Genomic DNA, 58341 nt, shown 5'->3' with positions numbered 1-58341 from the left:
ATATTTAGAAATTTTGTAGCGAAATATTTTTCACATGAAACACATGCAGAGTTTCTTATATTAAATTATTTGTTAGAATATAATTTAAAATTACTTGCAAATTTATTTATGTATTTTTCTATCATATTTTTTTTTATTAATAAAATTTTGTAAGAAATACCTGTAAAATTTCTTATGTAAATTTATTTGTAAAAAATAAATTAAAATTTTCTGTCAATTTATATACATATTTATCGTTTTTCTTGCGGATAACATTTTTGCAGAAAAAGTATGAAAAATTAAGAAAATGAAAGAACTCGCTAATGTTCTTCCTTTTTTAAAAAGAAATTTCTACGGCATAGAAAAGTAAAATAAAATATTATATTAATTTAAACATTTATTAAGTTTTATCCCGATTTAAGTTTTACTATTAGAAAAATTGTTATTTATAATTTTTTCTATAAAACATTATTCATAGGAAATATTTACAATTATTTTACAAAAGATATCTATCAATTTTTTAGAATTACTTTTTACAAAAAAAAAATCTAAAAGATAATTCATAAAAATTCAATATTAATATATAATTTTTATTTTTTTTAATCGTAAACAATTAGCGTAGCCTAGCTTTTACTATTTTCTCATTTAATATTTGATAAAAGAATATTTTAAAAGATTAAAGTTAAAATGAATAGATTTGTGGCGGGAATATTTGGAAAAAATTAATAAGTAGCATTTGTATTTTTTATTTTAAAAATAATAAGTAGCCAATAAGTAAAAATTTGTAGCAAATGCATTCTCACATTCCCCTATCTAGTACAGTTTCACTTGTCTACCCTCATACTCATAGGTCACACATTGTTCTTTGTCTTCTCCATAACTACTTCGACAACATCTTCACAGATTTGAAAATTTTCTCCCAATTCACTCTCATTCTCATATTTTCAATGGTAGTCATACATTATTCTCAATCGCAGGTTTGAATTTCAATTTCACTCTTGTTTTATCTTTTGGCTACATATCGCCCTCTCATATTCTCTTGTATTTTTATTGACATTATTTTTGCGATTTTCACAGGTTCTCGTTCTATCATTTGATTATTAACTACCTATTTTTGTGTTTTTTTTACTGATTTGGACATTTTGCAGGTTATGCGATTTTAATAGCTAGGTTTTATCGCTTTTGTTTTAATTTTCATTTTCATTTGTGTTTTGATTCTATTTGGTGTTTCATCTGTGTGGATATTTGTGATTAACTAACCTAGACCATTTCTTGCTTTTTCGTGATGATGTTTAAGTTTTAATTTTCTCTAGTTTTTGTAGTCATAAGAAATAAATAAATGTAGTGGAGTTTTCTTCGTGAATGAATTCTGGGACAGCATCCCCTGGCATTAGCACATGTAAACTCTCTGCATAATTCTACTTCATCATTTTCATTGCATTAAATTCAATGTTATAAAATTTATTTTTAACAACTTTTGCATAAACTTAAGAATTAAACTGAAATACTCAATCATGTAAGGAAATTTTACATTATTATATTACAACTATTTTATTATTACTACCTGCTAAGTTTTAAGGATATCTATTCTTAATTTTAGTTTTATGTATTCCTATAATATATTTATTATGTTATAGCATGTTGTCTGCTTTTTTTTTTCTCTCTCACTTTGTTTTTGGCTCTATTACTTTCTTTCCTGTTTTGTTAAAGTGTTCTCTTCATTAAACATTACTTATGAATTTTCATAGTTTTTTCAATTTTTACTTTTCACTTATATACATAAATTAATTTTAGTTTTTTGTTATATTAAATTAATCAAAGACAAATTCTAGCAAAAGGCCTATATATTACATGGTTTTGTATTATACGTAACTTAACAACTAAGCACATTGAATGTATTGTATGTGACTTCTGTAATATCCCTAAGGAATATTACTTTTACATGAATATAGATGGATAATTAAAATAAAATAAAAACACAATGATATTAATAAAACCTTATTTATAATCACACTTTCCCAAAAACGCGGGAAAATTTAAAAACTTTAATTGCAGCATAATTCAAATATTCGCAATTACTTTATTACAAAATCAACTAAAGTTCAACATAATTATAAATTACATCAAAATCCTTTAAATGAAAATCCTTTCAAAAGCCCCCAGGTAGACCTTGCACTCCGCCTCTAAGCATCTCCTGGCTCACCTGTCAATTCATCTGCTCCCGGATAACAAGTTATCCGATCATCGCCACACACACACAGATAGGGTGAGCTATGCACACACACACAGACACACACACACACACACACACACACACACACACACATATATATATATATATATATATATATATATATATATATAAAATAAATATGACATCCATCCCAAAGAAAATAAATCTTGCGTAAACATTTCATTATTTCAAATTACCCATCCCTGATCTCATAGTCCTTCATGAGTCATATGCATGAACTAGGTCTTGGAAATTTAATGTGCTCCTACGAAACTAACCCATTTGTGGTCCAACCCTACGAGTCTATCTCGCTCATAGTCCTGCCTCACATACTCCTCATATGTAGAAAACCATCCAAGCCTTCCTCGCTCGGACCCTGGCACGCATGCAATCACCATACTATGGACTCCTTGCCCAATAGCAGCCAACGGGAACAGAACTATTCCTTGCCCATCGTGCGTCCGACGCATGTAATCACCATACTAAGGACTCCTCGCCACTTAGCAGCCAACGGGAACTACACAGTTCCATGCCCATCATGCGTCCCACCATCAAGCACATCCTAGACCCCTATTGGACTTAGTCCTTCAAGCCCAAACACCACAAACACAAGCATATAATTCCTATACTTTAGGAAATAACAAGCAACCTAGTTCAACAGCACACACAAACATGAAACTCGTAGTATACTCGCTTAAGTCAGGGATCTTCGCCCAGGCTAGCCTATCAGCCTCACTTAAGCTACCCCATATCGCCTGAGCGAGTGTGAAACAGTGGCTTCACCACATCATCTTGCTTAGGCGAGCTCTTCTAGCCTGAGCAAGTCATACTTGCGCCTAAAAACACACAGACCTCGCTTGAACAAGGATTCGACAGAAAAATTGCATCAAACCACTTCGCGACCTTGCTTAGGCGAGCCACTCTCGCCTAAGCGAGAGTATCTATCGCTCAGAACCAAAACTCCTTGCCTGGACGAGAAGTCGCGCTTAACATGTACAGGTCTCATTGCGATCTCGCTTAGACGAGCCTCACTCGCCTGAGCGAGTGAACGTGTCGCTCAAACCCAAACTTCGTCGCCTGAGCGAAAAGCTCGAACCAAAACTCTGAATGAATTTCTGCAACTCTCGCCTAGGCGAGAGGGACTCGCTTGGGCGAAACTTGCAAAGTTTCACCATTGTTCATGCACCCAAAACACTAAAACCATGCCAATTTTACAATGCAATCATTCTTATTTAATCTGTTTCATCAATCAAACCATAAAAATACATTGTAAACATGTTTGAATCCCCAAAATGCATGATTTGGCCATAAATAACAACAACAATACCAAAACCCTCATCCAATTCTTATAAAACACCAAAAAGGCTTTGTACCCAACATTCCATCCACCAATTCTCAATTACAGTGCATATAATACCAAAAATCACACCACATAGAATCCAATTGAGGACGAAAACGCAGAAACACATGTAAGATTCGTATACACATAAATTCAGCACCCCTAACTTGAGTCCTTGCACAAAACTAGTAGCCTTTGGGGGTTCTTCTCCAATTTCCCAATCAGCCTAATTCTTCCTCTCAAGTCTTCTCCCAATAGCACTCAATTCTCTCCTCACACTCTCAGAATTCTAGCTCCTCTTAAAAGCCAATTATCAATACTGTCAAAACCCTTCTTTTCCCCCAAATTGGCCCTTTTATATGTGTCTTGGTAGTGGTTTTAAAAGCTGAAACGAAAATGGGATACTATTTTTCCAGCCCCCCGGGGCTCCTTACACTAGGTTTTCCTTTGCCTTTTCACATTCCCTCCAAAACTAGACTTATCAAAAATAAAAGTTAATTCATGTCTATCAAGGTTTGAACCCATGACCCTCCACTCATAAGGCCAAAGCACAACTATTATGCCAATTCTGATTTTTGTGATAACTATTATAATATGATTATAATATCATTTACCAGTCACAATTATATTATCAAGATACTAATAAATCAAAAATTACACACACAAGGCATACATAGGACTCGAACCCAAGTCCTCTCACATAATAAAGTACTCTCAACCATTTGAGCTAGCATTTTTCCACATCACACCAATTAACATTTAATGTCATAAAAGTCCCATTCTCCCGCATTTATTAATTAATTAATTATTTAATTAATTAATTTTCCACGGGTCTTACAACTTCTATGTAGAGGAATGAAAGGAATATTTCATTAAAAAAATATGTTTTATTGATATCAAGTAACCCTTTGCTAGAGTGTGCCCTTTAAAAGATGTACATTGATATGAAATCCAAGTACATCGTATTATTATTCATGAAGTTATTAAAAATTTGTTCCACCCTGACTTTAGTTGAGGTATACTAGTGTACTCTATAGCTATTATGGTTTGAAATTTATTGAAATAGAAAAAGATGATTTGGTTAAATTGCATGTTCTTCTTGTATAAAACAGATTAGTAAATTTATTTTTTGCCCCGCAATGTTAAATCCTTTTGTTAGCATTAGGTCTGTTGTATACATATACACATTAAGGGTGATGTAGATAGCATGATTCACCACATAGGTTTTCTTACCTTTTTTTTTTCTAGGGCCAGTATATAAAGATGATATAATTTTATACTACAAATTTTCAAAAATTGAACTAAAAATGATAGGTAAATGAAATCTAAAGCAGTAATATACCTCAATATACTTTGCCTACAAGCTTTATCATTAAAGCTAAAGGGTGAATGATAATGCTAGAAATTAATTCCTTGTGTCACCTAAGTGGAAGATAATTGTTTGTTGTAGTGTGCTTAACATGAAGATAATTATGTGTTTTATTGCAGGAAGTTGGGAATATACTTGGTGATTGAAGGAACTGGGGTGTTTGTAGAAATCAACTGTACACGAGTGAGTTGATGCTTTATTCTTTTTTCTTTTTTTCTGAAATCCTTATTGGCATACTCTAGTACTGTTTGGAAATAAGGGTTTCAAGGTACAATATCAACACTTTACTCTATTTCTGTTGCTATTGCTAGATAATCTGGAATATGTAACTTTGTGAACCAAATCTATTTTAGAAAATTTGGCTGCTCTACTACAATGTTAGCAATTTCCCTAAACATATTTCTTTGAATTTTAAGATATGTGTTTTTCTAATTATTTTTGTATACAAAAAATCATCATTTATGATACAACTAGAGTTGATGCGTATACACTCTATCTTCCCAATCAAATATAACTTTCCACTTTTTAAGAGAAAGTTATTATTGTGTTAATAGGTTTTTTGTGTAGATCACCTTCAAACAACTTACAATATTCACTAGTGAAATGCTATCTTTTATAGTTTGTCGATTCATGTTATCTAGGCTTTTGTGAAGCTAAGAATGGAAATGTCTACACATCGAGAATGGATGTATAATAGGCTTCTTCCTGGTCGAGAGGCATACACAAATGAGTTTTTAAGTGGCCTTGAAGAGTTTATGGCTTTTGCTTGTCGACAACCAAATTTGAGTGAAGGAAAAATAAGATGTCCATGCAAGGAATGTAAAAATGAGAGATTTTTAATTCCAGATGAAGTAAATGTTCACATTCTTTGAAAAGGATTTATACCTGGATATTGGTGTTGGACATGCCATGGAGAGAGAATTCAACACACTAATGTTGATATGCATTCCATGTTAGGTAGTAATCAACAATAAGGTTCTCAAGATGTTAATAGACATCAAGATATGGTGTTTGATGTTGTTGGTTTTAACCAGGAGCAATATTTTATACAAAATGAAGAGGAACTTCCAAATATGGAAGCTACCAAATTTTATGAAATGTTAAATTCAGCTCAACAACCATTGTGGCCAGGATGTAAGAATACTTCAGAGTTGTCTGCTGCTATTACGATGTTGAGTATAAAATCCAAACATAATATGCCACAAGCTTGCTTCAATGATGTGATGAAATTTCTGAAAGAGTCAAACCACCCTGATAATGTCATTCCTTCTAATTTTAAAGAAACAAAGAAAATTGTAGCAGGGCTTGGTTTATCAAGAATAAAAATAGATTGTTGCATTAATAAGTGTATGTTGTATTGCAAAGAGGATAGTACTTTGAAAGAATGCAAGTTTTGTAGAAAGCCTCGATATAAAGCACACAATGAATGCATGAAAAAATATAAAGATGTTCCATATAAGTGATTGCATTTCTTTATCAATTATAGAAGGAGGAGAAAGGAGCAAATCCATCCTTAACTGAGTTTTATTGTCGTACGCATCGAAGAAAAAAGGACCAAAGTTGGGTTGGTCTTCATGCAAAATTGGCCTTTGTAAGTTTTCAATTGTTTACTTTGTTTTTATTGAGTTCTTGATTTCTTTGTTTTCATTAAGTACTTTTTATTTGCAGAACAAATTTGAACAAAGGAAAAGTGAGTTAACATCTCAAAGCCATATGGAGAATGCTAGTGATGGTGAACAATCCATTCATGAATATCCATCTGATTGGGATATATGGATTGACTCAGTTGGTAAGAAAAGGGGAAGGATATTTGGTCTTGGATTTATGGGTAGAATGTTTATTTCAACCTCAAGTCAACAATTACATCTTGAGGAAGTTGATGCTTTAAGAAGTCAGATTCAAGCATTAAATGAATCATTACAAAGATAAGAAGAAGAAAAGGTAGAAATGAAAAGAGAGTTGCAAAAACAAAGAAAAGATAAAATAGAAATGAGAAAAGAGTTCACTGAGACAAAAAATCAAGTAATAGCTTTAATGCAATATTTAGGATGTGTGGCATCATCTTCTCATCAATCTTTATCATCTCCACATACTAATGAGAATAAGGATGACGATGATAGTGATCATACAGAAGATGGTGATAATTATTATTTTATTCTGTACTTAGTATATTAAGTTGATTTTGTCATTTATTGTATTACTTATTATATTTCATTTGAATTTGCAGAGAATACAAGTTTTTTATTATAGGTACAAATTTGATGCAATTGGTAGTATAGGAAAGTTGTAAAAGTCATTTAATGGATGTATTCATTTAATTATTATTATTATTATTATTATGCAAATTATTAAATTTTATGACATTTGAATTTGTTTACTATTGCAAGTTATTGAAATATTGGAGGCAAATTTGGAGTATTGATATTATTGCAGGTTACTGAAATAATAGTTTCAATTTACTTGGATATTCATTTTAAATTTCCTTGAATAATAGTGGGGACTTATTTTATTAGCTTGACTACTGTTTATATTCAAAATTTATTTTCATATTATTCCCATCTTTTCTTTAGCTTGCTGTAAATCTATATGTATAGAACATAATGCAATGTTAATAACCAATTTTACTGAGAGAGATTATGAAAAGGAGATATAGTATTTAGAACATAATACAATTTTAATAAACAATGTGTAAGAATTATATCTTTTTGTTTGTTAAGGTTGTTGAATGTTTAAGACTTCTGGACATTAACCAACATTTCATGCTCCAATAAGAACTTTAAACATCTACAGTACATGGTTGGACTTATCAATAAAATAAACAGATCCTACATTTCTCCACTTCCAACTGTTTATTCTTCTACACTGTAAGTAACTGCATCATTAAACCATTTCCAATTGCATTGTGTTGTTATAGTTGTAGTTAAAAAAATAAAAAATTTGAAATTGGGAGACTCAATTACAGGATGAGTTAGAAGTCTCAATTATTTAAAACTATGTAGAGTGGGTCTTGATTTATTTGATTTTGATTATTGCGTATATGATCTGTCCTTTTGACTATTTTTTGTGTTTCTGGGCGTGTATTAGCAACAATGATTTAGAGAAGGAAAAAGTAACCATTTGTCACTCATTTTTCATATCATCTTCCAAATTTGTTTACCTTAATCATTCAATAGCTTTGTTTTTATGCTCATTTCAATATTTCTTTTCATTTACTTATATCTTTTATGTTTATACCACAACTGATTAATCATGAACTATTATAATATTGGATTCATAATATGGTGAAGTCTTATGTGACTGTGTCCATCACTTATGATCTTCTCTTTTGTTTCTGATGCGTATTGTAGAAGGTTAAATTAAATGTTGTTTGAGTTTTTTTTTTAGTGTGAAAGAAGAAAAATTGAAAATAGGTGATGCGGGAGAGAAAATGCAAAAATTAAAAAGGAAGAATTGATGCGACATGAAGCATCACAAGTCTAAGTTTATAGCAAGCTATTAGATGGGCCACTTCATGTACATGCATAACTTAGGCTTTTCGTAGCATCTAATGTGGATTATGATTTCTCCAAAAGCTACTTTCCTTGACCCCATGTCATAATGAGTAATGTTTTGATGTTGATTTTAGAATATTTGTACATAACTACTTTGGATATGCATCTGACTTTTACTCGTACATTTATTGTTTTTTATCTAGAAGGTGCATTTAGCTTTTTTTGTCTTTAGACATGCTTGGGCTCTATAGACCATTTAGAGAACCTTACAATTTAGCTTTTGATTTAATTTAATTATACTCTTGTCTAACTATTGTTGTGAATAAAACTAATTTGTCAGAATGATAGGCATGGATTCTTCTCTCCAAGATTGGCACAGTCTGATGCAGATGGCAAGGACCAATTTGGTGATTCAAGGCAAAATTAAATTATGTCAATCATTGACAAAAACAAACAAATTAAAGATATTTTACTTGATTGATTGTCTAATTCATTTTATTTAACTCTTAATGTTTCATTTTCTACAATCAAGATTAACAAAACAAAATTTGGAATAAGATGAAAGATGAATTTCTTGACCACAATATGGTTATTTACATTCAAAAAGGAATAACTGAAGATTTTTATTCCAAATAAATTGTTGATGAGTTCAAAATTTTTTACTATAAATTATTTTGGCTCAACTATAAATTATTTTGGCTCCTCCAAAATTATTGATCAAGATCCGTTAGAGGTTATTATTATCAACTATAATTAATAATCATTATTACTATCAACTATAAATAATATTATCATTATTATTAATTATAATTATTTCTATTATTATATTACTATTATTCTTATTATTATTACTAGCATACACACAGGCGTGATAATCGCGCTTGTGTATACGCATTCTTTAAATATGAATGATAGTATCTTAGTAGGTGATAATAGTGTAATGTTATTAAGTTAAAAAGAGAGTGTAATGTTAAAAATAAAGTGAAATGAATATAAAAATTAATTGTTGATGAATAAAAAAAAAAGAAAAAAAGAAAAAACAATTTTATAGAAAATAGGTAAAAAATAACCATTAATTTTAAAAAATTTAATAAATAATTATATTGTAAAGGGTAAAATTGGTATTATGAAATGTGGACACAAAAGAAGGAATCCTCTTTATATATTGTTATAGATTAAGAACTATAATTATTATAATAGTTATTATTATTATTATTTTTTATTATTATTATTATTATTATTATTGTTAGATACACATTTTACTTCTACTTACTATGTAGGAATCATTTTTCAATTACTTGTCATTTTTATTTGTTTTGTTGTTCAATTATCTTTCCATTTGAACAATTATTTCAATTTAAAAAAATAGTTACTAAAATTAGTAAAATAATAAAACTGAATTTTTTTTATTATAAATAATTATTTAAATTTAAAATATAATAATAAAGAGGATAAAATTGATAAAATAAAAATGACACCAAAGATGTTTATCTCTTTATATATGTAGTTGTATTAATATTAATATTAAGGTTATTATTAGTAGTAGTAGTATTATTAGTAATATTTTCTTTTATCACTACGCGATATTATTATAGTGGTATTATTATTATTATTATTATTATAGTTAGACACATATTTTACCTTTTATTTACTACGAGATCATATTTCAATCACTTGCTCTTTGTATTTGTTTTGTTATTCATTTTATCTCTATATCTTAGTATTTTTTGAATTGAAAAAAAATAGTTACTAGAATTACTAAAATGATAAAACTGACAAATAATTTTTTATTATGAATAATTATTTAAATTTAATAAATAATAATTAAGAGGATAAAATTGTAAAAACAAAAAAAGGCATAAAATATGTGTATCTCTTTATATATTTAGTTAGTGCATTATTATTATTATTATCACTACGAGATATTATTATAATGATATTATTATTATTATTATAATACTTAGACACAGATCTTAATTTTATTTATTACGAGATCATATTTCAATTAGTTGTTTTTCTTAATTGTTTTGTTTTGTTGCTGATGTATATATCTTTATATATAATTATAGATTATTAGTATGTCAACATTAGACTTGGTATTTGCATTGATATTAATATTTATAGCATAAACATTATTATTATTATTATCATTTGTTTGTTATTATTAGTATCATTATTATTATTATTATTATTTCTATTCATAGTGATATTATTAGTATAAGTGTTTTTTTTAATTATAAAAAATGTTATAATACTAAATACTTTTGCTAAATAGATTTTTAATCTTTTAAAAATTTTATAATTTATAATTTATATTAATATTATTATTATTATTATTTTTAATGGTTAAATAAATATAATAACAATTATATTATTATTCTAAACAGATTTGAAAAAAATAAAAAAGCGTGTGTACATGAACGATTCATATACTATTATAATTATTTTGTAAAATCAATTAACTGCACCATATTGTAATATTAATTTATTTATTATATTTAAAACTGAATTTACAACTTCATTTCATTTTATGATATGATATTCATTATTTTATTTTTATATTATTGTTATTATTATCAATTATAACTCTAATTATTTATTATTATTATTATTATTAGCTTTAATAATAATAATAATATTAGCTTTAATAATAATAATAATAATAATAATTATTATTATTATTAACTATAATTGTTGTTTTCAACTATAATTATTATGATCAGTATTACTACCAACTATAAGTATTATTATTATCATTATTAACTACAATTATTTCTAATATTATATTATTATTATTATTACTACTATTATAATAATAATAATAATAATAATAATTATTAACTATAATTGTTGTTATCAACTATAATTATTATAATCAGTATTACTACCAACTATAAGAATTATTATTATTTTTATCATTATTAACTATAATTATTTCTATTATTATATTACTATTATTATTATTACTACTATTATTATTAATTAGAACTATAAATATTATAATAGTTATTATTATTATTATTATTATTATTGTTGTTGTTGTTATTGTTGTTTTTATTATTATGGTTACATCACTAGTGTAGTAAGGGCTTTTGGCCCCGATTGGTTTTGATATTCTGCCCCGGTTTCAAAACCGAAGCATATTGGGGTGAGGCAAAAAAATGGTGGTTTTTGGCCTTGGGTGTCAACCGAATCCATAGGGAGTACTTTTCTGCCTCGGTTCTCTGAGAACCCGAAGCCATAGGGGTACTTCGCTCACACCACCATTAGCACTGCTGCGCTCGTCCTCGCCACCGAAATCGTCGGCAAACACTGTTGCGGCCAGACCTTCACCAACACTGAACAAGCAACCCATCGTGACGCTCAGACCCATGCTATCACTGCACGGTCTGAATGCCACAATGACAAACCACCATGAACCAGTAGAGCCAAGAGATTTAGAGATTCAGCACCTCCACCTCCGTTCAAAGCAGAACTTCAAGCCACTATTGCGGGCAACCCTACCACTGTGCCGCCATCACCACCGGAATATAGTTGGACGAAATTGCAACTATAGTTGGACGAAATTGCAAAAGTGTCACCGCCTCCTTATAGGCTTCGGTTCCGCTATAACCGAGGCCTATAAGGCGAAGTAAAATGTCAAATCTGCACTAGTGCATACACATTTTACTTTTACTTTCTATCTATGAATCACGTTTCAATTACTTTACCCTTTTATTTGTTTTATTGTTTATTTATCTTTACATTTGAATAGTTATTTCAATTAAAAAAATAGCTACTAAAATTAGTAAAATGTTAACAATTAAGAGGGTAAAATTGAAAAAACAAAAAAGGACACCAAATATATTTATCTCTTTATACATATAGTTGTATTATTATTATTATTATTATTATTATTTATCACTGTGTGATATTATTTTAGTGTTATTATTATTATCTATTATTATTATTATTATAATAGTTAAACACACATTTTACATTTTTTTACTACGGGATTATATCTTAATTACTTGTACTTTTTATTTGTTTTGTTGTTCATTTTATTTTTATATTTGTGCAATTATTTGAATTAAAAACATAGTTACTAAAATTATTAAAACGATAAAATGGACAAATAATTTTTATTATAAATAATTATTTTAATTTAACAAATAATAATTAAGAGGATAAAATTGTATAAACAAAAGAAGACACAACAAATTTATATCTCTTTATTTATGTAGTTATTATATTATTATTATTTTTATCACTACGAGATATTATTATAATGATATTATTATTATTATTATTATTATTATACTTAGACACACCTCTTAAATTAATTTACTGCGAGATCGTATTTCAATTATTTGTCATTTTTATTTGTTTGGTTGTTACTGTATATCTTTATATATAGTTATAGATTATTATAGTTGACATTAGTCTTAGTGTTAGCATTAATATTAATATTTATAGCATATTTTATTGTTATTATTACTATTCATAATAGTGTTATTATTATAAGTGTGTTTTTTTTAATTATAGAAAACGTTGTTATACTAAATACTTTTGCTAAATAGAGTTTTAATCTTTTAAAAATTTTATAATTTATAATTTATATTAATATTAGTATTAGTATTTTTAATGGTTAAATAAATATAATAACAATTATATTATTATTCTAAAAAAATTTTAAATAAAACAAAAAACAAAAAAAAAATGTGCGCACGGATCATAGGCTATTATAATTATTTTGTAAAATAAATTAACTATATTATATTCATTCATTTCTAAAGATTAAGGACCAAAATGTATCGAAGTTTCAAACAGGAACGAATCCCAATTTTGAGTCAAAGTTCAGGAACTAAAAACATACTTAATCCTTCTATTTATTATATTTAAAACTGAAATTATTATTGCATCACTTAGATTTACTATTTCATTACTTTAATAACAACATTTACAACAATATAACTTAATTTTCATAATATTTTATTACATAATACTTTCACTATTTTATTATTTTAATATAAAAAATAAAATAAATACACCTCGTGCGTACGCACGAGTCAATTTACTAGTGTGCAAGAAAATTACTTGCGAAATGTAAATTTACAGGAATATATACCTGTGATTTTTTCAATTGATTTTTTTGTAGAAAAATTTGCTATGAATTTTTTTCGTAAGAAAATTTGCTGTGAATAATTTTCATAAAAAAAATTTACAAGAAATTTTCTGGGAATTTTTAAATTCCCTAATAACTAATTACCCACGAAGGTATTACCTACCAATCAAAATTCATAAAAAAAAAAAATTGGCATGAAACACTTTTCCTCAAAAATTTGCAATAAATTTCCTATGAAATACAGAAAATTCTAGTAGTGTATCTTCAATAATTGAATAAGATAAAATTATTCAACTCTTCTATTTATTAGAGTGTGAAATCTTATTTTTATAGAATAATATTTTCCTATACATGTAATTTTTTTAAGAACATAACATGACATTCTATATTATATATTTTTTATAATTAATTTTTAACTACAACTTATTCATCATAAAGTTTCTTTTAATAATTATACCTTTCAAAATTTTAATACTAATTTAATTAATGACGAATTCAAGATTTTGAAACAACAAACTGCCGTCTTTTAAATATATATAAATATATATATATATATATATATATATATATATATATATTGTGTATATTATTTTGATCAATGTAGATTATACAATTTATTTTATATATACTAACTTTTAATCTATATCTAACTTAGAAAAACTATGTTAGATAATCTATATTACATTAATTTTTACTAATAAATCTAGTACAGATATAAAATCAACTGTTTAAATTTAATGACAAAAAAATTAATTATTCTATGATAAAAATATATGACCCGTATCTAAAATATTAAAACTGGACTCATCCGTACGCGCCACAACACGCACACTCACACCGGCAACACTCGCCAACCCGAGCCACAACTCAAGAGTTCCTCGTGTTCATCTGCCAATCCCGAGCCACAACTTAAGAGATGCCATTCTAAGCCACAACTCAAGTAATGCCACGTGCTTAACCCCTATCCCGAGCCACAACTCAAGAGCCACAACTCAAGGAACACTAGCAAGTCGACCTTAGAGATATCACCCAAGTCTTGTAGATCACGCACATCCAAAACCAGCAACACAATTTCTGCTGCAGCACTATCGCCTGGCGCCGCTCACGATTCGCCAGGCACTACACGCTTCTAGATCACCTAGCGGGGGACAAATGTCGTCAGGCACCAAGCGCCTCTGATGCTACTGTTTCTGCAAGTGTCACCTGTCGAGACAACCCTTACCGCTAGGGGTGTCAAAACGGGCCAGCCTGGCCCATTTTGGCCCGGCCCGTTTTTTGCCCGTATTAAACGGGCCGGGCTGGGCTGGTCCGACATGGTAAAACGGGCTCATCTGTATAATTTGTGGCCCAATCAGATTTTAATTTTTTTCATTTCAAATTTAGTTGACTGAATAATGTCCCAATTTTATATTACCAAAAGAAATTCTCCTGCAATTAAGAATACAACAACAATGATCTATTAAACAAGAAAATTATCACAACACAAACAGCCCTGCAATGGAACCAGAACGCTACGAAGTTGAAATGGAACCAGAACGCCGTGGGTGGAGGAGAAGTGAGCGCAGAGAAGAGTCGAGAAGAAGAGACGCAATCGCAAAGTGTGTGAGGTGTCTCGGCGCAGAGTGTGTGTGAGGGAGGGATACTGAAAAAATATGCACGTGTTGTTTTTTTATTAAGTGATACGGCCCGCGGGCCGGCCCGTTTTGGCCCGCGAGTTGGCCCGACGGGCCAGCAGGCTTGACGGGCCGGGCTGTCTCGGGTTGACGGGCTGAATTTCTAGACCTGGCCCATGTATTTACTGACGGGCTAGCGGGCCGGTCCGTCGGGCCCGACCCATTTTGCCATCCCTGCTTACCGCCAGGCGCCACACGCTTCAATACCCCACTGGTTTTGTAGCTATCGCCTGACGGTTGTATTTGACCGCCAGGCGCTACACCAGTACTTGCGTAGTACTGGTTTTTAAGCACCCAAAACAAAGTAAAATCAATCCTACTCTTATAATTATGCATATCCCCAATCAAGAACATAGGCTTCAAGAAATCAACATGACTTTCATGCACAATCTCAATTTAGATGGCTTCATCAAACGCGTACACAAGTATCACCATATATCATATGCATCAATCCCCATATATATATATATATATATATATATATATATATATATATATATATATATATATATATATATATTCCACCCTTTAAATCCGTGCTAGCATTCAATTTCAACTTATGAATAACGTATAAATATGGGTTTCAAAGCGAGTGAGGGGTTACTTGGTTCATTTGCGAGAGTTTTGAATTTAGAGGTCTTGTGTGCATCATACTGTCCGACTAGTTCCCAAATTCAGCCGACATCTTCCCGTAAACATGAAAACAGGTATGTCTAGTAGCGATAGTATATCGTTGTCCACTTCTAGTAGTAGTGAGAGTACGAAGTCGGAGAGAAGTAGGGGTAGGCAATTTGACGATAAGGGTACAAGTTCTGGAGGCATGGTAAGTGGGATTCCAATGGAGACGGTGAGGGAGGTTCGAGAAGATCCCCCTGAAGAATTGGCAGAAAGTAACTAGTCGGCTAAAGGCGGCTATGGGTGGGCGACTGCCGACGTCCGCAACCAATCATCTTTATTCCGGTGGTCTCGTCTACTAAACTCCTAGTTAAACTGCACACCTGTCATCTCCAAGGGCGTCAGTGGGGACATCGTTTCCTTGGAGAGAGTTAGTGCTATCGACCGAGTATGTCATGGGCAGGAGGGTGCTACAAAGAAGTTTTTCTACATGTATATGTGCCATTTTTCTCAACTTCATGTTCGGTTACCATTAGACGGTTTTACTATGGGCGTATTGCGCGCACTGAATGTGGCACCTACGCAGCTGCATCCGAATAGTTGGGCCTACTTGCAAGTTTTCCGCATCTTGTGCCAATCCTTATACTTGGAGCCCTCTCCTTACGCTTTTTTGTACTTCTACGACACCAGACCTCGCCGGCGGACTACCTAGCTGTCTTTGATAAGTCGTCCCAGTATCAGCAGACTGGATGCATTTTCCCAGTCTTTCAAGCATTTCAAGGACGTGTACTTCAAGGTTGTTGTTAAAGAAGAAGGCAAAGCTCATTTTTTGAACGCAGATGGGAGTACAAAATTCCCCTTTAGTTGGACAGGCAGCCCTTCTCGGTATAAGGACATGGGGATGGATGAGTTGTCGGCGGGTGATAAGGAGGTGGTGGAGATCTTGTTGAAGTTTGTTGATATGTTGCCCACTAAGGGCCTAGTTAGAGTTTATAATTCGGTGCATTCGATAATATATATTGAAGGTATATGTTTATTACTTAAATTGTGTTAATGATTCTAAGTTGTTTTGATCCGAGTTGTAATGTATTATTGTAGGGCATATGGCGCAATCTGGAAAGAAAAACTTGGTGCTTTTCCAATCGCTGAGGAAGGAGATGGCCGCTAAGGCCAAGGCAGCTGGGAAGACTGATGTTCCTAACTTGTAGGAATCTGTGGTGGAGGTGCATGTGCACGGCGGGACGAAAAGGAAAGCTGAGTTGCCGCCTCGACACGGGAAGGGAAAAGACGTGAAGAAAGTGAGGGTGGCCTTGCTCGGGACGGGGTCGACTAGTGGAGCAGGGTCGACCAGTGGGGAGAAAGGACCGGAATCTGGTTTGATCGAATTGCCGAAAATATCTGTGAGGAAGGATATTTCAATTACCCTCCCAGATACCATTGTAAATTCTATTGACGACATGGATGCGGACCATATCGTGAGGACGATGGTCGAGTTTGGAAGCAAGGCCTTAATATTGAGCCGCCGTGTGGGGTCTCTATACAAGAGGGAAGTGAAGAAGGGGGGCGGGAAAAGGTGGAGGAGTTGCAGGGGAAGGTAGACAAGCTAGAGGAGGAGAAGGCTGCACTGGAGAAGGCAAAGGAGAGTTGGGATGTAGAGAGAAAAAGGCTGGCGACATGGAGGGTCCGCTGTTTGGATTCTGAGGAAAAATTGAACAAGAGAATAGGGGAATTGGAGGAAGATTACGACGATTTGAAGGAGAAGTATGACAGAGCTATTGGTGAGCTCGATGATCTGAAGAATAGCATCACACAAGAACACATTAGCGATTTTAAGAAAGGACTACGCCAAGCGGCATTTTTCCATACGGAGGTCAATGTTACGGACGTGAAGTTTGATGTCAACAAAGATGTTATTGACGGGAGGCTTGTGAATGAAGATGAAGGCAGTGCTGGTGAGGAAGCGGAAGCGAGGGTGGAGGAGAAGGTGGCTGAAGAGGTTAATGAGGTGGTTGATGTTGGAGAGGTGGCTCTTGACGCGGCAGAATAGGACCTTAATTTTTATTGATTTGAAAATATTTGAGCCTATGTCTGTAATAGCTGGTACATTATGTTACGCTGGTATACTTTGCGTTTATGTTTAATGCGATTAATGTTCTGTATGTTATTGTGTATGCCGAGTTTTGATAATATGTGGTGTATGTGTGACGCGATGGATTGTATGTTAAGGGTTTTCGACCCAGGCCGCTTACTTGGGGTAAGTGTGGGGAACGTGAACGAATTAAGCACAAGTTAAGGGATGTCGACATCCGTTTCATTATTTTTTATTGTATTTTTTGTGTTGCAGATGTCGATATTCATTTCATGAAATTGTGAAACGAATGTCAACATTCGTTTCGTTATTTTTTTTGCTTTTTCTGTATATTACGAATGTCACCCTATTCTTCTTCCTCCTTTACTCCTTGCCTATATTAACTCCCCACATCTTCCTCTTTTTTCATATTTCATCTTTTCCTTCCTTTTGTTGGTACGAGCTACCTTTTAGGTCAATTTTTTATCCTCGTGCATTGCATCATTTTGCTTCTGTCACCAGTACAGTCAGGGCTTTCTGTCCCGGTTATTTTTCACATTTTGTCTCGGGTCTGGAACCGAGGCATATTGGGGCGAGGCCAAAATGTATCCCTTTTGGCCTCGGTTATCACCCGAAGTCACACACCCAATTTTATGCCTTGGTTGTTTCAAAACTGGTGCCATATACCCAATTTCACGATCGCAAAGAACCACCTTCCAGATGCCCTGCAAGGGTCTCTCCGGCGTGGGCGAGTAATTCACGATCTTGACAAAATGTTGAGACTTCCGCCATCAGTTTCTCCGGCGGCGATCCACTCTCCACCACCTCATCTCCGTAATCATCACTGATAGAACCCCAAAACTGCTTTCCCTTGAGAAGGAAGAACTTCTGGTCGGAGTGCGGGAGCATCAGGAGAAGAAGACAGCAACGCAGAATGAGAGAAAGTTCTTCAACAATTGGCCACAGCCCCAAATGCGGAGGCGGAAGGGACCGAAAGAGAAGGTCATGCCAGTGGCACAAAGGAAGAGCGAAGAAGAATCAGCGGAAGATGGAGTGGAGTTGGTCGAAGAGGGTTTCGCAGACACCGCGATGGTCTTTGCCTTCGAAAATTGGATTTGGAACGGTGGCGTTGGAGAGTGTTTGGTACAGCTAGGGCCTGGGCGTAGTCGGAGGCCACCGTGGCCGACATTCTAGCGCCTGCGGCGCCGTTGGAGCGGCGGGTGGCGGCGGCGAGCTTGAGCTTGAGGGCGGAGAAAGTGGAGTGGGGAAAGGAGACAGTGAGCACGGGTTTCTGGGAAAGGGACTTTCTGGGGATTAGAATGTGTTTGGATTGAAGGGAAGCGGTGGGATGCTGCAAGGATGCCATTTTTGCGGTGAGTGAGGAATGTGCGTGATTGTGTTGTGAATTGTGATATCTCTCTTTTTCTTTGGTTTTGTTTTTTGTTTTGTGATGGTGTGGAGCAAGTGAAGGGGCTCTTGGAGGATTGAGAGGATCACTGTGGCCGGAGGGTGTGGTGGCAATGGGTGCAGCGGAGAGAGAGAGAGCGCGCGAGAGAGAGCGAGGGGAAGGAGTTACAGAGGCGCAGGCGCGGGGAAGAAGAAGGGTTCACGAAATTCGAACCCTAAATAAACCCTATGGCTTCGGTTGTTAGGGGAACCGAAGCCATAGACCCCCTTTTGGCACCGGGTCTCCTTGGACCGAGGCCAAACAGCTAACGTCCAGCCACTTTTTGGCTTCGGGTCTTACTGGACCGAGGCCTATACCACTATTTGGCACCGGTTTTGGGCGAACCGGGGCCTATACCCCTCTTTGGATTCGGGTATTTGGAGAACGGAGGCCTAAAACTTGCCTCTAATTGCAAAAATTCCACCACGTCATTATATGCTTCGGTTCCTGGCCAACCGAGGCATATAATGCGAGGTAAAATGGGAATTCTGCACTAGTGTGCTTGCCCTTAATCGGGTTCTATCATTTGGATCATAGCCATATGCATGATTGCATGTATCATGCAAGTGATACACTACCACTTCAGCATATAGATTGCATGATGTGACTTTATCCCTTTCACATATTAAAATATTTTCTTTTATTATAGGTCATTATGGAACATCATCATTTTAATTATTTGAGTTTCTTAGATTCTCAATTAAATTCTAGTCTCATGTTAGAATTTTCTACTTTCGTTCATGATATATGCGAACAAGATTATACATCTCATTTTACAACTGATGATATCTTCCCAACACGTGAAGATTTAATTAAGTGGGTTAGAGGGGTTGCTTTTAATCTTGAATGTGTTGTTATTATTCTAAGATCATATAAATATAATGGACAACCAGGAAGAAAGACTCATGTATTATTAGGTTGTGAAAGAGGTGGAAAATATAGAAAATACAAATGTGATGCAGAACCGAGTTTATCTAGGACAAGAAAATGTGAGTGTCCCTCTAGATTGAGAGGCAAACCCATCTCTTAAGGGGAGGGATTAGTGTTGAACATAAAATGTGGTTACCGTAATCACAATGTTTCATCTACTCTAGTTAGTCACCCCTATGCGGGTAGGTTGAACTCCACTGAACACTCGTTGCTTGTTGATATGACTAAAAGTCAAGTAAAACCTACAAATATACTTCTATGTCGTTTGTAACTGACAAGGATCTGGCTCTAATGAATGTTGTTGGCATTGTGTTCCCTAAGTGTTATCATCTTCTATGTCGTTTCATATTCAAAAAAATGTGCAGGCAAAGTGCAAAATGTTAGTGAATTTTGTTGATGCATGGAATGTTGTACTGCAAGCATGGGAGAATGTTATAGACTATGAAGATGAGTTTAAGTTTAACGATTGTGTTAATCGTCTTCAGCTTTTTTACTAGTCATGGCCTGTATTCTTTGAATATGTTAATGACTTGTGGATCAATCCTTACAAGAAATACTTTGTGAAGGCATGGATGAACAAGATTATGCATTTAGGGAATACAATATCAAGCAGGTATGTTTGCAACTTCTTATTTATTCATTTTTTTATTAATGGTTTATATGATTCCATGTATAAATTGTATCAGGGTTGAGTCTGCTCACTGGAGCCTCAAGAAAGTTCTTGGAAGTAGTTTGAGAGACCTTTCTTCGTGTTGGGATGGAATTCACAACGTTATTATCTTGCAACATAGTGAAATAAAGGTGTCTTTTGAAAGAAGTCTTAATTTGATGAGTGACTCTTACAAGGTATTGAGTTATAAAAGATTAGTGGGATATGTTTCTAGATCTGCCTTAGAACTCCTTGTTCTAGATTTAGAAAGAGTTAAGAAAATTGGATTCGATACTAGTCGTTGTGGCTACATTCTCAGACAGACTTATGGTCTTCCATGTGCTTGTGAATTAGCACGATATGACCTTGGATGATTCATCTGCAAGAAATTCGTGTCATGTGGACTAGGTTTAGCTTCTCAAATGTGTCCTCTTCACAACCTGAATGACAATTATATATTCAAAGGGAGCTTAATCTAGTGCTCAATCTTTTCAAAGAAGTTGACATTGCAATAAAAGTTGTAACATCCCGTCCGGATATTACGAATTTAAATAATAAAACAAAGAGATAATAAATAAACTTCATTTATTGAAATATCATTTTCCAAAATCACGGAATATTTAAAACTTTATTACATTATAAAGTATATCAAATCATCGATTTATAACTTCAATATAAAAACCAAGTTGAATAATCCAAGCGTTTACATAATCCTAAAAATTCATAAAATAATAAAACTCCGAATAAATTTTCCCAAGCTAGCCCCGCTCCGGCTCTATGCCTCACCAGATCCACCTACAACATCATATGCTCTTGTGTACCGCGTACACGATCATCGCCAAACACAAGAAAATAGGGTGAGCTACAGTTAAACAACACACACACACACACACACACACACATATATATATATATATATATCTAAACATATATATCATTACAAGCACACCAAAGGAATTTCATCCTTTGATTTCATGTCACATGGCTACCACTATGTTACCCGTGTTCTACGTCTTCTGATGAGTACCTCAAGGTGTCTTGCTGCCACATCTACCAGCCAACAAGGGTAGAGTACGTGCAGGAAACCATGCTAAACCACACTCTGTAACGTCAGGTGGAGTTCCCAATACGAATATCATTCGTAACGTCCCAAGGCTACCTAACTCATCAATTTAATACTGAAGAGGGAAATCTAACTGGACTCATCCGTACGCGCCACAACACGCACACTCACACCGGCAACACTCGTCAACCCGAGCCACAACTCAAGAGTTCCTCGTGTTCATCTGCCAATCCCGAGCCACAACTTAAGAGATGTCATTCTAAGCCACAACTCAAGTAATGCCACGTGCTTAACCCCTATCCCGAGCCACAACTCAAGAGCCACAACTCAAGGAACACTAGCAAGTCGACCTTAGAGATATCACCCAAGTCTTGTAGATCACGCACATCCAAAACCAGCAACACAATTTCTGCTGCAGCATTATCGCCTGGTGCCGCTCACGATTCGTCGGGCACTACACGCTTCTAGATCACCTAGCGGGGGACAAATGTCGTCAGGCGCCAAGCGCCTCTGATGCTATTGTTTCTGCAAGTGTCGCCTGTCGAGACAACCCTTACCGCCAGGCGCCACGTGCTTCAATACCCCACTGGTTTTGTAGCTATCGCCTGACGGCTGTATTTGACCGCCAGGCGCTACACCAGTACTTGCGTAGTACTGGTTTTTAAGCACCCAAAACAAAGTAAAATCAATCCTACTCTTATAATTATGCATATCCCCAATCAAGAACATAGGCTTCAAGAAATCAACATGACTTTCATGCACAATCTCAATTTAGATGGCTTCATCAAACGCGTACACAAGTATCACCATATATCATATGCATCAATCCCCATATATATATATATATATATATATATATATATATATATATATATATATATATATATATATATATATATATATATATATATATATTCCACCCTTTAAATCCGTGCTAGCATTCAATTTCAACTTATGAATAACGTATGCTTAAACAAATATAAAGCAGCAACACTCTTACAACTTAAGCACATGATCCTATGGACCAATGCAAATTTATATTGACACACATGCATTCACCATTAATTCAATTCTCAACATGTGACTAACCCAAAGGAACATTCAAATTCATAGAGACTTACAACATAACCCAATCGTGCTTCATTAGAAGTTAATTGGAATTATCAAGAGGTTATTCATGCATTTTAAAGACTTCAAAACCAGCAATCGTGCATAACATATATCTCTCACTAATGACCTCCAAATAAAATCTCCACCATTCAAATTGAAGAACTACATGTTATGGACCATTTTTTAAGCACCCTAACTACATTCTTCAGATGTTGTATCTTCATGTTTTGACTGACGATAATAGAATCTTTTCTTAATCAACGTCTTCATACCACCATTTGAAAAAATTACACCAAACACCAGCTTCACTCTCGCGCTGTTATTGAATAGAAAAACATCAAAACGAACAACAATTAGAGGATTCATCATATCAGACATACCCAAAAGAATAGCAATTAAATCCATCTTACCTTCCAGTTAGCACAACCCCTACCCACATTTTCGGAGTTCTTATTGTCTTGAGAACTCCAACTTCTCCACAATCACAAATGGGTCTTAACTTAACTCCAAAACCTTGCGCCCCCCACCTTCAGACGAGGTAACACTACGCTACACACAGTTATTACAGTATGAAGAAGAAGATTGGGTCTGAGACATTACTTACTTCATTCAAGCTTAACGTTCCAAACACGAGCAAGAACATGCCCTGTTTGATTTTTTTAAACTTTAAGACCAAACACTAAGACTTTTTGAACATTCTATTTTTTTTTAATTTGCATTTTCATTTATTTTAAAAAATTGTTTAAACATGTGATTAAACATCTCATTAAACTTAAAACATTGTCACATAGGTTTACTAATGCAACACGTAGCACACAAATGCCAACTGTACAATGAAATGTTAACAATTTAAATGGCGTTAGGGCCTAATTGAATCAAATTGATAAAAATGAAGACCTATTTGAGCACAAAATGAAAATTGGGACCTATTTAACAAAAGTTGAGTAAAATTAGGACAAAAAAACATTTTAACCTTTATTTTATAATAATTTCAATAAAAATGAACCCATAAAAAGAATTAAAAAAATGGTGATATGAATAGAGGAAGAAAATTAAGATAATTTTTTGTATTATCTCTTCAATGGTGTTCGCTTTTCAAACTTATTGATGATAAAAAAAAAATCTCTTTTCAAACTATGTATTGTTTTTTCTCAATTTTTATATGTTTTTGTATATGAAGAAACAATGGAAATAAAATACAATTGATTTCTATTTATTTCTCATGTGCTATCTTCAATAATTGAATAAGATAAAATTATTCAACTCTTCTACTTATTTGAGCGTGAAATCTTAGTTTGTAAAATAATATTTTCATATACATGTAAATTTTTTACGAACATAACATGAAATTCTATATTATATATTTTTTATAATTAATTTTTAACTGCAACTTATTCATCATAAAGTTTTTTTAGTAATTATATTTTTCAAAATTTTAATACTAATTTAATTAATGACGAATTCATGATTTTGAAACAACAAGCGGCCGTCTTTTATATATATATATATATATATATATATATATATATATATATATATATATATATATATATATGTATATATATTTATTTATTTATTGTGTATATTATTTTGATCAATGTAGATTATACAATTTATTTTATATATACTAACTTTTAATCTATATCTAACTTAGCAAAACTATGTTAGATAATCTATATTACATTAATTTTTACTAATAAATCTAGTACAGATATAAAATCAACTGTTTAAATTTAATGACAAAAAAATTAATTATTCTATGATAAAAATATATGACCCGTATCTAAAATATTAAAACGTACAAGTCAAATAATAAAAGTTAAAACAAGATTAATAATATATTTGTTAATTATTAGGCATGCATTACAATATAGAAGAAAAGATGAGGAAGAAGAAGATTGGATTCGAGACATAACTTATTTTATTCGATTCTTAAAAACCCTAAGACCAAACACTAAGTATTTTTAAACATTCTATTTTTTTTTTAATTTTCCTTTTCATTTATTTTAAAAAAACTGTTTAACATGTGATTAAACATCACATTAATCTTAAAACATTGTCACGTACATTAACTAATGTAACACCACATAGGATCAAAATGCCAACTGTATAGTGAAACGTTAACAATATAAACGGCGTTAGGACTTAATTGAATCAAATTGAAAAAAAATAGCATCTATTTAGGCACAAAACGAAAATTGAGACTTATTTAACAAAAGTTGACGAAAATTAGGACAGAAAAAACATTTTAACGTTTGTTTTATAATACAAGTCATTTAATTTCAATAAAAATGAACGCATAAAAAGAATAATAAAATTGGTGACATGAATAGAGGAAGAAAATTAAGATAATTTTTTGTATTATCTCTTCAATGGTGTCTGGTTAATTCGCTTTTCAAATTTATTGCTGATAAAAAAAATCTTTTTTCAAACTATGCATTCTTTTTTCTCAATTCTTATATATTTTTGTATTATTTATGAAGAAGCAATGAAAATAAAACACAAACTATTAGTTTCTATTTATTTCTCATGTGCTATCTTCGATAATTGAATAAGATAAGATTATACAACTCTTCTACTTATTTGAGCTTGAAATCTTAGTTTTATAGAATAATATTTTCCTATATATGTAATTTTTTTATGAACATAACATGAAATTTTATATTATATATTTTTTATAATTAATTTTAACTGTAACTTATTCATCATAAATTTTTTTAGCAATTAAATCTTTCAAAATTTGAATACTAATTAATTAATGACGAATTCAAGATTTTGAAACAATAAACTACCGTCTTTAAAGAAAAAAAAAAAAATATATATATATATATATATATATATATATATATATATATATATATATATATAAATGAGATTATTTTATGATTATTATTGATTATTATTACTGATATTATATACTAGTTTTATTATTATTATTATTATTATTATTATTATTATTATATATATATTTATTTATTTATTGTATATATTATTTTGATCACTATAGATTGTACAGTTTATTTTATATATACCAACTGTTAATCTATATCTAACTTAGTAAATCTATGTTATATTAATTTTCGCTAATAAATCTAGTATAGATAATTTGGTGGTATATAAAATCAACTGTTTAAATTTAATGATAAAAAATTAATTATTCTATGATAAAAATATATGATCCGTATATAAAATATTAAAACATACAAGTCAAATAATAAAAATTAAAACAAGATTAATAATGTATATGTTAATTATTATGCATGCATTACAATATAGAAGAAAAGAAGATGAGGTTGGACTTCATATTTTCTACCTTTACTATCAACTGGGTTCATCATAAGGACTCCTGCATCATATTCCATAGAGGTTTGGCTCTTCTAGCAATCCGATGACTCCCGCTTCTTGATCTAATCATACAAAAGTGGTAACATAAGATTTGGGAGAAGAATACTTAACAGAAACGAGTTTCTCTTCTTCGTCAGAGAAAAAACCCAGAACATAGGGTAGAGCTACCTAGTGTTCTTCGCGAGTGGGAGGGAGGAAAACAAAAATTATCTTTTAACTTCACTCTTTCACTCTTTCCCTGTACTTTTAATTTTTTTACACTTGATAGGGCAGCTAACAATGACGGTACAATACACGTGTAAACATCTTAATGGAACACTTTTCCCATTTTTCTTAATCTAGGTTTGGACTATTTTATTAAATTGAAAGAACATAAATAATTGAATTCATGGATAATTATGAAAAGGTTCTATTAGTTTCAAAGTTTTTATTTTCCATTGGTTGTTGCAAACTCATGTCGACATTTCATGACTTAGCTTCATCATTTATGTCATCTTCCTTTTCTGTTAAAAGATTTTCCATTTATCATGAAAATTATACATTAATTAAAATTAATTAAGATAATCGATGGTAGTAGATATTTTTCTAAATATATTTGTTGTATTCTGTTAGTTATTTTATTTAGTAATGTGATGTTGACCGTGTTTTAAAAAAAATAGCTAAATTTTAGGTATCAGTTAGAAAAATGCTAGCAAAGTGAGTCGGTTTTCTATCTACTTAATTTGCTGTGCTCCGGCAGAAAAACTATTTACTTGTTTACTTCATAACACAGATTCCTATATAAACCATTCTGCCGGAAAGTTTTTTCTTTCACTCTACTTTTCTCTCCTTTCTTTTTTCTCTTATTCTTCTCTGTTAGAGATTTATCTACAATGGATAGATTCAAGATAAACAATATGTTTTTTTCTATTCTATTCTTTTCTATTGTAGTTCCAACCTTAGTTGCAGCAGAATGTACTTGTGATGAACAAAGTCACGATCGTGACAGAGCAAAAGCTTTGAAATACAAAATAACAGCTTTAGTATCAATTTTAATAGCCAGTGCAATTGGAGTTTGTATTCCTCACCTGGGAAAAGTGATACCTGCGTTGAGTCCGGAGAAGAATATTTTCTTCCTGGTAAAGGCTTTTGCAGCGGGTGTGATTCTGGCAACTGGGTTTATCCACGTCTTACCGGATGCATTTGAGAATCTGGCATCCCCGTGCTTGAAGGAGCATCCCTGGGGAGATTTTCCCTTCACGGGCTTTGTGGCAATGTGCACTGCCATGGGGACTCTCATGCTGGATACATATGCCACTGCTTATTTTCAGAAACACCATTCCAATGTACAGATTGAGAGTGGGGATGTGGAGAGAGAGACAGGGTACGAGGGGCATGTGGAACTTCACATGCATGCAACACAGGGCCATGGTCATGGCCCTGTTCACTCCCACGATCAATCCTCCCAGCTTCTTCGCCATCGAGTCATATCACAGGTATTCATTAAGACTCTAAGTCAATGAAAAAAAATAAATAAATATATAAGGTTAAGGGACAAACTAATATTTTTTCTTCAAAAATCAGGGTTTCATTCTCGGTTTCTTTATTTGACAACGGGGGTTTTGAATCTGTTACACAGGTGTTGGAGTTGGGGATAATTGTTCACTCTGTTATTATTGGAATTTCCTTGGGAGCTTCAGAGAGTCCTAACACGATAAGACCACTGGTAGCTGCGCTGACTTTTCATCAATTCTTTGAAGGCATGGGACTTGGAAGCTGCATATCTCAGGTATCCAAATGAATTTGGTTGATTGATTTAATCTGAACAAAAAGAATATGTGAATGAGGATCCAAAATGCTTATATGTGAGTGAGGATCCAAGATGCTTTGTGTGAAATGATTTGTGACTGGGACCATGTGTGTTGTTGTGTTGGTATGGAACAAACAACCCAGGATTTTTGAACCTGTTTTTTTTTTATCTAATACTTTGTTTTTTTTTTTTTTATCTAATACTATCTAATGGCGGCTTTCTAATCCACTTTTTTAATTAGATTAATTAATAATTTACAAGTACAATATATGTGGGTCCATATATGACTTTTGTTTAGATGTATGACTTTGATGAACTATATCATTAATCATCACAGAAATTCACATAGAGACTGTTTGTAAATAATTGTAATTTAGCTAACAAAATATGGTTAATTATGTGAGTTATGTCTTCTATCTGCAACTTTATATGTTTTTATGAGAATTTCACTCCTCAGGAATGGAAAAGATAAAGGATAAAGGATTTAACTTATAGATGAGTTTCATTGTTATAGGCAAACTTCAAGAGAGTATCTGTGACAGTAATGGGATTGTTCTTTGCCTTGACTACTCCGGTGGGAATTGGAATTGGCATAGGAATCTCACGTATTTATGATGAAAACAGTCCAACTGCTCTTATCGTGGAAGGAGTTTTGAATGCAGCTTCAGCAGGAATTTTAATCTATATGGCTCTGGTGGATCTTCTTGCCGCTGATTTCATGAGTCCAAGAATCCAACAAAGTGGTAGACTCCGTCTTCGAGCAAATGTTTTTCTTTTGCTTGGAGCTGGTTTGATGTCTCTAGTAGCTAAATGGGCTTAAGAAATACTTAGAATGGAAGGTACTTTTATTTACTGTATGACTGTTTTTTACACTTCATTAGATCTAATGAACTTATTTCTTTACAGTTAATTTTCTTATTCAGTTACTTTGAAGTATATTAAAACTGATTCATTTCCGAGATATGAATTTTCCAGTAGACGTATGAGAGATTAAAAAAACATAATTATCATGTAGAATTGAAACTTGGACGATAATAACTTTAAAATTCTTTTATATTTAAATTTAATTTGTTATAAATTAATTTGTAACACAGTATTTTCTAAAATATAGAGTTTCAATATGGAGTAACTTAACAAGACGATTTGTTAGGTGAAGGATTCAATATCCATTTATGGTTGAGAATGTAATTTTGTTTGCATTATATATAAATAAAAGTTATATTCAGCATATAACAATAATAAGCTTGATTACAGTTTAAAGTAGTTGATTTTTTACAACTATTTTTATTTATTCACCTTCTCGAGTAAAAGTATAATTCATGGATTTAGTTAGGTTTTATAGATAAAGTTTTCAAATTACGAAAAAGATTTTATAAAGTACGATTACCGTATCAATATCTGCTTAGAAATGCGTTCAACACGTCAAAAAAAATTAATGTAATTGGATTAAAATGACTGTTCATTCATTTTTTAAGTTTAAAATTCTGCTTAGAAATGCATTCAACACGTCAAAAAAAATTAATGTAATTGGATTAAAATGACTGTTCATTCATTTTTTAAGTTTAAAATTCTGCTTAGAAATACATTCAACACGTCAAAAAAATTTAATGTAATTGGATTAAAATGACTGTTCATTCATTTTTTAAGTTTAAAATCCAAAATATATCAAAATTTTAGATAAAGACGAATTTCAATTTTGAATCAAAGTTCATAGACGAAAGACATACTTAATCCTTAATTTTCTAAAGCGGTGGTAATTCTCAAACCTTATCACTTTTATTCACTTTAGTCAACGTGTAACTTTGGTAAATATCCATTCAAAACAACATATTATCCGTGGGAGAAAGTTTAAAAAGGGACGGTCTTTGTAAATTTAAATAATGTGCTAAATTATGTTTTAAGTTTTATATTATTAGTAGAATTGAAGAATAAGTACTTCTATATTTGAGAAGTTTATGTTTCAAAAAGAGTGAAAAAGGATAAATGGTCAATATAAATGACTTTTGAAATGAATTGTTATGGCAAATTTCAAGATAATGTCATACTGATGAGATTGTTCTTTACCTTGACCACTCTAGTGGAAATTTCATTCGAATGGACACAGGAATCACAAGTGTTTACATGAGAATAATCCAAGTGTATTTATTGTGAAAGGAGTATCAATGTAGCTAGCTAAATTTTATTCACACTTTTTTATATTCTTGCCACTAATTTCATGCATACAAGGATTCAACAAAGTGACAACAAAGTGACAGACTTCACTTTAGGGCCGACGTTTCTCCTTGACTTAGAGCTTCTTTGATGTCCCTCATATCTAGATGGACTTAAGAAGTATTTTATTATACCAAAAGCAACAAAAAAAAAATGTTTCCAACAAAACCCTTCCTCTGAAGTCCTTCCTTAAAATGGGATAGCAAATTCATTATAACAAGAGTAGCTATCTCACAAAAACAACGGTCAAACTCAGACTTATTGGTTACGTCCTTTTTTATTTTTAAGGAAATATTAATATTAATAAGGGCTAGGCCCTTGCTAAAAATTTATTTTCTAAAAAAATATTGGTTACGTAACTTTTTCTGTTGTTGTTGTTGTGATCAATTGTGAGTTTAAATTCTACACATAAGTAAAAAAGATTAAACCATCAACCCAGCTTACAGGTTTTGTTTTTTAAGTCATCCAAGTCATTATGTAGTTCTGCTATAGTTAAACATATATCATTAAACATATATATGGTCTTTGCATGGTCAGACTCAACAGAGTGTATCCGTATGAGTAACAAGGCAATGAGCAAAATAGTTTTCTTGGTAGGAACAAACACATTATATGCAATCCAAAATAACTCAAGACTCCGATCATAAAAAAACAAGGAACACATACACTTGGATAATATAACAATATAATTCGGGAAAGAAGAATGTGCATCAAAACATCAAATAAGAAAAAGAAAGCACCAAAAGAGATATACTAATTACAAGCCATGACAGCCACAATTTTCAATAAGTTTTTGATTTTGTTCTTTTAAAAAAAACTTTAATAAATTGTTTAGAATTAGTCTTTTGCTCTCTTTGCTGAATTTTAGTCTTTAATGGCTTAATTGTCAACGCAATCTAATAAGGGTACGCCAAAATAGTATTAAATCAAGTATTAAATCAGTCCCTGTATAAAATAAACAAATCTAACTTCCAAAATGTTATGCTTAAGGAGTGTGGTAACATTGCTAATATATTAAAATACTATTGAATAATAAAGATTTGATTATATCTCAAAATCATAAAAATTTAATTATATCAAATATTCTTATTATATATTCTAAATTAATTTTCTAGACTTATATATCTTACTCATAACAATAAAACCATTTTATTCTACTCTAACATTTGTGTTCCTGCAGAAAACAAATAAGATGAGTTAGACACAAGCGCCACCTTACCATGTACTCCGCTATCTCCTCAGTTGGCTTCTTCCCGGTCTATACATATCGGCTTGAACCCAGGAGGGGTTACCTACAGCAGAGTCTCCGAAGCTCAAGTAAGTCAAAACTCTCAGAAGGTCAAATCAGTGATTAATGAATGCGTACCTTTAATTACTGGGGTCCACGTATATTTATAGAGCATTAATGATGTCTGATTACCTCATGGGTCGGGCCTTCACTTGGGCTGTGAGTGGGCCTGGACCCTAACCCAGGCCCTTAAGACCTATTGAACGAGGGGGCTTCCATTTTTACTAAGTTTATTGGAGTGGTCGGCCTGGGCTTTAATCTTACCGGGTCTGTTGAGGTAGTCGATCTAGGCCGACTACGTATCCTGACGGCTTATGTTGATGATAAGAGGTGCAGGTTGTTCCTCGGGATGTTTAGGTTAGAATTGGTAAAACTTGAGCTAACCCGGTCTAGGCTGAGTACTTGACTACCTTGGTGTATGTATTGTTTATTTGTTTGGTTAAGTTTGGCTAGGTGTGGTACACCAGTCCCCCAGCCTTGTCCGATATGAGTTGTCGGTCAAGGGTGATATGTATTGGTATGATAGCGGAACCGGCTAGGTGTGGTACACCAGTCCCCCAGCCTTTAAGTGTGATGAACAGTGTTAAGGCTAAAAAAGTGGTATTCGTCTGAAGTTAGGTGAAGGGGTGTCAGGGGTCAAATCAAGAAGTTCTGGCGCCGTCGTTTTTAAGAGTTATGTCTTTTGCAATGATGGTGTCGATTGGTATGGGATATTGTTTTGGCGGGAAGGGGTTTTCGTCGTTTGGGATCCTGGACTATAAATATGGGTTTCAAAGCGAGTGAGGGGTTACTTGGTTAATTTGCGAGAGTTTTGAATTCAGAGGTCTTGTGTGCATCATACTGTCCGACTAGTTCCCAAATTCAGCCGACATCTTCCCGTAAACATGAAAACAGGTATGTCTAGTAGCGATAGTATATCGTTGTCCACTTCTAGTAGTAGTGAGAGTACGAAGTCGGAGAGAAGTAGGGGTAGGCAATTTGACGAGGAGGGTACAAGTTCTGGAGGCATGGTAAGTGGGATTCCAATGGAGACGGTGAGGGAGGTTCGAGAAGATCCCCCTGAAGAATTGGCAGAAAGTAACTGGTCGGCTAAAGGCAGCTATGGGTGGGCGACTGCCGACGTCCGTAACCAATCATCTTTATTCCGGTGGTCTCGTCTACTAAACTCCTAGTTAAACTGCACACTTGTCATCTCCAAGGGCGTCAGTGGGGACATCGTTTCCCTGGAGAGAGTTAGTGCTATCGACCGGGTATGTCATGGGCAGGAGGGTGCTACAAAGAAGTTTTTCTACATGTATATGTGCCATTTTTCTCAACTTCATGTTCGGTTACCATTAGACGGTTTTACTATGGGTGTATTGCGCGCACTGAATGTGGCACCTACGCAGCTGCATCCGAATAGTTGGGCCTACTTGCAAGTTTTCTGCATCTTGTGCCAATCCTTATACTTGGAGCCCTCTCCTTACGCTTTTTTGTACTTCTACGACACCAGACCTCGCCGGTGGACTACTTAGCTGTCTTTGATAAGTCGTCCCAGTATCAGCAGAATGGATGCATTTTCCCAATCTTTCAAGCATTTCAAGGACGGGTACTTCAAGGTTGTTGTTAAAGAAGAAGGCAAAGCTCATTTTTTGAACGCAGATGGGAGTACAAAATTCCCCTTTAGTTGGACAGGCAGCCCTTCTCGGTATAAGGACATGGGGATGGATGAGTTGTCAGCGGGTGATAAGGAGGTGGTGGAGATCTTGTTGAAGTTTGTTGATAAGTTGCCCACTAAGGGCCTAGTTAGAGTTTATAATTCGGTGCATTCGATAATATATATTGAAGGTATATGTTTATTACTTAAATTGTGTTAATGATTCTAAGTTGTTTTGATCTGAGTTGTAATGTATTATTGTAGGGCATATGGCACAATCTGGAAAGAAAAACTTGGCGCTTTTCCAATCGCTGAGGAAGGAGATGGCCGCTAAGGCCAAGGCAGCTGGGAAGACTGATGTTCCCAACTTGCAGGAATCTGTGGTGGAGGTGCATGTGCACAGCGGGACGAAAAGGAAAGCTGAGTTGCCGCCTCGACACGGGAAGGGAAAAGACGTGAAGAAAGTGAGGGTGGCCTTACTCGGGACGGGGTCGGCTAGTGGAGCAGGGTCGGCCAGTGGGGAGAAAGGACCGAAATCTGGTTTGATCGAATTGCCAAAAATATCTGTGAGGAAGGATATTTCAATTACCCTCCCAGATACCATTGTAAATTCTATTGACGACATGGATGCGGACCATATCGTGAGGACGATGGTCGAGTTTGGAAGCAAGGCCTTAATATTGAGCCGCCGTGTGGGGTCTCTATAAAAGAGGGAAGTGAAGAAGGGGGGCGGGAAAAGGTGGAGGAGTTGCAGGGGAAGGTAGACAAGCTAGAGGAGGAGAAGGCTGCACTGGAGAAGGCAAAGGAGAGTTGGGATGTAGAGAGAAAGAGGCTGGCGACATGGAGGGTCCGCTGTTTGGATTCTGAGGAAACATTTAACAAGAGAATAGGGGAATTGGAGGAAGATTACGACGATTTGAAGGAGAAGTATGACAGAGCTATTGGTGAGCTTGATGATCTGAAGAATAGCATCATACAAGAACACATTAACGATTTTGAGAAAGGACTACGCCAAGCGGCATTTTTCCATAGGGAGGTCAATGTTACGGACGTGAAGTTTGATGTCAACAAAGATGTTATTGACGGGAGGCTTGTGAATGAAGATGAAGGCAGTGCTAGTGAGGAAGCGGAAGCGAGGGTGGAGGAGAAGGTGGCTGAAGAGGTTAATGAGGTGGTTGATGTTGGAGAGGTGGCTCTTGACGCGGCAGAATAGGACCTTAATTTTTATTGATTTGAAAATATTTGAGCCTATGTCTGTAATAGCTGGTACATTATGTTACGCTGGTATACTTTGCGTTTATGTTTAATGCGATTAATGTTCTGTATGTTATTGTGTATGCCGAGTTTTGATAATATGTGGTGTATGTGTGACGCGATGGATTGTATGTTAAGGGTTTTCGACCCAGGCCGCTTACTTGGGGTAAGTGTGGGGAACGTGAACGAATTAAGCACAAGTTAAGGGATGTCGACATCCGTTTCATTATTTTTTATTGTATTTTTTGTGTTGCAGATGTCGATATTCATTTCATGAAATTGTGAAACGAATGTCAACATTCATTTCGTTATTTTTTTTTCTTTTTTTGTATATTACGAATGTCACCCTATTCTTCTTCCTCCTTTACTCCTTGCCTATATTAACTCCCCACATCTTCCTCTTTTTTCATATTTCATCTTTTCCTTCCTTTTGTTGGTACGAGCTACCTTTTAGGTCAATTTTTTATCCTCGTGCATTGCATCATTTTGCTTCTGTCACCAGTACAGTCAGGGCTTTCTGTCCCGGTTATTTTTCACATTTTGTCTCGGGTCTGGAACCGAGGCATATTGGGGCGAGGCCAAAATGTATCCCTTTTAGCCTCGGTTATCACCCGAAGTCACACACCCAATTTTATGCCTCGGTTGTTTCAAAACTGGTGCCATATACCCAATTTCACGATCGCAAAGAACCACCTTCCAGATGCCCTGCAAGGGTCTCTCCGGCGTGGGCGAGTAATTCACGATCTTGACAAAATGTTGAGACTTCCGCCATCAGTTTCTCCGGCGGCGATCCACTCTCCACCACCTCATCTCCGTAATCATCACTGATAGAACCCCTAAACTGCTTTCCCTTGAGAAGGAAGAACTTCTGGTCGGAGTGCGGGAGCATCAGGAGAAGAAGACAGCAACGCAGAATGAGAGAAAGTTCTTCAACAATTGGCCACAGCCCCGAATGCGGAGGCGGAAGGGACCGAGAGAGAAGGTCATGCCAGTGGCACAAAGGAAGAGCGAAGAAGAATCAGCGGAAGATGGAGTGGAGTTGGTCGAAGAGGGTTTCGCAGACACCGCGATGGTCTTTGCCTTCGAAAATTGGATTTGGAACGGTGGCGTTGGAGAGTGTTTGGTACAGCTAGGGCCTGGGCGTAGTCGGAGGCCACCGTGGCCGACATTCTAGCGCCCGCGGCGCCGTTGGAGCGGCGGGTGGCGGCGGCGAGCTTGAGCTTGAGGGCGGAGAAAGTGGAGTGGGGAAAGGAGACGGTGAGCACGGGTTTCTGGGAAAGGGACTTTCCGGGGATTAGAATGTGTTTGGATTGAAGGGAAGCGGTGGGATGCTGCAAGGATGCCATTTTTGCGGTGAGTGAGGAATGTGCGTGATTGTGTTGTGAATTGTGATATCTCTCTTTTTCTTTGGTTTTATTTTTTGTTTTGTGATGGTGTGGAGCAAGTGAAGGGGCTCTTGGAGGATTGAGAGGATCACTGTGGCCGGAGGGTGTGGTGGCAATGGGTGCAGCGGAGAGAGAGAGAGAGAGCGCGCGAGAAAGAGCGAGGGGAAGGAGTTACAGAGGCGCAGGCGCGGGGAAGAAGAAGGGTTCACGAAATTCGAACCCTAAATAAACCCTATGGCTTCGGTTGTTAGGGGAACCGAAGCCATAGACCCCCTTTTGGCATCGGGTCTCCTTGGACCGAGGCCAAACAGCTAATGTCCAGCCACTTTTTGGCTTCGGGTCTTACTGGACCGAGGCCTATACCACTATTTGGCACCGGTTTTGGGCGAACCGGGGCCTATACCCCTCTTTGGATTCGGGTATTTGGAGAACGGAGGCCTAAAACTTGCCTCTAATTGCAAAAATGCCACCGCGTCATTATATGCTTCGGTTCCTGGCCAACCGAGGCATATAATGCGAGGTAAAATGGGAATTCTGCACTAGTGTGCTTGCCCTTAATCGGGTTCTATCATTTGGATCATAGCTATATGCATGATTGCATGTATCATGCAAGTGATACACTACCACTTCAGCATATAGATTGCATGATGTGAGTTTATCCCTTTCACATATTAAAATATTTTCTTTTATTATAGGTCATTATGGAACATCATCATTTTAATTATTTGAGTTTCTTAGATTCTCAATTAAATTCTAGTCTCATGTTAGAATTTTCTACTTTCGTTCATGATATATGCGAACAAGATTATACATCTCATTTTACAACTGATGATATCTTCCCAACACGTGAAGATTTAATTAAGTGGGTTAGAGGGGTTGCTTTTAATCTTGAATGTGTTGTTATTATTCTAAGATCATATAAATATAATGGACAACCAGGAAGAAAGACTCATGTATTATTAGGTTGTGAAAGAGGTGGAAAATATAGAAAATACAAATGTGATGCAGAACCGATTTTATCTAGGACAAGAAAATGTGAGTGTCCCTCTAGATTGAGAGGCAAACCCATCTCTTAAGGGGAGGGATTAGTGTTGAACATAAAATGTGGTTACCGTAATCACAATGTTTCATCTACTCTAGTTAGTCACCCCTATGCGGGTAGGTTGAACTCCACTGAACACTCGTTGCTTGTTAATATGACTAAAAGTCAAGTAAAACCTACAAATATACTTCTATGTCGTTTGTAACTGACAAGGATCTGGCTCTAATGAATGTTGTTGGCATTGTGTTCCCTAAGTGTTATCATCTTCTATGTCGTTTCATATTCAAAAAAATGTGCAGGCAAAGTGCAAAATGTTAGTGAATTTTGTTGATGCATGGAATGTTGTACTACAAGCATGGGAGAATGTTATAGACTATGAAGATGAGTTTAAGTTTAACGATTGTGTTAATCGTCTTCAGCTTTTTTACTAGTCATGGCCTGTATTCTTTGAATATGTTAATGACTTGTGGATCATTCCTTACAAGAAATACTTTGTGAAGGCATGGATGAACAAGATTATGCATTTAGGGAATACAACATCAAGCAGGTATGTTTGCAACTTCTTATTTATTCATTTTTTTTATTAATGGTTTATATGATTCCATGTATAAATTGTATCAGGGTTGAGTCTGCTCACTGGAGCCTCAAGAAAGTTCTTGGAAGTAGTTTGAGAGACCTTTCTTCGTGTTGGGATGGAATTCACAACGTTATTATCTTGCAACATAATGAAATAAAGGTGTCTTTTGAAAGAAGTCTTAATCTGATGAGTGACTCTTACAAGGTATTGAGTTATAAAAGATTAGTGGGATATGTTTCTAGATCTGCCTTAGAACTCCTTGTTCTAGATTTAGAAAGAGTTAAGAAAATTGGATTCGATACTAGTCGTTGTGGCTACATTCTCAGACAGACTTATGGTCTTCCATGTGCTTGTGAATTAGCACGATATGACCTTGGATGATTCATCTGCAAGAAATTCGTGTCATGTGGACTAGGTTTAGCTTCTCAAATGTGTCCTCTTCACAACCTGAATGACAATTATATATTCAAAGGGAGCTTAATCTAGTGCTCAATCTTTTCAAAGAAGTTGACATTGCAATAAAAGTTGTAACATCCCGTCCGGATATTACGAATTTAAATAATAAAACAAAGAGATAATAAATAAACTTCATTTATTGAAATATCATTTTCCAAAATCACGGAATATTTAAAACTTTATTACATTATAAAGTATATCAAATCATCGATTTATAACTTCAATATAAAAACCAAGTTGAATAATCCAAGCGTTTACATAATCCTAAAAATTCATAAAATAATAAAACTCCGAATAAATTTTCCCAAGCTAGCCCCGCTCCGGCTCTATGCCTCACCAGATCCACCTACAACATCATATGCTCTTGTGTACCGCCTACACGATCATCGCCAAACACAAGAAAATAGGGTGAGCTACAGTTAAACAACATATATATATATATATATATATATATATATATATATATATATATATATCTAAACATATATATCATTACAAGCACACCAAAGGAATTTCATCCTTTGATTTCATGTCACATGGCTACCACTATGTTACCCGTGTTCTACGTCTTCTGATGAGTACCTCAAGGTGTCTTGCTGCCACATCTACCAGCCAACAAGGGTAGAGTACGTGCAGGAAACCATGCTACGAACCACACTCTGTAACGTCAGGTGGAGTTCCCAATACGAATATCATTCGTAACGTCCCAAGGCTACCTAACTCATCAATTTAATACTGAAGAGGGAAATCTAACTGGACTCATCCGTACGCGCCACAACACGCACACTCACACCGGCAACACTCGCCAACCCGAGCCACAACTCAAGAGTTCCTCGTGTTCATCTGCCAATCCCGAGCCACAACTTAAGAGATGCCATTCTAAGCCACAACTCAAGTAATGCCACGTGCTTAACCCCTATCCCGAGCCACAACTCAAGGAACACTAGCAAGTCGACCTTAGAGATATCACCCAAGTCTTGTAGATCACGCACATCCAAAACCAGCAACACAATTTCTGCTGCAGCACTATCGCCTGGCGCCGCTCACGATTCGACGGGCACTACACACTTCTAGATCACCTAGCGGGGGACAAATGTCGTCAGGCGCCAAGCGCCTCTGATGCTACTGTTTCTGCAAGTGTCGCCTGTCGAGACAACCCTTACCGCCAGGCGCCACGTGCTTCAATACCCCACTGGTTTTGTAGCTATCGCCTGACGGCTGTATTTGACCGCCAGGCGCTACACCAGTACTTGCGTAGTACTGGGTTTTAAGCACCCAAAACAAAGTAAAATCAATCCTACTCTTATAATTATGCATATCCCCAATCAAGAACATAGGCTTCAAGAAATCAACATGACTTTCATGCACAATCTCAATTTAGATGGCTTCATCAAACGCGTACACAAGTATCACCATATATAATATGCATCAATCCCCATATATATATATATATATATATATATATATATATATATATATATATATATATATATATATATATATATATATATATATATATATATATATATATATATATATATATATTCCACCCTTTAAATTCGTGCTAGCATTCAATTTCAACTTATGAATAACGTATGCTTAAACAAATATAAAGCAGCAACACTCTTACAACTTAAGCACATGATCCTATGGACCAATGCAAATTTATATTGACACACATGCATTCACCATTAATTCAATTCTCAACATGTGACTAACCCAAAGGAACATTCAAATTCATAGAGACTTACAACATAACCCAATCGTGCTTCATTAGAAGTTAATTGGAATTATCAAGAGGTTATTCATGCATTTTAAAGACTTCAAAACCAGCAATCGTGCATAACATATATCTCTCACTAATGACCTCCAAATAAAATCTCCACCATTCAAATTGAAGAACTACATGTTATGGACCATTTTTTAAGCACCCTAACTACATTCTCCAGATGTTGTATCTTCATGTTTTGACTGACGATAATAGAATCTTTTCTTAATCAACGTCTTCATACCACCATTTGAAAAAATTACACCAAACACCAGCTTCACTCTCGCGCTGTTATTGAATAGAAAAACATCAAAACGAACAACAATTAGAGGATTCATCATATCAGACATACCCAAAAGAATAGCAATTAAATCCATCTTACCTTCTAGTTAGCACAACCCCGAAACTTTCTACCCACATTTTCGGAGTTCTTATTGTCTTGAGAACTCCAACTTCTCCACAATCACAAATGGGTCTTAACTTAACCCCAAAACCTTGCGCCCCCCACCTTCAGACGAGGTAACACTACGCTACACACAGTTATTACAGTATGAAGAAGAAGATTGGGTCTGAGACATTACTTACTTCATTCAAGCTTAACGTTCCAAACACGAGCAAGAACATGCCCTGTTTGATTTTTTTAAACTTTAAGACCAAACACTAAGACTTTTTAAACATTCTATTTTTTTTAATTTGCATTTTCATTTATTTTAAAAAATTGTTTAAACATGTGATTAAACATCTCATTAAACTTAAAACATTGTCACGTAGGTTTACTAATGCAACACGTAGCACACAAATGCCAACTGTACAATGAAACGTTAACAATTTAAATGGCATTAGGGCCTAATTGAATCAAATTGATAAAAATGAAGACCTATTTGAGCACAAAATGAAAATTGGGACCTATTTAACAAAAGTTGAGTAAAATTAGGACAAAAAAACATTTTAACCTTTATTTTATAATAATTTCAATAAAAATGAACCCATAAAAAGAATTAAAAAAATGGTGATATGAATAGAGGAAGAAAATTAAGATAATTTTTTGTATTATCTCTTCAATGGTGTTCGCTTTTCAAACTTATTGATGATAAAAAAAAATCTCTTTTCAAACTATGTATTGTTTTTTCTCAATTTTTATATGTTTTTGTATATGAAGAAACAATGGAAATAAAATACAATTGATTTCTATTTATTTCTCATGTGCTATCTTCAATAATTGAATAAGATAAAATTATTCAACTCTTCTACTTATTTGAGCGTGAAATCTTAGTTTGTAAAATAATATTTTCATATACATGTAAATTTTTTACGAACATAACATGAAATTCTATATTATATATTTTTTATAATTAATTTTTAACTGCAACTTATTCATCATAAAGTTTTTTTAGTAATTATATTTTTCAAAATTTTAATACTAATTTAATTAATGACGAATTCATGATTTTGAAACAACAAGCGGCCGTCTTTTATATATATATATATATATATATATATATATATATATATATATATATATATATATATATATATATATATATATTTATTTATTTATTTATTTATTGTGTATATTATTTTGATCAATGTAGATTATACAATTTATTTTATATATACTAACTTTTAATCTATATCTAACTTAGCAAAACTATGTTAGATAATCTATATTACATTAATTTTTACTAATAAATCTAGTACAGATATAAAATCAACTGTTTAAATTTAATGACAAAAAAATTAATTATTCTATGATAAAAATATATGACCCGTATCTAAAATATTAAAACGTACAAGTCAAATAATAAAAGTTAAAACAAGATTAATAATATATTTGTTAATTATTAGGCATGCATTACAATATAGAAGAAAAGATGAGGAAGAAGAAGATTAGATTCGAGACATAACTTATTTTGTTCGATTCTTAAAAACCCTAAGACCAAACACTAAGTATTTTTAAACATTCTATTTTTTTTTTTAATTTTCCTTTTCATTTATTTTAAAAAAACTGTTTAACATGTGATTAAACATCTCATTAATCTTAAAACATTGTCACGTACGTTAACTAATGCAACACCACATAGCACAAAAATGTCAACTGTATAGTAAAACGTTAACAATATAAACGGCGTTAGGACCTAATTGAATCAAATTGAAAAAAAATAGCATCTATTTAGGCACAAAACGAAAATTGGGACTTATTTAACAAAAGTTGACGAAAATTAGGACAAAAAAAACATTTTAACGTTTGTTTTATAATACAAGTCATTTAATTTCAATAAAAATGAACGCATAAAAAGAATAATAAAATTGGTGACATGAATAGAGGAAGAAAATTAAGATAATTTTTTGTATTATCTCTTCAATGGTGTCTGGTTAATTCGCTTTTCAAATTTATTGCTGATAAAAAAAATCTTTTTTCAAACTATGCATTCTTTTTTCTCAATTCTTATATATTTTTGTATTATTTATGAAGAAGCAATGAAAATAAAACACAAACTATTAGTTTCTATTTATTTCTCATGTGCTATCTTCGATAATTGAATAAGATAAGATTATACAACTCTTCTACTTATTTGAGCTTGAAATCTTAGTTTTATAGAATAATATTTTCCTATACATGTAATTTTTTTATGAACATAACATGAAATTTTATATTATATATTTTTTATAATTAATTTTAACTGTAACTTATTCATCATAAATTTTTTTAGCAATTAAATCTTTCAAAATTTGAATACTAATTAATTAATGACGAATTCAAGATTTTGAAACAATAAACTACCGTCTTTAAAGAAAAAAAAAAATATATATATATATATATGAGATTATTTTATGATTATTATTGATTATTATTACTGATATTATATACTAATTTTATTATTATTATTATTATTATTATTATTATTATTATATATATATATTTATTTATTTATTGTATATATTATTTTGATCACTATAGATTGTACAGTTTATTTTATATATACCAACTGTTAATCTATATCTAACTTAGTAAATCTATGTTATATTAATTTTCGCTAATAAATCTAGTATAGATAATTTGGTGGTATATAAAATCAACTGTTTAAATTTAATGATAAAAAATTAATTATTCTATGATAAAAATATATGATCCGTATATAAAATATTAAAACATACAAGTCAAATAATAAAAATTAAAACAAGATTAATAATGTATATGTTAATTATTATGCATGCATTACAATATAGAAGAAAAGAAGATGAGGTTGGACTTCATATTTTCTACCTTTACTATCAACTGGGTTCATCATAAGGACTCCTGCATCATATTCCATAGAGGTTTGGCTCTTCTAGCAATCCGATGACTCCCGCTTCTTGATCTAATCATACAAAAGTGGTAACATAAGATTTGGGAGAAGAATACTTAACAGAAACGAGTTTCTCTTCTTCGTCAGAGAAAAAACCCAGAACATAGGGTAGAGCTACCTAGTGTTCTTCGCGAGTGGGAGGGAGGAAAACAAAAATTATCTTTTAACTTCACTCTTTCACTCTTTCCCTGTACTTTTAATTTTTTTACACTTGATAGGGCAGCTAACAATGACGGTACAATACACGTGTAAACATCTTAATGGAACACTTTTCCCATTTTTTTTAATCTAGGTTTGGACTATTTTATTAAATTGAAAGAACATAAATAATTGAATTCATGGATAATTATGAAAAGGTTCTATTAGTTTCAAAGTTTTTATTTTCCATTGGTTGTTGCAAACTCATGTCGACATTTCATGACTTAGCTTCATCATTTATGTCATCTTCCTTTTCTGTTAAAAGATTTTCCATTTATCATGAAAATTATACATTAATTAAAATTAATTAAGATAATCGATGGTAGTAGATATTTTTCTAAATATATTTGTTGTATTCTGTTAGTTATTTTATTTAGTAATGTGATGTTGACCGTGTTTTAAAAAAAATAGCTAAATTTTAGGTATCAGTTAGAAAAATGCTAGCAAAGTGAGTCGGTTTTCTATCTACTTAATTTGCTGTGCTCCGGCAGAAAAACTATTTACTTGTTTACTTCATAACACAGATTCCTATATAAACCATTCTGCCGGAAAGTTTTTTCTTTCACTCTACTTTTCTCTCCTTTCTTTTTTCTCTTATTCTTCTCTGTTAGAGATTTATCTACAATGGATAGATTCAAGATAAACAATATGTTTTTTTCTATTCTATTCTTTTCTATTGTAGTTCCAACCTTAGTTGCAGCAGAATGTACTTGTGATGAACAAAGCCAAGATCGTGACAGAGCAAAAGCTTTGAAATACAAAATAACAGTATCAATTTTAATAGCCAGTGCAATTGGAGTGTGTATTCCTCACCTGGGAAAAGTGATACCTGCGTTGAGTCCGGAGAAGAATATTTTCTTCCTGGTAAAGGCTTTTGCAGCGGGTGTGATTCTGGCAACTGGGTTTATCCACGTCTTACCGGATGCATTTGAGAATCTGGCATCCCCGTGCTTGAAGGAGCATCCCTGGAGAGATTTTCCCTTCACGGGCTTTGTGGCAATGTGCACTGCCATGGGGACTCTCATGCTGGATACATATGCCACTGCTTATTTTCAGAAACACCATTCCAATGGAGTACAGATTGAGAGTGGGGATGTGGAGAGAGAGACAGGGTACGAGGGGCATGTGGAACTTCACATGCATGCAACACAGGGCCATGGTCATGGCCCTGTTCACTCCCACGATCAATCCTCCCAGCTTCTTCGCCATCGAGTCATATCACAGGTATTCATTAAGACTCTAAGTCAATGAAAAAAAATAAATAAATATATAAGGTTAAGGGACAAACTAATATTTTTTCTTCAAAAATCAGGGTTTCATTCTCGGTTTCTTTATTTGACAACGGGGGTTTTGAATCTGTTACACAGGTGTTGGAGTTGGGGATAATTGTTCACTCTGTTATTATTGGAATTTCCTTGGGAGCTTCAGAGAGTCCTAACACGATAAGACCACTGGTAGCTGCGCTGACTTTTCATCAATTCTTTGAAGGCATGGGACTTGGAAGCTGCATATCTCAGGTATCCAAATGAATTTGGTTGATTGATTTAATCTGAACAAAAAGAATATGTGAATGAGGATCCAAAATGCTTATATGTGAGTGAGGATCCAAGATGCTTTGTGTGAAATGATTTGTGACTGGGACCATGTGTGTTGTTGTGTTGGTATGGAACAAACAACCCAGGATTTTTGAACCTGTTTTTTTTTTATCTAATACTTTTTTTTTTTTTTATCTAATACTATCTAATGGCGGCTTTCTAATCCACTTTTTTAATTAGATTAATTAATAATTTACAAGTACAATATATGTGGGTCCATATATGACTTTTGTTTAGATGTATGACTTTGATGAACTATATCATTAATCATCACAGAAATTCACATAGAGACTGTTTGTAAATAATTGTAATTTAGCTAACAAAATATGGTTAATTATGTGAGTTATGTCTTCTATCTGCAACTTTATATGTTTTTATGAGAATTTCACTCCTCAGGAATGGAAAAGATAAAGGATAAAGGATTTAACTTATAGATGAGTTTCATTGTTATAGGCAAACTTCAAGAGACTATCTGTGACAGTAATGGGATTGTTCTTTGCCTTGACTACTCCGGTGGGAATTGGAATTGGCATAGGAATCTCACGTATTTATGATGAAAACAGTCCAACTGCTCTTATCGTGGAAGGAGTTTTGAATGCAGCTTCAGCAGGAATTTTAATCTATATGGCTCTGGTGGATCTTCTTGCCGCTGATTTCATGAGTCCAAGAATCCAACAAAGTGGTAGACTCCGTCTTCGAGCAAATGTTTTTCTTTTGCTCGGAGCTGGTTTAATGTCTATGGTAGCTAAATGGGCCTAAGAAATACTTAGAATGCAAGGAAGTCTTTTCAAATAGTCTCCTTTCACTTTTTCAGTAGCCTCCTTCAAGTATACAATCGAACCAGATGTTTTGATATTTCAATTGCATGTTGTGTGTGCAAGAAATTATAATACATCACTTTTGTTTATATAAACATTTCTTTGTACTTCATCTACTTTTATTTACATTGTCTATCACGGTTTTTATACTTCATTAAATCTAATGAACTTGTTTCTTTACGGTTAATTTTATTATTTAGTTACTTTAAAATTTGGAGTATATTAAAACTGATTTCAGAAATATGAATTTTCAAGTAGAAGTATGAGAGATTTAATAAAACATAATTATCTATATCATGTTTTCAAAATAATGTCATACTGATGAGATTGTTGTTTACTTTGATCACTCTAGTGGACACGGAATCTCAAGTGTTTACATGAGAATAGTTTATTGTGGATGAAATATTCAATGTAGCTTCGGTCAAATTTTATTGTGGATGGAATATCCAATGTAGCTTCGACTAAATTTTATTCACACTTTTTTATCTCCTTGTCACTAATTTAATGCATACAAGATGCCACAAAGTGACAGACTTCACTTTAGAATTTTTAGAATTTCTTGCATACAAGATGCAACAAAGGGACAGACTTCACTTTAGGGCCAACGTTTCTCTTTGACGGTTCTTTTTCAGTAAAAGAAAATCAATGGTTTCTGTGTTGATGAAACATATATCTCAATTTCATATTCAAGAAAGCAAAATGCAAAAACCCATATCAAGTAAAATTTATATACAACTACAAATCACATTTAAAATTCTAGTAAACTATTAATATAACAAACGAGCTCATTGTGATTGAAGATAACAATTATTTAGTTTAGCCATTACCTTAAGATCAAACAGACCAATCAAAGAAGCACACCCTTTCACTTCAGCACCACGTCTTCACCCCTAACGTAACTTTTTCTGTTGCTGTGATCGATTATGAGTTTAAATTCTACATACAAGTAAAAAAAAGATTAAACCGTCAACCCAGCTTATAGGTCTTGCATCGGTCAGAATCAACAGTGTGCGCGTATGAGTAACAAGGCAATCAACAAACACATTATATCCAATCCAAAATAACTCAGACTCCAATCATAAGAAAACAAAGAACACGTTCAGTTGGATAATATAACAATAAAATTCGGGAAAGAAGGAAGTGCATCGAAACATCAAATAAGAAAAAAAAAACATCAAGAAATATATACTAATTACAAGCAATGGCAGCCACAATTTTCAATGAGTTTTTGATTTTGTTCCTTTAAAAAAAACTTTAATAAATTGTTTAGAATTAGTCTTTTGCTCTCTGTGCTGAATTTTAGTCTTTAATGGCCTAATTGTGAACGCAATCTAATAAGGGTACTCTACAATGAGTATTAAATCAGTCCCTGTATAAAATAAACAAATCTAACTTAAAAAATGTTATGCTTAAGGAGTGTGGTAACATTGCTTGTATGCTAAAATATAACCAATTTTCTGTAACTTGTCAGACTCTTAAGCTATCAGTCATAAGCAACAAACAGTTTGGCTCTAAATTAAATTAAAAACATAATGGTAGATAGTAAAATATGGTATTCTTTCTTTTTCTAATCTTGACTCTTTAGTGAAACAGGAATTTTACTTGCAGAGGTCAAGTGAATCAATTTAAGTAACATTACTAACTATGAAATACAACTACAGGGAAGCAACAATAAATACTTGCCAAACGCAAATCTGTATCAAAATCATAAAAAACTTCTTGTTCTGTTTATCTATTGTTTTAAAGTTTTATATCATTACTGTACACACGTTAACTTCGAATATGTTTTTGTTTGTTCTTTTTTGTTTTTCAGGGTGGTGACTCAAGTGTGGGAGCAGCAGAGGCAGTGGAGAATGTGGGAGAAAGTGAACACTGCTTTAATTTACGAGTTTTGCTTTCAATTGTTTGGGATTAACGTGTTAATCTGCATCTTTCCTCAGTAGAGAAAGTTTAAATTCATCTCTGTAATTCTCATTTTAATCTCTCACGCATTGCTTTAACATTCAACAAAAGCAGAGCTAAGCAAGGTCTCAGTGGCAACCGGTAACAAACGGGATCTCTTAAACAGTTACCATTTTCAACCTATGAGTCATCTAAGCAACGCAATAACATAGGGTTTTGGAAGATGACTTACCAGATTTTTGTGACATTTTCGCCCCCAATTTTCGAAGACCTTCCATGGCCCAAACCAAAGCTCAATTACAAAGGGTTTATTAAATGATAACATAGGATTTCGGAGGAGAATGCTTACCAGAAACGAGTTTCTTTTCTTCGCCAGAGAAAAAACGCAGAATCAGAGGGGAGAGCTACTTTGTGTTCTTCCAGTGGGAGGGAGGGAAATCAGAAACTATCTTTTAACTTTACTCATTCACTTGTTCCATCTATTTTTTTTTTGTTTAATTATATTTTGCTCTCCATTTTGGAGTCAAAATTTTTAAATGGTACCCAAATTTTTAAAAGGGTTAAATATGTTTTTGATCCCTCAAGTTTCAGCGAATTTTGGAATTATTCATTCATTACAACTTTTGACCAATTTAGTCCTTCATCTTTCAAAATGCATGAATTTAGTCCTTTTAATCAAATTTTATTAAGTTTATCTGACGTTTCAAGCGCATTTCATGATAGTATTTAAATTATTTACACTGTTTGACACATTTTTGCTTCAATGTTAACTTAAATACTACCATAAAATGTGCTTGAAACGTCATATAAACTTAACAAAATTTGGTTAAAATGACTAAATTCACGCATTTTGAAAGATGAAGGACTAAATTGGTATAAAGTTTTGATGAGAGACTAATTCCAAAATTCACTGAAACTTGAGGGACCAAAAACATATTTAACCCTTTTTAAAAGTCTCAAAATGGTCCCTTTTTTTGTTGAAACGTCTCACGTTTGCCATTTCCGTTAAGTCAAGGTTGACGCCGTTAGAGGGAGTACCACGTGTCAGTTCCTCGATTTTTTGAATTTTTTTATTATTATTTTTTGAATTTTTTTTTGAATTTTTTTTAAAAATTAAAAAATTGCCACGTGTCAAGCTGTCATCATGCCACATGACAGTGATAGAGTGATGTGGCAGTGACACGTGTCAGTATTACGCCATGTGTCATTTCCTTAGTCTCAATTTGGTCCCTTTACTTTAATGTCTCAATTTAGTCCCAATTTTTGTAAAAATTAGCAATTTTGTCCCTCTCCAAATTGAAATCAAATTTAATTTCTATATAAATGTACACAAATATTTTTTACGCTTGTTAGGACATCTAACAACGATTGTACAATACACGTGTAAACATCCTAATGGGAAACACTTTTCTCTTTTTATTTTTTTGGTATAAATATTGATTTGGTACCCCAATTTTTTGGGAATGTTCAATTTGGTACCCAAATTTTAGGAATGTTCAATTTGGTATCCAAACTTTTTAAACGGGTTTATTTTAGTACCTTCTGTTAAACACTACATAACGTTGTTTGACTCCTGTAGCAATATATGATGTGGGAGTCCTTGGATTGCTACATGAGCCAAACTTAAATAGTATATGATGCAACCTTCCTTTATTGGAGTATACATGTTTGCTAGTCCTAATATTGATTCCCAAAGAAAAACCACTTACGTTGAAAACACGGTTCACGGTTTTCTATTTAAATCATCCTTCAAAGTTTTTTCTTCACTCCACTCTACTTCTACTTTTCTCTTCCTTCTAATTACTATCATTCTTCTTCTTGGTTAGAGATTTATCTACAATGGGTAGAATCAAGATAAAAAAACGGTTATTGTTTTCTTTTTCTATTCTTGTCCATTTAGTTGTAGTTTCATCTTTAGTTGCAGAAGAATATACTTGTGACAAAGAAAAGGAAGATCGTGACAGAGCAAAAACTTTGAGATACAAAATAATAGCTTTGGTATTAATTTTAATAGCGAGTGCAATTAGAGTGTGTATTCCTCTTATGGGAAAAGTTGTACCTGCTTTGAGTCCGGAGAAAAATATTTTCTTCTTGGTAAAGACTTTTGTTGCGGGTGTAGATTTTCATTTCTACTTAATTTGCTAGTCCTAATATTGATTCCCAAAGAAAAACCACTTACGTTGAAAACACGGTTCACAGTTTTCTATTTGAATCATCCTTCAAAGTTTTTTCATCACTCCACTCTACTACTACATTGGGAGAAAAATATTTTCTTCTTGGTAAAGACTTTTGTTGCGGGTGTGATTCTGGCAACTAGGTTCATCATATACCATACAAATGAAAATCTACACCAATAAAATAATGTTGTATCATATACCATACAAATTTGGCTCATGTAGCAATCCATGACTCCCGCATCATATACCATACATGTTTGGCTCCTGTTGCAATATATGATGTGGGAGTCCCTAGATTACTACATGAGCCAAACTTAAATGGTATATGATGCAACGTTTTTTTATTGGAGTATCCAATCCAATGTAGCTTCGGCCAAATTTTATTCACACATTTTTATCTTCTCTCCACTAATTTCATGCAAAATGGAAGCAACAAAGTGACAGACTTCATTAACAAAAGCAAGAAAACAAGTTATAGGACATCCAAAGAATAAGGTATATGAAAAAATAACCAAATTTTGTAAATTTCTAAAAGACATTAAAAACTTGTATTGTCTCGTGCCGAAAATCATCAATAAGTCTACTTCATAATCACTTAATTTTAGCTATAAGTTAGAAAGATACCACAAAAGTGGGTCAATTTTCTTTCTACTTAATTTGCTAGTCCTAATATTGATTCCCAAAGAAAAACCACTTACGTTGAAAACACGGTTCACGGTTTTCTATTTAAATCATCCTTCAAAGTTTTTTCTTCACTCCACTCTACTTCTACTTTTCTCTTCCTTCTAATTTCTACAATTCTTCTTCTTGGTTAGAGATTTATCTACAATGGGTAGAATCAAGATAAACAAACGGTTATTGTTTTCTTTTTATATTATTGTCCATTTAGTTGTAGTTTCATCTTTAGTTGCAGAAGAATATACTTGTGACAAAGAAAAGGAAGATCGTAACAGAGCAAAAACTTTGAGATACAAAATAATAGCTTTGGTATTAATTTTAATAGCGAGTGCAATTGGATTTTGTATTCTTCTTATGAGAAAACTTGTACCTGCGTTGAGTCCGGAGAAAAATATTTTCTTCTTGGTAAAGACTTTTGTTGCGGGTGTGATTCTGGCAACTAGGTTCATCATATACCATACAAATGAAAATCTATACCAATAAAATAATGTTGCATCATATACCATACAAATTTGGCTCATGTAGCAATCCATGACTCCCGCATCATATACCATACATGTTTGGCTCCTGTTGCAATATATGATGTGGGAGTCCCTAGATTACTACATGAGCCAAACTTAAATGGTATATGATGCAACATTTTTTTATTGGAGTATCCAATCCAATGTAGCTTCGGCCAAATTTTATTCACACGTATTTATCTTCTCTCCACTAATTTCATGCAAAATGGAAGCAACAAAGTGACAGACTTCATTAACAAAAGCAAGAAAACAAGTTATAGGACGTCCAAAGAATAAGGTATATGAAAAAATAACCAAATTTTGTAAATTTCTAAAAGACATTAAAAACTTGTATTGTCTCGTGCCGAAAATCATCAATAAGTCTACTTCATAATTACTTAATTTTAGCTATAAGTTAGAAAGATACCACAAAAGTGGGTCAATTTTCTGTTGTAAAGAACTGACAAATCACGAACAAAAGGTACTTCCTGAGGCGTGTAAAAACACTGCCCTTAAGGACTTATCCGCGGTGTGTTGCGCAAGCCCCCCAGGATACAACAGGAACTTCTCAGATCTTCCGAGGATATCAGAACTAGCAAGAAAGTACTCTTGAGAGAGTAAATAATTAGACCCAGAATTAGGAGGGAAAAGAAGAACTAGAAAATATAGTAGAAGATATAGAAGAGAAGAAAGAAAGCTCAAGTGGTGTGTTTTTGGAAGAGGCAAATGACATCTATTTATAGATGGGGGAGGAGCATGTAAACCCATGGCCAGCTGAGAAAAGCAACGGAAATATTTTAAAACCACAATCAAAACCGTCCTTAACATTATGGCCAAATCCAAACTGAAAAAGCAAATTTATGATTGCAGCAACGTAACATTTAAAAGGCCGTTTCACATCTTTTGAAATGGATAAAACGTTTGTATACAACAATCCCCCACACATTGCAAAAGATAAGAAAAGAAAGATTGAAAGAAGAAAATTCTGGGTCTCATAAGATGTAATGCATCGGAGCTGGTATAGCGAGCTATATGAACCAGTCCTAGACAAATAAACTTAACACACAGTGTAATTGGTATAGCAAGCTATATGAACCAAAGACACTTGATGTGTGTTAGTGGTTTATCAATCACAATACACCCCCACAATCCTTGCTGTTAACGCTGTGTTGCGCTTACTAGGCCATGCGCGTGCCCGGTGTTCATGAGTGCTCTAGAGATCATGCCAAGATCTCATACAAGCGGCCCCACTTGACACTCATATAGGTGATTTCATCAAGTGTATGCTGCAAATCATACACCACCCGTAAGGGATATGAAAATCATTAAAACTTTGTTTAAACTAAAATTTTTATACCACAACAAATTTTAATTTACAAAGTTTAACCTCTCAATAACGCAGTCTTTAGCACTTTCACATACATCATAGGAATGGACATAATTGACAAAAATCAATTTAGTGCTATCAGAACTAACAAGTGACTTGTTTTTACCCATATGAACCTTATTCATGGGATCTCCAATCACAAAGGTTGGGTTACCATCACTTGTTTGTTTGCAAGTGGCTTAAGTCCCATTCCCCTTGATGTTTCTAAAATCATATTTCTTCCCAGGGGTTTTGTCAGGGGATCTGCTAGATTCCGTTCTGACTTCACATAATCAATAGAAATAGTTCCACTCTTTAGCAGCTGCTTGACCAGATTATGTCTCAATTGTATATGTCTATTCTTTCCATTATAGTTTTTGTTTTTAGCTATAGCTATTGCCGATTGGCAATCACAATGTATAGATACAGATGGGGTTGGTTTCATTCCTAAAGGAATGTTTGCTAAGAAGTTTTTCAACCACTCAGCCTCACTACCAGCCATCTCGAGAGCAACAAACTCAGATTCCATTGTTGATCTTGCAATAATTGTTTGCCTGGCTGATCTCCATGTAATCGCACCACCCCCAAGTGTGAATACATAACCATTAGTGGATTTTGTCTCATCTAAATCAGAGATCCAGTTAGCATCACTGTACCCTTCTAGTACAGCGGGAAATCCACTATATTCAATGGCATAATCCATTGAACCTCTTAAGTATCTCATAAGCCTTCCAAGTGCATCCCAATGGTCTTGATTAGGACATTGAGTGTATCTACTCAGTCTACCTACTGCATAAGCAATATCAGGTCTTGAAAAGCTCATTAAGTGCAGTAAGCTCCCAATTATCTGGGCATACTGAGGTTGAGAAATAGATTCTCCTCTATTTTTCATTAATTTAGAGTTAGCATCATAAGGGGTACTCACAGATTTAAAGTCATAATATCCAAACTTCCTAAGAAGTTTCTCAATGTATTGTTCCTGGGATAGTAATATACTATCTCCCCTCCTTATGATTCTAACACCTAAAATCACATTGGCTTCACCCATGTCTTTCATTTCAAACTTAGATCCTAGAAACAATTTAGTTCTAGAGACTATATCAATGCATGTACCAAAAATTAACATGTCATCCACATACAAACATATGATGACACATTCACCATTTTCAGATTTAGAGTACACACATTTATCAGCATCATTAGGTGAAAACTCATCACAAAGTAACACATTATCTAGTTTTTCATGCCACTGTTTTGGTGCTTGTTTTAACCCATACAAAGATTTTAAAAGTTTGCACACCTTATTTTCTTGACCAGGGACAACACACCCTTCGGGTTGAGTCATATAAATTTCCTCCTCTAATTCCCCATTCAGAAAAGCAGTCTTAACATCCATCTGATGTACCACTAGCTTATGGGTAGCTGCTAGAGCTAACAAAACTCGAATAGAGGAAATCCTAGTCACAGGGGCAAAGGTATCAAAGTAATCTATGTTGGGTTTCTGAGTAAAACCTTTCGCTACCAACCTTGCCTTATATTTATCTATGGATCCATCAGGGTGATACTTTTTCTTAAAGATCCACTTACAACCAATGGGTTTTGCTCCTTTAGGCAAATCTACTAAGGTCCAAGTATTATTTTTCTCAATTGATTCAATTTCAGTCTTAATAGCCTTATCCCATTGTTTTGCATCAAGAGCACTAGTAGCCTCTAAAAAACTTGTTGGATCATTTTCAACTAGATAAGTATAAAAGTCATCTCCAAAAGAAGTTTCTTTCCTTTGCCTTTTACTTTTTCTTAAACCCTCACTTATGGCATCACTATAAGTATCTATAGGTTGTTCAGATGTATCACTAACCTTTAATGGAAATATATGTTCAAAAAACTCAACATTTTTTGTCTCCACAATAGTATTATGTTCAATCACATCACTTTTAAGAACAAGAAACCTATAGGCAGCACTATGTTCAGCATAACCCAAGAACATACAATCAGAGGTTTTAGAGCCTATTTTCCTTTTCTTGGGATCAGGTAACATTACTTTAGCTAGGCACCCCCACACTCTCAGATATTTAAGATTAGGTTGATACCCTCTCCATAACTCATAGGGAGTTTTACCTGTTTTCTTATGGGGTATCCTATTTTGTAAAAAACATGCAGTAAGAAGGGCTTCTCCCCAAAGGTTATCTGGTGCTTCAGAACTAATAAGCATGGCATTCATCATTTCCTTAAGAGTTCTATTTTTCCTCTCAGCTACTCCATTAGACTCAGGTGAATATGGTGGGGTTACTTCATGGATAATACCTTCTTTCACACAAAATTCATTAAATAAAACATATTCACCACCTCTATCTGATCTAATCCTCTTAATTTTCTTATTCAATTGATTTTCTACTTCTGCTTTATAAGTTAAAAACACATCAAAGGCTTCATCCTTACGTTTGATTAAGTACACTTTGGTGTATCTAGAATAATCATCTATAAAGGTTACAAAATAATTTTTACCACCTCTAGACATAGTTTGTTTTAAATCAGCTAGATCAGTATGAATTAATCCTAACAATTCTGTTTGACGTTCTACGGGATAACATGTTTTCTTAGTTATTTTGGATTCTACACATACATCACATTTACCACTTTGTTTATCATGCATATTAATTAATCCTAGTCGTTGCAATTTCATAACATACGAGGAATTCACATGTCCTAATCTAGCATGCCACATATCATATGAGTCAACGATATAAGCAGAAGAACATGATTCATTTATAATTTCTGAAATATTGAGTACAAAGAGACCTTGATCACAATATCCCTTCCCCACAAAAACATTATTTTTTGTCATTACAATCTTGTCAGATTCGAATGACACTTTAACCCCCACTTTTCCCAGTAGTGCTACAGAGATTAGATTAACTCTGATAGAGGGCACATGTAGCACATCACTCAAGGCCAGAGTCTTCCCAAATGTGAGTTTTAGAAGAACCTTTCCTTTTCCAATGACTGGAGTTGTCCTGGAATCACCAAGATAAACATGTTCTTCTCCATCCCCTAGGAGGTAAAAGCACTCCTGTTTGCACAGATGTGCCTGGTAGCACCAGAGTCTACCACCCACTTGCTCACATTGGTAATCAGATTTACTTGAGAAACGACCGCAACTATAGTATCATCTTCCCCTTGGGCTATATTTGCCCTAGGAGGATTGTCGTTTCTTGCTCTGCGCCTGCACTGAGGTGCATGATGGCCTGGCTTCCCACATACGAAGCAATTACCCTTTTTCTTAAAGATGGGGTTAGATCCATTGGGACGGGAATTTCGAAAGTTATTTTCCCTTTTGTGATCAGGTTTGTTCTCGTACCTTTTTAAAGCAGGTTTGTCTTCTACCACATTTGCCTTTGCGGATAAAGCTTTGGCCCTTGCAGTAGCACTCTCCTTCCTGTTGGTGTCTTCTATTATGATGTGTGTAATGAGCTCTTGAAGCGTCATTTGCTTGTGTCTATGTTTCAGCTGTTGTTTATAGTCAGTCCAGGATGACGGTAATTTCTCGATCAAAAGTTCTGAAACAAACTCATCAGGCAGGAGTATGTTCTCTGCTTTGATATCTTCAAGTAACTTATGATATTCGTTGATTTGAGTCTTTATGTCTTTTTCTTCGATCATCTCCCAACGGTAGTAATTCCCTATGACGAACCTTTGTCGGACGACGTCCTCAGCAGTATATTTGAGAATCAATGAATCCCAAATTTCTTTCGCTTCCTTATATGAGCAATACACATCGAACAAATCATTAGACAAGGCGCTAAGTAAGGTGTGTCGGCATACCTTGTTTGCATAAGTCCAATCTTCAACTTGTTTAGCACTCGATTCATCAGGTTTTGAAGTTGAAAGAGCCATAGCTACTCCATACATGTCTAGAAGAGTAGACACACGTTCTTACCAGCGTCGAAAGTTCTGCCCAGAGAATACCTCAATTTTTGATACATCCGGAAATGGTTTCGCAAAAACGGTCGGAGTTCCGGAACTAGTTTGATTCTCCAAAGTAGTAGAGTTGTTGTTGTCAGCCATAAGTCCTTAAGATTGTTGTAAAGAACTGACAAATCACGAACAAAAGGTACTTCCTGAGGCGTGTAAAAACACTGCCCTTAAGGACTTATCCGCGGTGTGTTGCGCAAGCCCCCCAGGATACAACAGGAACTTCTCGGATCTTCCGAGGATATCAGAACTAGCAAGAAAGTACTCTTGAGAGAGTAAATAATTAGACCCAGAATTAGGAGGGAAAAGAAGAACTAGAAAATATAGTAGAAGATATAGAAGAGAAGAAAGAAAGCTCAAGTGGTGTGTTTTTGGAAGAGGCAAATGACATCTATTTATAGATGGGGGAGGAGCATGTAAACCCATGGCCAGCTGAGAAAAGCAACAGAAATATTTTAAAACCACAATCAAAACCGTCCTTAACATTATGGCCAAATCCAAACTGAAAAAGCAAATTTATGATTGCAGCAACGTAACATTTAAAAGGCCGTTTCACATCTTTTGAAATGGATAAAACGTTTGTATACAACATTTTCTTTCTACTTAATTTGCTAGTCCTAATATTTATTCCCAAAGAAAAACCACTTACGTTGAAAACACGGTTCACGGTTTTCTATTTAAATCATCCTTCAAAGTTTTTTCTTCACTCCACTCTACTTCTACTTTTCTCTTCCTTCTAATTTCTACAATTCTTCTTCTTGGTTAGAGATTTATCTACAATGGGTAGAATCAAGATAAACAAACGGTTATTGTTTTCTTTTTATATTATTGTCCATTTAGTTGTAGTTTCATCTTTAGTTGCAGAAGAATATACTTGTGACAAAGAAAAGGAAGATCGTAACAGAGCAAAAACTTTGAGATACAAAATAATAGCTTTGGTATTAATTTTAATAGCGAGTGCAATTGGATTTTGTATTCTTCTTATGGGAAAAGTTGTACCAACGTTGAGTCCGGAGAAAAAAAATTTCTTCTTGGTAAAGACTTTTGTTGTGGGTGTGATTCTGGCAACTAGGTTCATCATATACCGTACAGATGAAAAACTACACCAATAAAATAATGTTGCATCATATACCATACAAATTTGGCTCATGTAGCAATCCAAGACTCCCGCATCATATACCATACATGTTTGGCTCCTGTTGCAATATATGATGTGGGAGTCCTTGGATTGCTACATGAGCCAAACTTAAATGGTATATGATGCAACGTTCCTTTATTGGAGTAACCAATTCAATGTAGCTTCGGCCAAATTTTATTCACATGTTTTTATCTTCTCTCCACTAATTTCATGCAAAATGGAAGCAACAAAGTGACATACTTCATTAACTAAAGCAAGAAAACAAGTTGTACGACGTCCAAAGAATAAGGTATATGAAAAAATAACCAAATTTTGTAAATTTCTAAAAGACATTAAAAACTTGTATTGTCTCGTGTCGAAAATCATCAATAAGTCTACTTCATAATCACTTAATTTTAGCTATCAGTTAGAAAGATACCACAAACGTGGGTCAATTTTCTTTCTACTTAATTTGCTAGTCCTAATATTGATTCCCAAAGAAAAACCACTTACGTTGAAAACACGGTTCACGGTTTTCTATTTAAATCATCCTTCAAAGTTTTTTCTTCACTCCACTCTACTTCTACTTTTCTCTTCCTTCTAATTTCTATCATTCTTCTTCTTGGTTAGAGATTTATCTACAATGGGTAGAATCAAGATAAACAAACGGTTATTGTTTTCTTTTTCTATTCTTGTCCATTTAGTTGTAGTTTCATCTTTAGTTGCAGAAGAATATACTTGTGACAAAGAAAAGGAAGATCGTGACAGAGCAAAAACTTTGACATACAAAATAACAGCTTTGGTATCAATTTTAATAGTGAGTGCAATTGGAGTGTGTATTCCTCTTATG

The 58341-nt window shown here is 33.8% G+C and overlaps 2 protein-coding genes, 1 long non-coding RNA gene and 1 pseudogene across 3 annotated transcripts; 3 read left to right on the top strand and 1 right to left on the bottom strand.

Moving 5' to 3' along the window:
* The first annotated feature begins 5585 nt into the window (after positions 1-5585).
* Positions 5586-6437, top strand: LOC146883313 (uncharacterized; annotated as a pseudogene).
* A 20326-nt stretch (positions 6438-26763) lies between these two features.
* Positions 26764-29024, top strand: LOC146883312 (zinc transporter 5-like). The gene is made up of 3 exons (XM_085668343.1): positions 26764-27890; positions 28034-28183; positions 28719-29024. The coding sequence occupies exons 1-3, from the start codon at positions 27288-27290 to the stop codon at positions 29022-29024; spliced, it is 1059 nt and encodes a 352-aa protein (XP_085524469.1). The 5' UTR covers positions 26764-27287.
* A 13893-nt stretch (positions 29025-42917) lies between these two features.
* On the bottom strand, positions 42918-48152 carry LOC146883310 (uncharacterized). Its single transcript, XR_014985205.1, has 5 exons — positions 48031-48152; positions 47914-47952; positions 46607-46715; positions 44180-44605; positions 42918-43180 (listed from the first exon to the last, which is right to left on the bottom strand). It is a non-coding gene; the product is annotated as an uncharacterized LOC146883310 (long non-coding RNA).
* On the top strand, positions 43196-45874 carry LOC146883311 (zinc transporter 5-like). Its single transcript, XM_085667850.1, has 3 exons — positions 43196-44590; positions 44734-44883; positions 45415-45874. The coding sequence occupies exons 1-3, from the start codon at positions 43991-43993 to the stop codon at positions 45718-45720; spliced, it is 1056 nt and encodes a 351-aa protein (XP_085523976.1). The 5' UTR covers positions 43196-43990; the 3' UTR covers positions 45721-45874.
* Positions 48153-58341: the final 10189 nt, after the last annotated feature.

The sequence above is a fragment of the Vigna unguiculata genome, chromosome 10 (assembly GCF_037176805.1).
Source record: "Vigna unguiculata cultivar grain cowpea cultivar isolate G323 ecotype 2 chromosome 10, ASM3717680v1, whole genome shotgun sequence".
In the NCBI taxonomy this organism is placed as follows: Eukaryota; Viridiplantae; Streptophyta; class Magnoliopsida; order Fabales; family Fabaceae; genus Vigna; species Vigna unguiculata.
This window is presented reverse-complemented; position numbering and strand designations above follow the sequence as displayed.

Excerpts from the sequence above, each read along its gene's own strand:
- LOC146883312 (XM_085668343.1), top strand. The coding sequence starts at position 27,288 with ATGGATAGATTCAAGATAAACAATATGTTTTTTTCTATTCTATTCTTT. Across the intron at positions 27,891-28,033 it reads GCCATCGAGTCATATCACAG|GTGTTGGAGTTGGGGATAAT; the intron begins GTATTCATTAAG and ends TCTGTTACACAG. Across the intron at positions 28,184-28,718 it reads TTGGAAGCTGCATATCTCAG|GCAAACTTCAAGAGAGTATC; the intron begins GTATCCAAATGA and ends TCATTGTTATAG.
- LOC146883311 (XM_085667850.1), top strand. The coding sequence starts at position 43,991 with ATGGATAGATTCAAGATAAACAATATGTTTTTTTCTATTCTATTCTTT. Across the intron at positions 44,591-44,733 it reads GCCATCGAGTCATATCACAG|GTGTTGGAGTTGGGGATAAT; the intron begins GTATTCATTAAG and ends TCTGTTACACAG. Across the intron at positions 44,884-45,414 it reads TTGGAAGCTGCATATCTCAG|GCAAACTTCAAGAGACTATC; the intron begins GTATCCAAATGA and ends TCATTGTTATAG.